Source organism: Podarcis cretensis (assembly GCF_951804945.1).
Source record: "Podarcis cretensis genome assembly, chromosome: 4".
NCBI classification, from domain to species: Eukaryota; Metazoa; Chordata; class Lepidosauria; order Squamata; family Lacertidae; genus Podarcis; species Podarcis cretensis.
In genome coordinates this window covers 61,097,234-61,169,322 of record NC_137173.1, presented here as the reverse complement: position 1 = coordinate 61,169,322, position 72,089 = coordinate 61,097,234, and the positions used below count along the sequence as shown (strand labels likewise).

The following is a 72,089-nucleotide window of genomic DNA, read 5'->3' as shown; positions in this document are numbered from 1 at the left end:
GTCATTATTGCAGCAAAAGGAAACTATTAAGAACCCCCAAATAATTAACCTACCTAACCTCCATGTTTTCTACAAACACAGAGAAAAATGTGAGTTCCTTTAATGTGGAGATTCTATGTACAGGAGAAAGTCTGTGAATGTTTTGGACTTCATAAAACAGGATTAAGCCTGAGAAAACAGACATGGAAGTGCCACAAAATATACACGTACACCTCATTTAAAACACTTCATTGTTCATGTACATTTATGTAGTGGCTTTTCACACCTATTTTTAAGAAGAATAAATTTGAGAGCTCTAACAGACATAAAAAATTACTGCTAGATAACCTATGTTCTCAAAGAAACTGAACATGAAAGCTGCACTATTGCCAAGGTGGACTGTTCATACAAACCTAAGAACAACTGAATGCGTAATTAAACATTTTGTATAGACTTCCCTTAATTAACCACTATTGCCATTAGAAAGCATTTTTGTGAGTGGATGGTGCAGAGACAGTCCTGTCTTTGCAATCCCCAAGCCAAGGAGATAAGTAACTACAGTGGTACCTCAGGTTACAGACGCTTCAGGTTACAGACTCCGCTAACCCAGAAATATTACCTCGGATTAAGAACTTTGCTTCAGGATGAGAACAGAAATCGCACGACGGCGGCATGGCAGCAGTGGGAGGCCCCATTAGCTAAAGTGGTACCTCAGGTTAAGAACAGTTTCAGGTTAAGGACAGTCGTCCAGAATGAAGTGCAAGCTGGGTTTAGAAGAGGCAGAGGAACCAGAGACCAAATTGCAAACATGCGCTGGATTATGGAGAAAGCTAGAGAGTTCCAGAAAGACATTTACTTCTGCTTCATTGACTATGCAAAAGCCTTTGACTGTGTCGACCATGGCAAACTATGGCAAGTTCTTAAAGAAATGGGAGTGCCTGATCACCTCATCTATCTCCTGAGAAATCTCTATGTGGGACAAGAAGCTACAATTAGAACTGGATATGGAACAACTGACTGGTTCAAAATTGGGAAAGGAGTACGACAAGGCTGCATTTTGTCTCCCTGCTTATTTAACTTATATGCAGAATTCATCATGCGAAAGGCTGGGCTGGATGAATCCCTAGCCGGAATTAAGATTGCCGGAAGAAATATCAACAACCTCAGTTATGCAGATGACACAACCTTGATGGCAGAAAGTGAGGAGGATTTAAAGAACCTTTTATTGAGGGTGAAAGAGGAGAGTGCAAAATATGGTCTGAAGCTCAACATCAAAAAAACGAAGATCATGGCTACTGGTCCCATCACCTCCTGGCAAATAGAAGGGGAAGAAATGGAGGCAGTGAGAGATTTTACTTTCTTGGGCTCCATGATCACTGCAGATGGTGACAGCAGCCACGAAATTAAAAGACGCCTGCTTCTTGGGAGAAGGGCAATGACAGGCCTAGACAGCATCTTGAGAAGTAGAGACATCACCTTGCCAACAAAGGTCCGTATAGTTAAAGCTATGGTTTTCCCAGTAGTGATGTATGGAAGTGAGAGCTGGACCATAAAGAAGGCTGATCGCCGAAGAATTGATGCTTTTGAATTATGGTGCTGGAGGAGACTCTTGAGAGTCCCATGGACTGCAAGAAGATCAAACCTCTCCATTCTGAAGGAAATCAGCCCTGAGTGCTCACTGGAAGGACAGATTGTGAAGCTGAGGCTCCAGTACTTTGGCCACCTCATGAGAAGAGAAGACTCCCTGGAGAAGACCCTGATGTTGGGAAAGATGGAGGGCACAAGGAGAAGGGGGCGACAGAGGACGAGATGGTTGGATAGTGTTTTCGAGGTTACCAGCATGAGTCTGACCAAGCTGCGGGGGGCAGTGGAGGACAGGAGTGCCTGGCGTTCTCTGGTCCATGGGGTCACGAAGAGTCGGACACGACTAAACGACTAAACAACAACAACAACAAGTTGTATTTCAAGTTCTACAGAGATCTCAGGAACTGTCTCCTCTCCCCCCCCCCCCAGCTCTCCTGGAGCTAGGAGAAGTGGGTATTGCCCTTTCTAGTTCCTGGTTGTTCCCTGGAAGCACAACCCGCACAGGTTGTATCTGGTAATTCTTTCAAACTGTTAGATGAAGGCAGGAATTGATGTCTGAATGATGCAGAAATACTTTAAAAGCCCTAGGTAGGTGTTTGCTATTTGAGCTGCACTTCAGGCAGTAAAATGTCTTGGGCCAGCAGTGGAGTGAATTTTGAGGATTAAACTTTTACATCTACCTACAGTGCCAAGATGTATATCATGGAAGCTCAGAGGAACTCACCAAGCTTATGAAACCCTGTGAGTCTTTAGATCTAAGACATGTACACCAGCTTGCTATCTTGATTTTATTGACAACTTGTCTCAAGAAGAAGGAAATATTTTTGCTGCAAACTGGTTAACAGTGTGTGTGTGTGTGTGTGTGTAGGGTAGATTCCCCCTAAATGTGCTATGATTTAGTAAAACTTAGAATCAACCTAGGTTGAATAGGTAAAGGTAAAACAGAGGATTTGCGGATGAGCTGAAGGAAGTCAAATTATGTACTTATGCTAATATTGGAAATGTATGTTCAAATCTTGTATTGAAAAATGAATAAAAATATTATTATTATTTTAAAAAAAAGAATAGGTAAAGGTAAAGGACCCCTAGATGGTTAAGTCCAGTCAAAGGCGACTCTGGGGTTGCGGCGCTCATCTCACTTTCAGGCCGAGGGAGCCGGCATTTGTCCACTGACAGCTTTCCGGGTCATATGGCCAGCATGACTAAGCCACTTCTGGTGCAACGGAACACTATGACAGAAACCAGAGCGCATGGAAACACTCTTCCTGCTGCAGCAGTACCTATTTATCTTCTTGCACTGGCATGCTTTCGAACTGCTAGGTTGGCAGGAGCTGGGACAGAGAAATGGGAGCTAACCCCATTGCGGGGTTTCGAACCACCAACCTTCCGATCGGCAAGCCCAAGAGACTCAGTGGTTTAGACCACAGTGCCACCCGCGTCCCAGGTTTGAATAAACTCTGCTAAACACAGAAACCCCCTGGATTTAGTTATGCTAACAAGCCTAGTGGGCAGAGGTAGCTGGATGTGCCATTAGTAGGGGACAAAGGCCAGTGATGGCCCATCAAGGAAAGCATCAGAGGACAAGATTGCCAGGCAAAGGGGTGCTAGTGGGCAGAGGCAAAGGCCGGGTTTAAGGTTTCAACTTTGCCTCAGAGGCAAAGGCTGAGGTTGGTTGGGGGTCCTTGGAGTCAGCAGTGAGAAGGAGAAGGCGGGACAGAATTCCATGTGAGCTGGTGATGACAGGCTGGAACTAAGAGACCAAGGAATGCTGTTTGCTGTCCTTCAAATCCTATGTTGCCTTTAATGCGGAAGCCAGACCCACATGGGAAGTGAATGCTCTGCAATCCCTCCATCTAGGTGCAGGTTGTATATATTGGGGTCAGGGGAAAACCATGTATCATAAGAACACCACAGTTTCTTTTATGCCTCATTGTTAATTGTTCATGACCTGAGACAATGCATTTCTTTTGGGGTGCTGTTTAATAGCAACACCACTATTTCTATGAAAGTAGATGGGTGCATGTTCCAAAATACTTTCTAGTCAACCATAACTATTAAGGGCCCTGTGATACAGAATGAAACATAGGAGAACATTTTACCCAAGCCATTATACAATTTATGATGTTTCCTGTTTTATTGGGGATGTAAAATCAGCCCAACGGAGCCATATGGTTGTCGTGTTACAAAAATGAGCACAATGCTCTAAATACCAAGTCTGACTCATTTTTTAACAAATATAATTTTAGCACGCTTAAGAGCTTGCCTATACTAGCACGTGAACTACTATTCATTCATTTAAATATTTGTAGCCTGCCTTTTGACTAAAAGTTTTGAAGAAGCTTACAAAACACCAGTAGCAATATAAAACCAAATGAGATGTGCTATTCTCTAAAAACGAATTACAGTAGCAGCAGCATTGATCAGAGCAGCTGAAAGGGAAAAGAGGGCAGACCAGATATCCTTTGGAGATTACTTTAATAATAATAATAATAATAATAATAATAATAATAATACATAATACTGTAAATGAAATGAACTTCTTTAGGTTGAGCTTCCACAACTTTGGTACCACCACAGAGAAGACCCTGTCTTGTTTCACCACTGTTGCACTGCTGACAGTGGGGGCATATGAAGCACTGTAGTATTGGTACTATTTTATACTATTATAGGGTCAGAGTCATGTTAAGAGTGAGTTGGGTTATATTAACAAATCAGAGGTGGAGCAGGTTCTATGGCTCCTAGCTAGAAAATGATTCAATAGATTGATTTTGAAACTTGGCAGTGTAGGAGTGAGTGACCCGCAATTTGCTTCCATTTCAGCCAAATTCTGACTACCCCAGAGCCAAAGATTTAAATTAACTTTTTCATTGTTAGATTAATTTGACCACTCTGTGTGCATTTAAAAAAAAACACACCTGGAGAATAGTACTGATTACTACCTTTACTTTTGCTGTCATTAATTGTGACACTATACTGTCAACTTATGCAAATTAACTGACACTTTTGGATTGGCCGTCCCCATTATGAAAGCTGTGGGTGCTGCTGTATGATTAGGATGCTGTCATTTCGGCACAGTTACAGTCTGAATATAAAATGCATTCAGCCCTGTGACAGGCAGCTGTTCTTATACAACATAAAGCTTGGGCCACATGTGGCAATTGGAAACGGGGTTGCGCTCATATTGGTGTATCCCAAATTTGCAATCCTGATCTACAGATGGGTACATGAGACATGGTAATGGTCCCACAGACACTCTTCTTTCTCTTTGAAAGAAGAAATTCTACCTTCTTTTAGCAGTGCTTCCATTAATTGCGCCACCCAGTTTAGAATACATATGATGATTATGCCTGCAAATGGAAAATCTTATCATTGTCTACTTCAATTATCAACTGCATGCTTCACACACTGATCGTATTTCAAAAAGCTGGCAAAGGAGGAAATGAATATTCCTCATTCATGGGCAATGTCAAGAATGTAACTTTTTTAAAAAATGAAATAAAATGAAAAGTGGCAGGGAGAAACCACACCCCTTCTTTTTTAAAGAAAAAGAAAGAAAGAAACATGTTGGATAGCTGCCATGTAGCTTTCCTTAAGTAGACTGCTAGTTACCACTAATTACTATTCCTGAATTATTTTCCCTATGTATGTTATTTGAAAACTCTGGCATCTGATCCACAACGGGCAGTCTGCACAGGGAACCTGTTTCTTGCATGAATTACCCCCTGGATCAAAAGGGTTTAAAAATCAGTCCAGAGGAACACAGCAACCTTTTCTGGATTTAATTCAAGCACATATCCTCTAACAAACTCCTTAATCCTTTAATGAGTGAGGTATGTGAGAGCTGGGTGCATATTTGTTTTGGGGTGTGTTTTTTTAAACGTCATACATTCCCTTTTAAGTGGGGTTTTGGTTGCAAAGTTTATTTAATCTAAACAAATTGCTGCACACTGTGTTACAAAGTAATGGACTGCATAGGCAGCTTGTATAACGGTATATATTCCACCACTAAGGATGGGGAAGGCTATTGCCATCACTACCCTAAAGGCATGAACTTCAGCAAGGTCTCACAAGTGTCATATAAGGTAAGCGTGTCAGGAGAAGCGCAAAATGGGTACATGGTGAACTAATTAGATGACTGCGTGGCTTGAAATGTGTATTTTACCGTTCTGATATCACACTATTAAAAGGGTCTTGCGAATTGTCTCTAAGTAGTCATGGCAAGGCTGAAAAGCTTTTCTCTTTCCCCTTCATTGCTGCTCACACAAGATCAGCTAGTACTGCCAGAGCCATTTAATGCTTTCACAATGTAACCTATAACACACGTTAAAACTTAATAGGGTTTTGATGTAACATTTTCAGGAAAGCCCTTAGAAGCTTGGGCAGATCATAATTGCTGAACTGAACTGAATAAGATCTTAAATAAAAAAAAGCCCTGCAGCATTAAATGTTTTTGAACAGAGTCTTTTTCATTGAAACTAATCAGAAGAGAAATGCCATTGGTAGACTAAATTGTATAAGTGGGCAGCACTGATATAGTAAATGAAACCATTCCAAGTGTTCAGGCTGCGAGTGTTGTTGCTTTTGGAGCCAAAAATGCACAGAAACCAGAGACAGGCATCAAGCTTGAGGGAGCCTCAAGGTTTGCAGAAGAAGAAGAAGGAGGAGGAGGAGGAGGAGGAAGAGGAGGAGGAGGAGGAGGAGGAGGAGGAGGAGGAGGAGGAGGAGGAGGAGGAGGAGGTAGAAACTTCAGGAGGGGGGGAACCTTGAGGTGAAGATTGAATGTATTTGGTGAAAATGGAATGCTGGCTGACTGTTGTCAGGGGGTAGAATGGAAAATGGAAAAAATGGAATAAAGTGGCTGGATTCCTGAAGAGGGAGCACTCCACACATTGGTATCAGACCTCATCTGTAATACAGTGGTACCTCAGGTTACATACAGGTTACAGACTCTGCTAACCCAGAAATAGTACCTTGGGTTAAGAACTTTGCTTCAGGATGAGAACAGAAATCGCATAGCGGTGGCACGGCAGCAGTGGGAGGTCCCATCAGCTAAAGTGGTGCTTCAGGTTAACAACAGTTTCGGGTTAAGAACGGACCTCCAGAACGAATTAAGTACTTAACCCGAGGTACCACTGTACAGATAATTGATCTAGCAGTTCCTTGACAGAACAGATCATGGCAATGTTTTCCACCTGAGCAACCATTAAAAAATAATTGTTTCAGTCTTTTTCGCTTACAGTTCTCATAATCGAAAACAAGCCTGGACAAAGCCAGACAATTTGCTGCATCCTTACTATGAGGGGTTAAAAAAAAATCAGACCATGAGCCATACTATCACAGAAAACCATAGTTGAGATCACAAGGTTTAGTAGGACAAGGACACTAGTAGGATTAGGACAAAGATACTGAGATATAACTTCTTTTTACATTTCAATGATCCTCACTTTGTGTTCACACTCTACAATTTTGAGTGATACCAATAATTCAGAAAATATAACTCTCTGTGTATATATATTTCCTTCCTAGCATTAGTTGTTCTAAAACAGATACCCACCATGATGCCTATGGTGAAATAACAGTTTGAGTAGTAACCTTATCATCACACAAGAGGAGGGTATGGATTTGGAATGTGAAAATATAGAATCAAAACAAATGATGTCCCACTTTCATTTCTTCTGCTACAAGCTGCATTTATTGTGCTGGATTGATTTGCTTTATTTAGAAAAATGATATTTTCCCTTGTTTCAATTACATGTACTTCATATTGCAAGGAATCACTGCCAGTTTTTGACTAGTTTTGAACCTTTTTGAAAATTATATTTCTGGTCACATAAATATCTGCATTGATTTCTATTTTACATACAGTACCTATTTGTTTGGGGAAACAGAACATTAGATTTGACAGGGCCTTTTCAGTGGTGATTACCTGTTTGTGACATGCTTTCCTTAGTGAAGTGTGTCTGACTCCTTCATTACTGACTTTCAGGACAAATTTAAAGGTATTCCTGTTTACCCAGGCATTTGATCAGTGAAAGATGCTGTTCCTGGCAATCCTCAGATCACTGGCTGAGACCACTTTTAATATTTTAAGAATGTTTTTAACTAAAGTAAGAATATTTTAACTATTTTTAGCTTTCTAAAAATGCTTTATCATTGCTGTGTAGGCTCAGAGAGCAAGAGCAGTATATAAATCAGATGCATAATAATTAATAACAATTACTCAAGTTTGCTGTTTGTATTTTGTGAAAACAATAAGCACATGACATTTTGAAAGTCAGGAAATATCTGGTGCAGAAATTCAGCTTAACTCCCATGATGTATGGTAGTCTTCCAGAACCAATGGCAGATCAATGTTGATGATGAAAACACCTGTGGCTCACTACAGCTTTTCTATACCAATTCGCACTTTTCTTCTGGCCTACCTGGTGGTAGTGCCTTGGCTAGCTCTTTCTTGGCAGCCATTACTAATATAATTAAAGAGCTTGTCACTCTCTCCCCTAGGCTGAGACCTTCTCTTTCTTACCTAGAGCAATGGGTTTTCTATTTCACACTTCAGTGCATCCCCGATAATAAGAAATCCAATCATCTAGACCACCGAGCAGGTGATGATTGTTCCTTGACATAACCTTCAAGCAGTTAAACAAATTCACAAGCCAGGTTTGGCTTGTTCCTCCTCCTCTTCTTCCCTCCATATGCATGTATTTAAATTGCAACAGCCAATAATGCAGGCATTCCAGTTTAAGCGACCTCTCCAGCAAGTTACATAAGCATGTTCATATTTTGTTTTTTAAGCACATAATTAAGCCTATGAGATTCAATCACATTACTGTGGTGTTTTGATGCATGCAAACTCACCAAATATTACTGCAAAGCTGTACTTTCTGCTGGGTTTTCAGAGGTAGAATACAGATTGCCAAGATTTTGAGTGAGCTGCCTCAGAGACCATGTCATTGGGAAGATAGCCAATGACAATCTTTTAGCATCTGGATTCTGGAGCATCTTCCTTATCTCAAGAGAACATGAAACCATGCTTGAACTATGCTGTAAAATGGTTTTTAAAAAGGCACCACATGGACAAGCACACACGTACGGGCAGAAAGATTACAGGCTGTGTTCGGTTGGCAGCTTCATGACAGAGACCATGACCTGACTGAGTAGTGTAATTATGATTCCTGGAAGTGCTTTTCCAAGGTTGAGGTACTCCATTGTGGTAGCACAGAAAAAGGCCAATACTGAAGCTACTTGAAAAATGTAACTTACGGTAATTCTCCATAAGTATGTATCCAGTACCTTATATCATTACATTCTGACGCTTATTAAATGAAACATTCTTTGACAGCTAGCATAGGCTAGCTCTTGGCAATCATGGGATAAGAGGATAGGTCCACTTATAGATCAGCAACGGGTTAAAGAAAATGAAGCTGAAATTAGAAATTAATCGACAGATCTCATAATGGAGGGATGTAAGAAGGGGGTGTCACACGCACACCCTGGATAAGTACGGGGGCTGTGCTTTGTAGCATGTTTGTAAATGACCTGGGATTAAGGATGAGCAGGGCTTTTCCCCGGCCTTAACTCACTGGAACTCAGTTCTGGCACCTCTCAGATGAGCGCCATGGCCATTATAAGAGAACAAGGAAGGTGTTCATCATGGTGAGTTCCAGCACCTCTATTTCTAGAAGAACAGCATTGGGCATGAGCAGTATGGTGGTTATGTTTGTGGATGACACCATGACCTGCTTGTGGGCTTCCCACAGGCATCTGGTTGGCCATGGTGAGAAGAGTATGCCAGACTCGAAGGGCTCTTCATAAATTTGATGATTAAGAGTAAGAAGTCATGGTCTTTGATTAGGAGCAATGAAACCTATATGCATTCTGCAAACCATGACCCGTCATTTTACCTTAAATAATGATTGTGAGGACTTTCCCCCCGGTATTATTGTTCATCTTAATTAACTTATCTCTGTTGATGACACACACTTCCATTTTAATGCTGTTTCTCCTGTCTCTGTCAGATGTTTCTATCATCTCTTCTAAATGTTTACTTGGACGTCCAAGTTACAAGTATTCTTAAAAGAGAATAGTTTTCTGTTCTAAATCCTTTCTTTCCCCCATGCTGCTTAGCCCTTACCTTAGTGAAGGGGGAAGTGGGAGGGGGAGAAACCTATTGACAAAACAGTTGCAGAAGCTTGAAACTGTCTCAGATATGTTTATTGGGAATTTAGCTATCCATGTAGTTCAAAAAGCTTCTTACAAAGCTATCTATCAAGTAGAGGGGGGGGGGACAAGAAACCTGAGTCTAAACCAAAATATTTTATTTTGCCTTTGGAAGCAAGGATATTGCAAAGCAGTAGGAGCAATTAATTTCCATGTGTATGGCTACTATTTAGTGCTTCTAGGGGCCTTTCAGCACTTACCATTTATAGTAGCATAGTTGCTGTTTGATCCAATGTTTTTAAGTGAATTCATAACTCATTGCCACCTTGGTCATATGTTGCTGTTATTAGAGAGCGAGTGTGGAGTTTTCTTTTCCATGCAAATGTGCCTGAATTGAGAGAAGTTCAGTGGCTGTAATCACGCCCCTTATATATCCCTGTATTCCTCCAGCCGGTAAATGTCAGAGTTATGAGCAATTGCGTGGGGACAGCCTTTTCACAGCTTTGCGTGGGTGGGTAGGGGTTATTTAATGTCTAGTATTCCAGAATTCTATTTTTGTGGGAGTGTGGGAGATTATAAAAGGAAAAATGTGCATGCCTGAGCTATGGCGAACCCAGTTATTGTGATGAAATTTTGTCTGCTGTTAGTAACTGCTGTTATGGGCAGTACTTTGACTTGGTACTGGTCTCTACATCTGCCATATCTCTTCTCTGAACTGAGCTAGCAGCTCAGAGGGACGTGGCACAAAACAGACATCTTTCAAACCACAAACGCCAATCCCGTCCTCACAGAAACAGGGGTGATGATTCTACACATGCCACACAAATGAAAATATTGAGGATCCTTTCCAGCTCTTTCACAAAAGTCAGCTTTTTGTGGGGTTTGGAGTACATTATTCCAGAGTACTGGCCAAATAATGACAAATTCAGCATACCAGAAAATCTGGAGAAAAAGCAGCAACTATGCCACTATAAATGTTAAGTGCAGAAGGGCCCTAGGACCAGAATGGATAAGCTCAGGTCCAGGGGCCAATGCAGCCCTTCAGGCCTCACTGTGTGGCCATTAGGACCACACATCCTCTTTCAAGTTCACCTCCTTCTTTGTTCACAGAACTTGAGCTCTGATAATAGGCTTGCCTGAACAGAGGGGTGTGTGTGAATGTGGGCAGAAACTAGCCTACTGTGCAAAGGTAATATTCACATTTGGTTCTGCACACACTTTTGCTTCTGGCCCTGCTCACCACTGGCATGTGGCCCCCAAAAGGCTGCCCAGAAGGGAATGTGGCCCTCAGTCTGAAAGGGAAAAAAGGGTTCATCAGCCCTGCTTTAGGATGATACCTTAATGAAAGCAACATTTTTTTCCTGAAAACACGAACATATATTTTGATTAGAAAAAGCCCTCACCTTTGTTTATGTGATTTTTATGCTCTTTGTACTTGTGGCATTTGTAGCTTGAATAAGATTTGCAGAGAGAAGCATTTTGTTTACTTTGGAAATCCTAGGCAGCCATCTTTGTTAATTGTTCCTCTAATGCTGTTTCCCAGTCTTTAAGGTAGCTTGCTTTGCCTGTTGTATGGATTTACTTGATTAAATGTTACCATATAAATAGCACTGCCTTCATTCTTTTGTTATAAGTAAGCATTCTTGTCTCACGCCTGCCAAAAGACATGTTAAGAAATCTAAGTGCATTATACTAAAAAAAAAAAGTGTTTCCTTTATCATTAATGTCCCCAGAGCCAAAAAATGTTGGGAGGCATGATATAGCTTAGAAGTCAACCGACACATCAGGACCATGGACCACTCACCAACAGGGGAGCAGAACAGCTGAAGTATCCAAAGGCCAAGCTTTGGTGTTGGTCTAGAGCAGGTAATGCAGTAAAGGATTAATAACCATATCTCAGTAACAGACATATACAAAGCTGTAAGTGCAGAATATTGACATAAACTGATAATGCCCTTTAGTAATTGTAATGGTTCTAGGGGTTGCTCGTGCATAAATCGGCGCCACACCTGGCTGGGTTGCCTGAGTGAACCTTTTCTGTCCGGACAGCCACTCACCCGTGACTGTCTCAATCGCTGGCAGAATCCGTCAGTGGGTGTTTCTTGAACTTCTTCCAGCAAAGAAGCTCTTTGACGCCTACTCTCCCTGCGACGCCCTCCGGAATCCCTCTGGAGCCCTCCCTCTCCCTCTGGCTCCGATGGCAGTTCCCTGACAGTAATCAATTAAGAGTCTGGAAGCATTTCGTGCTCCAGCATGATTGAAACTAAACAGATTATATAATATACAGTATGCCCAATAGGTTGCACCTGTTTGTGCAAGTGTAATACATCTTGTGCAACTGATCTTCTCCCCCTGCAGTTCCCCAAAACATCTCCAGAGGTCCTCCAGGTGAACCACCTGAACCTTATAGGCTGGGTCATTTTGGAACTGCAATAGGATAAAGGAAGTACCTGAAACTGAGTGGAGGGATCGTGTAGCAACAAACTCCCATTCATTCAAGGTCCCTTCCTCCTGGCACTATAGTCCCACATGACATAGTCCATGCTGCTCAAGAAGTCCCCTTTTCTCAGGACAGGCTTTTGGGGGCAACCAAGGGGAGGGAAAAATGGGCTGTGAAGCTGGCTGGAACTGATAGGAATTGTAATCCAAAACTTAAGGAGAGCCCCAGGTTGGACAAGGCTGAGCTAGCCATGCACGTTAGGACCTTTGTAAGGCTTCTGCCTCTGTTTTGTTTTGCTTTGCACCATGTACGAAGAATATTTATTTAGTGGGGAAGATTCTTGAGGATATATTTTGATGGGTGAATTTCAAGATGTACCTAAGGATGTCCCTTTACTGATGCGAGACATTTGTGATTCAGTGGAGGCTTCTGTCAATGCTCCAGGGTGGGAAGTAATTTTCAATGAACTCTATGGGGCCCCATTTTCTTTGTCCCATTCTGTCCCAAAGCACTGGAGAATTACTTGAAACAATATGGGTAGTAATATGCAGGCTACAGGTGGGAGGGGAAATTGGCAAAAAATCCCCTTCCTCTTTATTCCACTGATGGAACCCTCTGGTGGTTCAAAGAGACTCCTGTCAGCAGAGGAATACCAAACTGTATACAACCCTCAGTTAGTCCAGTTTTTGCCAAGGCAATTAAACTGAACAAGAGGTCTTATTTTGAAATGAATGTTATTTGAGAATGTGTGGTTTGTGAGTATTCAAGATTAATGTGAAGTCTAATTAATCTGAAGTCTAAATTTACCACACTTTTTAAAAGATGCAATTATCAGTCTGAGGGCAAAACAAGGGAACAGAATTATGACATTTAAAAGAATGTTTGTACTAAATTTTAGAACTGTGTTCTAACACAGATCCTTAGAGCAGTTCTGCACAAGCTATTAAGGAAGAACAGGATTTTAAGGACTTCCCCTGAAAACTAAATGAGTGACTGTCCCAATCTCAGATTTTTGGTACCCAGCTTCCTGTGCTTCAGTCGATGAGGACTTCATGGATGTGAGGGTGATCTGGCTGCGACATCTGTCACCCCATTGATCGCCAGGGTTGATTCATAAAGTAATTTCTGCATGAGATGTTTTCAGGAAGTGCAGTCAGTCAGGAAGATTTCAGAGCACAACTGCAATGTATAATGGGAAGAAGAAGAAGAAGAAGAAGAAGAAGAAGAAGAAGAAGAAGAAGAAGAATATTTGTAGCCACCTCACAATGATTAGGGAAATTAATCACTAAACCCACCCACTAAAATTTTAAAGAATTTCAAAAATGCTCTGAGAATAGGCAGGAAAAAATGGAGTCTCTTTCCCAGGAGTGAAAGAGGAAATGGGGAAGACACGTTTTGGTACAGCACTGGTTTCCAAACATCTGCTAGCCTCCAGCTCAGAATTTCATTTTTAGGGCAGAGGGTGTCCAGCAATGGCATGCTGAACCACTATGTCTGTTCTTGGGGAAGCATTCAGACGAACACATTAATAGCAGCACAAGTAAATTTTTCGTATTGCTTTCTGTTGGCAGTTCTAAATGGTTTCAGAAGAGAGGCTCTTTTCAGTTATCTGGCTGAGAAGCAAAAAACAGAACAAAAATCTTCAGCAAGAATAGTCAGTGCAAAACAAGCATTCTACCAGGTATAGAATATTAGACCCCTGGAGTGCAACTCCCTTTATTGTGCATCTTCTGCATTTTTTTTTATCTTTTATTGAAGTAAAATTGCTTCTGTGTAGAAAAGGAAAAGCTTCTGCTGTTCTCCCTGCCTGCTCTCATTTGAAATATCTAATTTTGCATGTGGCTGCAGAAGAGAGGCTCTGAGTGATGCTTGTCGGAAGCTCTTTATGTGGGTGGGGGAGGAGGTAATAGTGTGGAAAGAGAGCTAGAAAGAAGGCAGTGGACTTGCATAAAGGAGAGTTTCTACCAATCTTGCAAGTCAAATGCCTGAAGATGTGTGAGCTCTGAAGGGTCCTCTTTAGAAACACATGAAAAGATATAATTCAACATAGCAGGCACTAGCAGGAGCCAAGGAATATATTATTTGCATCTGCAGGAGGCACACATACTGTAATAATATAATAATTTATTATTTATACCCCGCCCATCTGGCTGGGTTTCCTCAGCCACTCTGGGTGGCTTCCAACTGAATATTAAAAACAATACAGCATCAGACATTAAAAACTTCCCTAAACAGGGCCGCCTTCAGTTGTCTTTTAAAAGTAAAATAGTTGTTTATTGCCTACAAATGACCTACAACCCACTTTGAGAGAATATTGCAAAACTAAATCTATTATAATCTGAATCTCTGATATCATATTAGTTCTTAAATCCCCAAGTTGCCAAAGAAAGGCACTTAAAAAAAAACCACAGAGAGCACCAAGGCCTCTTACCTTCCAAGCCCTCTGTGTGAAGAAATAAGACATGGGAGGGAACAGAACTGTGCCTTCTGGTCCCGTTCCCAATGGGCTCTGCCCACCAGTCATTATCATCCACCCCCATGCACCTACCGATCTATGTCCTTCTGACTTCCATGGTTTCATCGAAAGTCTGAAGGACTGATCCCAGCTGTGGGCTCAACCTACAGAATCTTCAGTCACATAGGGCTCCCCCAGTTGTGTGAAGAATGCCCCATGCTTACATCTGGCTTCCCCTTCAGACCCCCACCAAATGCAGAGGTCAGAAGGCTTCAGTCAAGCTGGGTGTTGGGAAGGTGGGTAGCAGGGTAGCGACCCTGATCTTCCTTATTAACATGTTAGCCCTCCACATCAGTGGCGTAGCGTGGGTTGTCAGCACCCGGGGCAAGGCAAGTAATTTGCGCCCCCTAACCCATGGATTTGCGCCCCCTAACCCTACCCCTAACCCTAACCCCCAGATGTTGCGCCCGGTGCGGCCGGCCCCCCCTGCACCCCCAACGCTACGCCACTGCTCCACATGAAAATAGAAATTCAGATTATTGGGCAAATATTTTGGCATCAGTCTGATAAAGTTTGCAAATGCCTGACAGGAACCTGGGAAGAGTTGAGAAACTCTATGGAGAACACCAGTAGAACTGGACATCTGGAAGAAACCACTTTGGCCAAAGGCACCTAGTACCATAGCCATGTTGCCTCAGCCTCGGAGAATCTCTCTGATCATGTTCCAAGACCTACCTTGTCCCCGATTCTTCCCTTCTTGGATCTCAAAGGTGGCAGCATTTAGGGATGTGTGTGTGTAGATGCTAGAAGAGGATATATTTTTCCTTTTTCACATGTGTGAGTTCAGCAGAGTGCACCCCTTTGCAGATTAAAATGGAAGCTTTGATGGGCTAGTTTTAGCCTTTTAGTTTAAGTAATCCAGGATGCTTTAAGGCAAACTAGATTCTTCTGGTATTTCCTCCTTTTCTCCCCGTTAAAACAATAATCACACAAACAGTATTGTAAAAGGTAAAAAGAGCAATTACTCAGAATACTTGAAGAGTAACTGATACAGCAGCTTTGTTCATGTGGGCTTAAAATGGTGATCCAGTTCCAAAGTCATATTTTAGTCTAGACTAGGGGTTGTGAACCTGGTCCCTACAGCTCACTAGTGGGCGTTTCAGAATTCTAGCTGGGTGGTAGGGGGTTCTATGGCACAAGCTGAATCCTCCTTCCATTGAGCACTGGTGGGCGGTAAGGAAATTTTACCATCAAGAAAGATGCATTAGTGCGCAGTAGGTATAAAAAGATTGACTGCCCCTGTTCTAGACAATTGTTCTCACATAGCTGGAATGAGGGGGAAAGAGGAAGCACCCTGGCCAGGTGAGGAGATTATATTGAAGGATACACCCTCCCCTTGACAGGTTACTGTGGGAGTTTTTCCTCAGAGTCCTCTAGAAAACTTACAGGACTCTGAGCTTCAACACCTATCATGTGTCTATCTAGCAAACATGCATTGTTGGCTTGACTCTATTGTAAATATCCCAAACAGCAGACCTAGTGGGAAACCAAGAGTGGAACAGGAGTTCTTCCTAGGCTGGCAGGAGGCTTTAGGGTCTCTTTGGGATGAACAGTCTCCTCTGTAGGAAGGAGATGCCAGAGGAGATTCAGCTTTGGACAATGGCCTGGAGATGACCAGGAAAGGGAGGGACTGGCATAAGCCTCTCTGGTTCTTTGGGACCCTTACCGCAATAACAGTTCCAGCACAAGAGCCAGTGTGGTGTAGTGGTTAAGAGCAGTAGATTCGTAATCTGGGGAACCGGGTTCGTGTCTCCGCTCCTCCACATGCAGCTGCTGGGTGACCTTGGGCTATCCATACTTCTCTGAAGTCTCTCAGCCCCACTCACCTCACGGAGTGTTTCTTGTGGGGGAGGAAGGTAAAGGAGAATGTTAGCCGCTTTGAGACTCCTTCGGGTAGTGATAAAGTGCGATATCAAATCCAAACTCTTCTTTGTCTTCACTGCTCACCTGACTCTGGGCTAGGTGAAGCTATGGTATATGAGGATGCTCGATATTTTTAGTTGTCACTAGGGAATCATTGCCACAATTGTGCACTTGGCCCTAGAAATTTCATGTCACAATTCTGGATTTTCACTGTTTAAATCAGCCACTGTTTAAAACAGCAGCAGCATAATAGCTAACAAGTTAAATGGCAGGAAATAGTGAGAAAAGCTGCATGTAGCCACACAACAGGAGCAAAGGCATAATGGCAATTGTGTTGTTGTGTTTTCCTTAGACTAATAAGGAAGGCTGACAATGCATTCGAATGGTCTAATATTTCCTTCCCACTGTGTACCACAAAAGCTATCAAATCACTCTCTTCAAATAATATGTAAATACAAAGTTTGGCAACTGTGCAACAGGAAAAAGTCTCTGAAAATATAACATTTCTGTGAGCTTCTTGAAGAAAAGTGTAATATAGAACATCTACTTAGGATGATTAATTACCCCTGTCTGTCACTTTGCCTTGATTAATTTCAGGTAATGTTTATCATCAACTGGTAAAGTTTCTTTCAGTTAGTTTAAAGTGCCCCAGTACTAAAACATGGTAATAGCTGACAAATCCCAAATAAGCTGTATTTAACAGACTAATTTCATGCACATTCTGCTGGCAATTGCAAGGGTGTGCCAATTTTGTGTTCAATGATTAATAAGCAGGTTCTATATTGCACTAATGTTTTACTGGATTAATAAACAGTGCAGAGATAAATGTATCCTACAAAACCAATGCTCCCTGCACTAAAATTTACAATGTTTTACTATAGTAGCCTGTTGGGGTTAATTAACATTTCTTCTGACCCTTCAGGATAGTATTAATCTTGTTCAGTAAAACTATATGTTTTCTTCTAGTGGGAATTCAATTTGCATGTTTAGACTTATCTCCGGAGTTAAAAACATACATGCTATAAGAAATGCAGAAAAATTGAAACAATTATTGTGAATCAATTATTAAGATTTTAAGAGGTCATCAGGAAACCTCAGAAAATTACCTCTCTCTCAAGAATTGAGTGCAACCTATTTTAGTGCTCAAGACAGGCCAAGAGTTAGGGAAAACAGAGTCTCATCTGGTCTCTGAAAGGAGGGTTTTATTGCCAGGGCTAATCTCTTGGCTCAGGCACTAGGGTGATATAGATAGACCAGCTAATCCCAAATAATCTCACTCAGAAACCTTTAACATTTAAAAGGGCAGTTTCATTAGGAGGTAGAACAGCAGAAAGGCTTAAGAACAGCTAAAGGAAAGGGATGTTAAAAATCTCATTCTCAGTACCGTCACTTTTCTTCTTGGCCCTGCTCTCTGTTTCCTAGGTATGCTATGATCATACTTAGGCAGAAATCTTATGCACACCTAATGAACACTGGGATGGCAGGACCTCTGAAAGGAAGCTGACTGTTCCCCAGGCAAAGCTTAAGAAGATTAGTCTGCAACTGGAAATTTACATTTTCTCAGATGTAGCAAAATTTCTTATAGAACAAGAACAAATTAGTAATTTTTATAATCCAGTAAGTATGATTTCCCCTACATCAATAAAACAAAACATTTCTAGGAATTGCCGAAAGGAGGACTATCTTTGCAAAAATCAGTTGTCATCACTGAACCTCCCTCCTTTGGTGTTTTTTTGGGATGTAAGTGTGTATGGCAATAAGATGTTTCATGTGCTCAAAAGTAGCACCTTTGGTTTCATTTACCCTCAGTGATGTCATCAGTTCAGTATTCTTGAACGGCTAGGATCACCCATACAATTCATCCAGGAAGCATTAACTTTATAATAGCTCCACATTGCAGACATTTTCTGGCTTGCCTGGATAAGTCCTGATATTTATTAGCAACCAAATGAAAAATGGGTGGATCATGTAGCCAAGGAACTCTGCATTCTTGATACGTACCAGTACTTTTCAGCAAGCAAGGATTTAATAACCCACTCCAAAGGTATTTTTTAGGTGTGCACTGTACATCATTGATCTTATTTATAAAATATAAACTCCAATATCTTCCCAAGATGCTGCTGTAAAAACAAAACAAAAGGTGTGTGTTTCCATTTACGATGGAAGTGTCATTCAGTGACAGCTTTTGAGGAAATGCTGTTCTGATAAATTAATAACAAAGCTAGAATGGATGCCAACCACTTAGCTAGGCATTGCTGGGGATATGAGATGGATCAAATTATTAACATGATTATATTTATTTATACCCCACCTTTTTCCCTAATGGGACTCAAGACAGCTTACAGATAAAAAAGGAGAACCACTAAAAACATAGGGGGGGGGAAACATTAAATTCAACACATAGAATTAAAACTATATGTTTATATAAATCTTACCTCCAACATTCACATATTGTCCGCATATCATCAAAATATTTGAATTGATATAGTCTCCCTGCAAGAACTGGGACTGATATACTGTATATGCAGTTGCTGCAAAACAATTGATTTTAATGGAATCAAACCTAGTTTAACTTTAAAGCAACTCCAATGATCAGCACACTTCATTGGCAAGCCCAACACAAAAGGGTCTATATAGTCAATACAAAGTTCCCATTGAACAGAACTGATAATCTTTGACATCAGTTGCAAACAGTTTACAGAAATAGATAAAAAATGCAGCATAATTTCCATAGGTCAACTTTGAGCAATTTGCAGAGACGAATTAGACAATTCTAATTTCCAACAAGTGTTTTAAATACCGTAACCTGGTTTGGGAAATTTCATTGACCATGTGGAATTGTGCTTCTTGATTTGCAAACTAAGCTATGGCAGGTTAGCATGATTATTTTTTGTAACCGGCAAACATGGCAGCCTTGCTCCCTGTTGGCCATGGGGCAAGGGAACTACAAGAATGTGGCACAAAAATAGCACATAGCTGGCACCTCTTGCATGCAATACTTTCTTCCAACTCAAGAAAAGGCTGTGTAGCTCAAGTTTATGGACCAATGGAAAGGCATGGGCGTGGCTAGCCCTGAATCTGGATTTTACACTACAGATTGTGAACATATAGTTTCTCCCACCTGTGCATCCCAAGGCAAGACCAAGGCACCAGTATGCAGGTTTTTTACGACCAATTTTACTACAGTTTACAAAATTTAGTGGACAGCAACACTTGTGGGAACTTTTCCATGTGGTGTAATCCTAAGTATGTGGATTCAGAAATAATTCCCAGAGAGTGAGCCACACCCCCCTAGTAAATAGATTTAGCACTGCATCCTTCATTATGTGAAGACAGAAATGCACAGGATAGGCAGTGTTTTGTGGACTAAGGTTCATACTGAAGTGGTATCCTCATAAGTAGTACTCGTCTAGATATCCAAACCTACCCTTAATGACCTTTCTGGAAACATTGCTTTTAACTGATGCAAACAGAAGCAGATGATATAAGTGAGGCTTGCAACCTTGGGAGGTTACTTCGGGGCTGCTAATGCAGCAGTTTGACTTCACCTCCGAAGGCACACTCCATCGTCTCTCAAGACAGTCAGATGCCAACAACAACAAAGGTGAGGCATATTTGTCAACTAAGCACACTTTTGCTTTGCACCTTCTGCATGGTCTGTAGTTCTCTGGGAAGAAAATACAGTGGTGCCTCACAAGATGAAATTAATTCGTTCTGCGAGTTGCTTCGTCCTGCGATTTTTTCGTCCTGCGGAGCGCGGATTCCCCGGGTATTAACGGCTTTAAGAAAAAGGAAGCAAACCCTCAAGACATTTTCGTCTTGCGAAGCAAGCCCATAGGGAAATTCGTCTTGCGAAGCACCTCGAAAAATGGAAAACCCTTTTGTCTAGCGAGTTTTTCGTCTTGCGGGGCACCACTGTACCCAGAAAAGGCCCACTCTATTTGTGTATAGCCCTGATGGAATTCTACGGCGTGTTTCCTACCTACAGAATATCTTCCAACAGTATCAAATACCTAACTACAAAACAATAATGACATGAAGTTCAGAACACAATGGCTTAAAGCCTATAACACCACATAAGAAACAGTTCTTAATTTCCCCTGTGGTTTTCTGTGATCTCTGACAATGTATTTATATTCTATGTAGCCTTCCAATGTGTGATAGGATCCCTGAATAGCAATATAAATGTAACATGATTCCAGAGAGTGATATTAGGATACAAGAGTTCTCCCAGACAATGCATTAGCTATTGATAATCTTTATGAGTAATTTTATTGCTTTTTATTACTACAAGATTCAGTTTTATTATAGTCTATTCCTTGCATTTTCAAATGAATTATTTTGACAGTTTTGTCAAGCAACCCTTTTCAAATGCAATTCTGGAATTGCAATTCTAGTTTGGATACAAAATGTAATTAACATCCCCTCATCACTAATGTGTGGGACGCAGGTGGCGCTGTGGGTTAAAGCCTCAGCGCCTAGGGCTTGCCGATCGAAAGGTCGCGGTTCGAATCCCTGCGGCGGGGTGCGCTCCCGCTGCTCGGTCCCAGCGCCTGCCAACCTAGCAGTTCGAAAGCACCTCCGGGTGCAAGTAGATAAATAGGGACCGCTTACCAGCGGGAAGGTAAACGGCGTTTCCGTGTGCGGCTCTGGCTCTGGCTCTGGCTCTGGCCAGAGCAGCGATGTCACGCTGGCCACGTGACCCGGAAGTGTCTCCGGACAGTGCTGGCCCCTGGCCTCTTAAGTGAGATGGGCGCACAACCCCAGAGTCTGTCAAGACTGGCCCGTACGGGCAGGGGTACCTTTACCTTTACCTTTACCATCACTAATGTGAAATTGAAAGTAAAAATATATCCCTGCCTTCTTACACTTGTCTTGCTTTTTTAGTCTCTAAGACACATGATAGTGTCTTACTTTTCACTTTAGAATTCAGTTTGCTACTTGTAAGGAAACATTAATTGTTCAGTGCCTTTTGTCATTAGATATTCCATATTAAAGTTAGGCATTATTTGGGCCCAAGCTGTCCAGGATGAGTTTGTGCATTTCTATGCATAAGAAAAGATTGTACAGATGTCCAGTGCAATGAACATGTGCATCACCACACCTGTGTTAACTTTGTATGCTGAAGTTTTGTATGAGATCCTCTCTTGCTGTGGCAAGGATATGGGAGACTGTCTTTTTATGGGAGTGATATTCTACTCCTTTTAATCTTCACACTGGTTTGAGTCTCTCTTTTTTGTTCACACTGCCTCCCCGCCCCTCCAGTTTTCCTGTTGTTGTGTGTGTAATCTCTCTCACTCTCTTGCTACAAGAAGACTTTCCTCCCTGAAAAACGTACTGGTTTCTATTGCAAGGATGCTTATATAGTTTGTAAGAATCAAGGTGCGAGACAAACTGATTTCAGGCTGGAATCCTATGTGCACTTACCAGAGTAAGTTCCAAGGAACACAGTGGGGTTTGGTTAGGTGTAAACATGCATAGGATTGCATTTCCATTTCCCTGGGGAGGGGAGGGAACCTCACCTCAGTCTTGCTGCAGATAGTGGGTTAGTGAAGTTGAAAGGTGAAAACTAGAGCAACTCTTTGCTGCCAAGGTAGAACTAAAAGGTGCTGAGACTGATGTCACCTGTAAAAGCCAGGCACAAAGAACAATATGTAAGTTATATTGCAGTTTTCAGAAGAAACTCAAGAGAGAGAAAGCACACTCACACACCAAGAGATGAGGCAGAAATTTAGCTGAAGCTTACGTTTTCCACTTTTTTGTAACAAACCTACTTACTTGATTCACATTTCCCAAAAAAATATGCAAACCAAAATGCAGATATCATTCAAAATTCACACTTCTTTTAATTTTGTGATGCAGTTCTCCAACCAAAGGATAGGTATAAAAATGTGCACACTCAGGAACAGAGTGAAAATAGCAGATAATGAAAATCGACAGATTTGTCCATCCTTGTACACATCTACAGTGGTGCCTCGCAAGACGAAATTAATCCGTTCCGCGAGTCTCTTTGTCTTGCGGTTTTTTCGTCTTGCGAAGCACGGCTATTAGCGGCTTAGCAGCTATTAACGGCTTAGCGGCTTTAAGAAAAAGGAAACAAACTCGCAAGAACTCGCAAGACGTTTCATCTTGCGAAGCAAGCCCATAGGGAAATTCGTCTTGCGAAGCACCTCAAAAAACGGAAAACTCTTTCGTCTAGCGAGTTTTTCATCTTGCGAGGCATTCATCTTGCGGGGCACCACTGTACCTGTTTTAGGCAACATAGGAGCAATTGGGTTGTATATGCTGAATTATTTGAAACTTCTCCCTTATTTGAAACCTCCAGATGAGAATAGTGAGGTAAATGAAACGTTAAGCACCCTACTGGGTTTGCCTGAAAAGGCTGCATATTCCTGTGTGTAACATTTGCATAAGATGATTTTCTCTTTCACTGTCAGTTCAGCAGAATATTCCTGGTTCTGTTGAGGGGTATCATTTGGGAACAGAGGCATTTCCATCTTATCCTGCCCATGCTTCAGTTTATACCTGATTCCTCACAATAGCTGTATCTATTATTAGCTATAAAATATGTAGACACCAGATGATCCTTTATCTCACAAATAATGCATGAGCTAGATACAAAGGGGCCCATTCAGCTTTATATATTCCCTGTCAGCACCTTGGTCTCACCTGCTCTGTTCTAGATGATGAGGTCTTTAAGGTGCTAAAAGGGTCTAATGTAAAAACATCCTCATACTGGAGAAGACCATGAGGCTCATCTGTAGAATCTGAATGTACTTTTAGATTGTCTAGCAAAATGTGGGTTAAGAGCATGGCAAGGTGATATATGAGTTTGTCAAACCTTTCCTTGAATACTTCAGGTGTTATAGATCGGGGTGGCTTAACTGACAAAGCTATATGTCTTGACAACATAATGTTTATTCCAGCTGCTTAATTATAATGGCACATTTCTACTGAACTTAATTAGCCAGTTTATTAACAGGCTACATGAATGTCTGTCAGCAAAGAAGAAATGGATCACAAAGCATAAACATACATGAAGATGACAAAAAAACATATCCTGACTTCAAACACATTCTGTATAGCTCCTTTCTTTTGCAGCCAGCATGTGACCTCTCCCCGTATGAAGTGGCCATGGTCCTCTCTCACATTTCTTCTGATGGCACAGTGAAATGAATTGCTTCATGTAAACATAACACATCTGAAAGGCATGACATTTAATGATTAAGATAAAAATAATTTAAAGCCTTTATCATGGGTATTTGCCAAATCATTCCTAAGGCAGGGGCGCAGTTGTCTTAGATCCACTGAAGTTTGACCTTCAGATATGCTTTCTATTTTCACCCTCTCCAATGCATGCTCTAGGAGTAATTTTGCAAACCTGACAGCCAGTTCTGGAAATGCCCACTTCAATATAATTTTGCAAACCTCGTGCATTTTCTCTCTCAGAAGCAACAAATTTAGAAATGTAAAGGCTATAATCCTAAACACACTTGTTTGTGGATAAGTGCCACTGAATAGAGTGGGGCTTACCCTTGAACAAATATGACAGGCTTGTGCTATTCCCAGAATTCAGGTCAATTGGACCAGAAGGATAACTGACTATGAAAGCAGCTATCAACAAGAATCTATATACAATAACACCATGTTAAAATTTAAAATCAGAAACCATCAACTGACTATTAAGGAAATATATTTTCGTAACTGCTTGCAACAAGCCTAGTGGAATAGAAGAGTTTTCAGCAGATATTTAAAGGCTCAAAAGAAGACACCTACTGACTCTCTGTTGGTAGAGCATTCCACATGACTGGGGTGATGACACTAAAGGCCTGGTTTCTTGGTGCTGTCAGATGAGCCTCACGAACTCAGGGGACAACCAATGATGTCCCTGCAGATGATCTCAGGGACTGAGATGGAATATGAGAGTTTAGGCAGTCCTCAAGGTACCATTGCAAGATCTACAAATATTTCCATAGGGGACAACAGTTTGCACTGCCACCCTCCTCTCCCTGCTTGTGAATTCCCCCAACAAATTTTATCGGCATTTCTGTCTCTCAGCTCCGGATGGCCCACCTAGACTCCCCTCTACCTACAAATACCATCCCTAACTGGCAGATGAGGATGTTGGCCGATCTGGATAAGATAAGATAGGGAAAATGTGATAAATAAAGACAGCCTTTCCACAAAAGTTACCAACCTACAATTTTTTTACAGTGGTACCTTGGGTTACATACGCTTCAGGTTACATACGCTTCAGGTTACAAACTCCGCTAACCCAGAAATATTACCTTGGGTTAAGAACTTTGCTTCAGGATGAGAACAGAAATTGTGCTCCAGAGGCGTGGCAGCAGCAGGAGGCCCCATTAACTAAAGTGGTGCTTCAGGGTAAGAACAGTTTCAGGTTAAGTACGGACCTCCAGAATGAATTAAGTACTTAACCTGAGGTACCACTGTACTAGTCTGCCTCGAAACACACACCTGTGTTAGCCATTTGTGGCAGATTGACCTGAAAGAATAAAAGTATCATCTCTTTTCCATATTATGGAAATTTTCTTGCCTGGCCCCATGAAGTCAGTTTCTATTTTCTTTAGACCAGGAGAAGTAATGGCTTGAATGAATGCCACGTTCTTTGTTGTTCAAGTCATACATTGATGCATACCACCTCAATCTCTGAGTAGTAAGGTTCTAGGGTTTGGTTTTCTTTGGAATGAGAGACAACAGAGACCGTGGTGTCCTTATGATACATGGCTTGTTTACACAAATATACAACCTGAGCCTGTGATGGAGGGACTCACAGCATTAACATCCCAGAAGGTCTTGCTTTTCCCATAGCCACAAAACTGGATCCCAGGAGAAATCAGGCCTGGCTCTATCTGTCAGTTGCCCAGCCTTCTTCCTGCTTCTAGCTTCTCACTCATACTCAGGTTTTTGTCTTTCTAACTTCCAGCAGGTTGAGGGAGAGATGCAGAGCCACTTCCTTTTTTTATCTTGATGACCCACACAAAGACAATTCTTATGAAGCTGGCCTGGCTATTCCAGCAATGGAGTCCTCCATTTTTTAACCTTTGCTGGATCAAGGAATTAGAAGGATCTCGGGTGCAAACACACAATGCTATGTAGCTTTATTTCAGGGTTGGCCATAGTTAGTTTCTGCAAGAATCCAGAATCTCTTTCCCTTCTTCCTGTTGCCTGTACCATCTTTTTTGTAATCTCCCAAAATATGCCTGCTTTTAGTGTTGTTGAATATTCAAACTGAATATCCATTACAAATCCTACAGGAAGCAATTTGGAAGCAACATAGGAGTAAGCTTATCAATATTTTTACATTAATATTTATAAAGTTCTCTATCATGCTTCCTCATCAGTAAATGTCACATTAAAAAAAGAGCTTTGGATCAAATTAAGATCCCAGTAGAGGGAAGATATTTGTTGGATAGTTAGCAATTGGAGGAGATAGTAATGAAAGCTTCCTGTGTTGTAAAGCTGTTTGCTTAATGTAAGAGAGAGAAGGAACAATTATTTCAAATCCAAGGTTATGAAGAAATAATTCAAATATCCTCCGCAGTTTAATTTAAAGGTTTTGTACCATTGATCTGCCCCAAAGGTTATTAAGCAAATACCTCTGTGCCACAAGATATGCACGACCTCAGCATTGTTCCACAATACATACCACAAGACATGCATTGTGCCACAAGACATGCCTAACTACCACTGCCATAGGTGGTAGCTCTGTTTGTTTTTAAGACCACAAATATAATTTTCCTTGGCTTTTTATTCCACACTAGTTTTTCTTTTTCTTTTTGATAGGATGAGAGGGAAATGTGTACTTGAGGAGTTAACTGAAGAAGAATTGTTCTGGGATTATCAGGGCTGTTAATGAATTGGGTGTGAAAATTAACTTGAGCAATTTGTGAGGGTCTTCAATTGGGAGAAATTAATCAAAGGTAAACTGATTTGGCAGAGATATTGGTGTGATATTAGTTGAGGAGTTAAATAATTGAATGGAAAGTTATTTGTGGGTGAACTAGGTACATGTTAATAGGTTTGTGTGTTGTGGACATTGTGCTGCATTAGTAAATGTGAAACCAAAGGTAAGATTTGGTGCTTGGAAATCTTCTGGGTCTTGAACTCAATTCCTTCACACATTGCCTATCTGTCATTCTCTCTGGTCTGTTTTCTGTGAAACTGATACTTTGTTGCAACAATAAATGTGTGGCTAGATGTTGAAGCCATTAGGCTTTGCTGGCTAGTCTTACTTGGCTTGGTGCATAGAATATAATGTGTCTTTGACTCACCAGTCATCATTTTTACGATACCATGAAAAGAAACCCCCCTGAAAACTTTATTTAACCTAGACCCTAGAGTTATTGTTGAATGTCACTTCAGCTTTCCTATGATAGCATTTATAACAGTGGATTAATGTTCAAAGATTATTCATGACATACCACGATATGCCCTGCCATATGATTACATATCTAGAATATTTATAAGTCTTAAATTCATTTGAAAGAGAGAAAACTTGAAGAAATCTTTTGACAGTGGCATAAAGTATTACCGCTAAGCTCTAGAAATAATATTCTCTGTCAAAAATATTAGATATAGTGAACAAATCATGGGACACTTTTGCAATGAAGAAATTGAGAAAATGTCCATTTGAGGAATATTTTGTAAGGAGCTTGGCACTATTACTAAATTAGCAGATTAGTTTATACGGGGATGATCTAGTTGCCAATGCAGACCATGTAGCAGAAGCTTTGATCAATAAATTTTTAGCAGAAGAAAGAAAGAATTAGGCCTACCAAATTCCCTTCATCTGAGAAAATGGAGCTATTGAGGTACTTGACACAGCAGGGCTCCAGTAAGTCAGTACATTATTATTAACATGTCCCTGATGCCAAAAGTCCCTTAGCCTATATACTTAGCAAACTGCATAATAAGAAGAGGATGAACACTAAAACATTGAGATATAAAAAGCACAAATATGCAGTCCACAATGCACTAAATACACGGAAGTCATGCTCCATTATCTGAAAGAGAACTAAAGCAAATGTTCTGCTATCAGACCTCCAAATGACAGTCTGATACTTAAAGTGTTAATAATTATTTTCAACACATCAATATTTGCAGGTCTAATGTACAATGCAGTGACATTCAGATTTCTAGGCCAAGTTTTTGAAGACAAACTTTCTTGTTTGTTTTTCTTTGCAGATGGAAGTTGGCTTAGATTTTTCCAATATGGATGGAAGAATCATTCATTCCTTGATGACTAGCCAAGGAATAATGTAATATACACAACAGCTGCAAAGGCAGCTGCACTTGCTACCCACACAGATGGAATACAAGTGTTCCAGTGCAACTGAAAGATGAGGCAGAATGAAAATGGGGACAAAAGAAAACCATGGAAGGGTCAAACACATAATTTGGTTTCTTTGTAGGATGTGAATGTACACATGCATCCCTAAGATTGCTATTGCATCAAATAGCTATGAGTCCAAGAAGAGAAGCCAAAAGTTGTACTGATGATTATTATAAGCTCATGTCTGTAGAAAAACAGGTTGTTTAATATATGAAAACTCTACACAATATCCTAATGAATGGGTAAAATGGGTACTGTGTTATCCTCACAAACATTAATATATAGCATATGTAATTGTTACTGCCCTTAATAACTCTGTGAAGAGAAAAGGTTCTGATGGGCTGGTCATTATTTTCACTTAGATGAAAATACCTTTTGTAGATTGAGGTTTCAGGATATGTGTGAGAGGGCTTCAACCTACAGGAATAGCTGAAATTGGACTACAAAAAAAGGTTTTCCCTCAAGGAATTAGATATACAGTACCATTATATATGTATCTGGGTATTGTGTTTGGTGTTGTGTATGTTGAAGAGGTGCTCATATATGCAAGGCAGAGAAACTCATATGTGCTCATATATGCAAGGCAGAGAAACTAGGAGTTTAAGCAATGATTGTACTGCTTTTCTGGTAGAGAAACCTCACATACCAGTTTGCAAATAGTGATCCATAATATAGTACCATACCGAAGAATTGATGCTTTTGAACTATGGTGCTGGTGGAGACTCTTGAGAGTCCCATGGACTGCAAGAAGATCAAACCTATCCATTCTTAAGGAAATCAGCCCTAAGTGCTCACTGGAAGGACGGATCCTGAAGATGAAACTCCAATACTCATGTGAAGAGAAGACTCCCTGGAAAAGACCCTGATCCTGGGAAAGACTGAGGGCACAAGGAGAAGGGTATGACAGAGGATGAGATGGTTGGGCAGTGTTCTCGAAGCTATCAACATGAGTCTGACCAAACTGCGAGAGGCAGTGGAAGACAGGAGTGCCTGGCGTGCTCTGGTCCATGGGGTCACGAAGAGTCGGACACAACTAAACAACTAAACAACAACAAAAAGCTTTCTAAGTGTGCAATGAATGATGGACTCTTAGAAATATAACTGTGTTTCAACTGGCCGTCAAATTAGACATGGGAACCTTCTTCTATATGAAATATTGGTAGTCATAAATTCTAAGGGAACCTACTGTATTTATTACCTTTATATTTCATTTGTTTCTTTAAAATCAGCTAAACACAAACCATGCGATCAATAGCGATGTCCCAAAGGTTTGCAGTAACATTGTTTAGATTACAAATTTTTCTTTGCTTGTCCTTTACAAACTACTTTCTGTCTCCAGCTGATAGATATTTTCCCATGCCATCAGAAGCAAATATCCTAGTACAGATACTCTTTATATTTTAGGGCTGATATTTCCGTTCCGTGTCATCGCATTAATGTAATTTGTTTGTTCTTTTCTTAAATACGTATCCTGGTTTGCTGCCAAATGGTGCTCAAGACAGCAGCAATCAAATATAAAATTTTAAAAATGTAAGAGCGAGGGAAGCAAATCATCAATAACAACCAGTTAAAACCAGCTCCAACTTACAAATCAGCTTATGGGCCAAGGACTTTTAGAAAACATATGAAGGCAACCCTGTATCAGGGAGTTATTAATGTTTGGTGTTTTAATATGTTTTGATATATGCTGTAAGCCACCCAGAGTAGCTAGGGGATTAATAATAATATAAAAAACCAATGCATAAACTGAAAGACAATTATCATTTGAAATTTTCACTTCTATGAATTTTGTAACACAGCTCTCTGACCAAACAGTATTTACAAAAATATACATTCAGAGAAACTGCATATTTTCACAGGAAATTCACTGCAAAAATGTGTGTATTAGGCAAAACTGCATACAAAAAAGGTGCACTAGGAGAAATTCATATTAAGATGCTGATGAATTTTCTTGAGGATTTTTTTTTAAAAAAAATGCAGATTAATGTGGAAAAATGGAAAGATGCTTTTAAGATGTGTAAATTATATTTTCAGGCCATACCCAATGTCAATCTCCCTATATAAGCAGACAATAAAACATCAAACAGCAATAAGATGGGATGTCATTTAATAGAACCATTTAAAGCAGTCTAAATTTAGGACTTCACAAGCAAAGGGCCTCAGAGCTTTTGCAAGACTTCCATTGTTGAAAGATCCCCCCAGGCCTATTTTACTAAAAGCTCAAGAAATACATCTTCATTTCTAGACTGTTTCTGGAAAATGAATAAAATGAAGATTCTGTTTTGTTGTGCATGGTATTTGATTGCACCATTAGCATGTTCTTGCCCACACAAGCAAACAAGAACCAGCACAGAAGGGTTTGGAAAAACCTGGTAAGCCCTTGTTATGTCTCTTTGAAGTTTGTCTAATAACAATGAAATCTCTTTAGACAAAGAGTTGTTTCAACTTCTTTATTAATTTAAAAAAAAATATTTTTAAACTTTGAAATAAAATAACAGGTAACAAGAGTGTCTTTTACAATCAAGAAACCTTATGTAACATAGTAATGTATCACAGGAGAACAGTCTGCGTACTAACAAGAGTCACATATTATGCAAGTACATCATGCCATAACGAATTCTGAGAGGTAGGCGATCTCACCTTTCCATCTCTCAAATTGACAACTAATATATAAGTATCTTTATTTCTTTTTTGTAAAATTCTCTTTCTTGAGAGACTGCTGCATCATTGTGCTCAAACCAAGATGGAAGCTTTCACAGAAATGTGATATTCCTACTTATAACTCGCCCATTATCAGTGTTAACGTGCTCCTATGAAGTGTACAATCTGCTCCTAAGAATTGCATAGCATGTCTATGTTGATTGAAGTTTATTGCCTACATTATTGTTAGCAATGTAGAATACATTCCCAGCTCCTTAGCCCTCTGATTGGCATCAACGTTATTGCTTCATCTTGTTCAAGTACTGCTGGTGATTGTCTGTAACGAAAAGCTCATCTAGGTCCGTTTGATCACAAGGCCCAGGAAGGTTAGTGCGGATACCATATGACAAAAGCAATCTAACATGTATCTTCTTTGAAGCCCTGGGCAGGGTAGATCGATATGCCATTAAGATCTTTGATAATCCCCCCCCCCAAGTTCCTCTCTTCACAGTGTGCTGCTTGCAGAGTTTTCTTCAAACAGCAATGAAAATATTTGATCTCCCCACTACTTTTGGATAATATGGGGAAGCACAGATATGTTTACTACCACAAGACTTGAAAAGCTGTTCAGTGAGACAGGCAACAAACTGTTTAGCATTGTCAGTGCCAACATCAAGAGGACATCCAAAACTGGCAAAACAAAATCTGCAGTATACTGCTGATAGTATCTGAAGAACTATTTCTTTAGCAGTTCCATTGCTTCTGGGTAAGAAGAGTAATAATGAGTGACTGTAAGCACATCTGCTTGATGTGTATATACCAGAATGTTGATGCCTTGCTTGTTCCAAGGAAGAATTTTAACTGAATTGGTGATCATGTAAATGCATGCAAGCAACACAGGTAACATACAGTGTGTGTAATTTGTATACAGTGCACTGCATCCCTGGTGGTTTTCACATATATTTTAGCCTTGGCTTGTTAATTGACATGGTTAGTGGAAATATTGGCAGAGTCACCACTCTTGGAAACCATTAGGCACTTTCTTCTTGAGCCCTTTCTTACAGCCAGTGTCAAGTCATCCTGTAATATTTTGTGAACACATTTCCCCACCACTTGATCCATAAAGATATCTGCTTCTAATGCTCCATATGAACACGGTTTAGCTAGTTGCTTAAGTGCACTATCATATGCATCTATAGATTTATCAGGGGTGTGTTTTCTATCTCCAGATAAGCCTTCCCATCACAACGTTTCTATGTGGTATGAAATGCAGCTGTAGCTGGTGCAAAGGTGCCATTTCCTTTTGGCAAATAGCAGGAGTGGGTTAATCATTATACTGGAGTCAGTTGTTTGTTTCAGGACTGGTGCTCCTCACACATTCAAGTTTTTGTAGTGTTCATACAACATTGTCGGCACCAAGATACCAGCCCATAGTTTTCCTCACTTAATCTGGAAAATACCATTTTTTGACAAAATCTAATATAATTTTTGCTAGTTACCTGCTTACAATATCTAAACAACCCATTTGCAAATTAAGCTCCCAGCTGGGAAAACTCACTGTAGCTGTGTTGTGGTCATGTTGTACTTTGAAGAGCATTATTTACCTTGTGCAGTTTGAATTTTGTAAATGAGTCATAGTATTAACAGTGTTCCAAGATCCCACCTTCATTTCCAGATGGGTGTATCCCTTTGAAGTTTGTCTAACAACAAAATCTCTTGTAATTGTAATTGTTTTAGCTTCTGAATTCCTCTAACAGCATTTCTAATCTCTATGTTTTTCTTAACCCTTTGCCTAGCTCCTACTTTCTGATTCCCTTTGCTTCCTATATCCCTTAACAGAGACTTCCGGAAAGTGTAGTATGGAGTGTATATAAAATGGATAACTTGACAACAGTCAAGCATTTGTGTGCAAGTGCTGTGCTCTTTCCCCTGAGTGCAAGCAAAGAGTGATCTTTCTGCTTGTTGCCTTGGTTAGGAATAGTTTCCTGCCAAGCTACTGAGGTGTTTAAAGGCAAAGCTCCAAGGTTCAAATCAAGAGTGCTGATCTTTTCCTTTTCTCAGTTGGGAAACTCTGGATGTGACTTGAAGCCGAGGACAAAGCAAATGTCACAAGAATGCAAAAAGAAAACAGCTACGCTGATTCAAAATTATCTATCTCAAATAGATTGAATTGAAAATACCTTTCTGAAAAGAAACAAATTAACTGGAAGCTATTTTTAAAACAAATGCAGACAGTTTGTTCAAGGATGCCACAGAGCTGGCGATCTAGATACGGAATTTACAATTGTGTCCAAATGAAAGGACACACCCATCTGCATCTTCCAAATAAAATCTATAATAGATCAGAATAAAAGATGCTGTGCAGCAACTCTTTATGAGATGAGAGATCCTAATTAAGATAAATGTTACTCTGAGCTGTAATTATGAAAAAGTACCTACTGTGGAGGGACAATACTTTAACTTCAATAATTAATTAGTCATAGCTGGAACCTGCCTAATTCCTTAAATCAATCTTCAGTTTGAATTACTTTTTTAGTCTTCAACTTGTTGTTTCAGATGGTTAATGACTAGCTCCCATGTATGGCTCCTTGGAAATAGATTTTGGAATTACATGTCATCCCACATTTTTCTCTCTCAAATAGCAAGATGTATCATTATTTTAGCTTGCTCTGTTCACAATCTCACTATTTTAAATTTTCCATAGAATCTGAATATGTAATGCAATGGCAGATGAATGTTTAGGGCACGGTACAATGACCATTGCATTGGTGTACTGCCACAATATGATGGCTTCTTTGGGAGGATGGAGCAAATTCTATGGTTCTTGGGTTCCTAAAGGTAAAGGTAAAGGGACCCCTGACCATTAGATCCAGTCGTGACTGACTCTGGGGTTGCGGCACTCATCTTGCTTTACTGGCCAAGGGAGCCGGCGTACAGCTTCTGGGTCATGTGGCCAGCATGACTAAGCCGCTTCTGGTGAACCAGAGCAGTGCACGGAAACACCGTTTACCTTCCTGCTGGAGTGGTACCTATTTATCTACTTGCACTTTGATGTGCTTTCAAACTGCTAGGTTGGCAGGAGCAGGCACCAAGCAACGGGAGCTCACCCCATCACGGGGATTAGAACCGCCAACCTTCTGATCAGCAAGTCCTAGTCTCTGTGGTTTAACCCACAGCGCCACCCGTATCCCATTCTTGGGTTTCTAGCCCAGGTTTATTATGGTGTTGCACATGTTTAGGGAAGTTTTTGATGTCTGATGTTTTACCCCTTTTTTATTATTCTAATTAATTCTGTTGGGAGCCGCCAAGAGTGGCTGGGGGTATAAATAAATTATTATTATTATTATTATTATTATTATTATTATTATTAACAACAACAACAACATTGGGTCCACAGTATCTAAAGAGTTCCTATTTTTAAAGTACAGAATGACCTCTCAGTGTCCAGTCTCAAGGATCTCAGAACAGAATGATAAAATGAAAGAAATAATGAAATATAATGTCAACAAAAGTTGGGAGATCCTGAGAGGTATGCAGAGAGGCCTGCTGTGAGAGGGGGAAATCAGGTGGTAGCATGATCTTGCCCCACCTTCCTTGTAGAGAATGAACATCCAGAAGGGAGGCTATGAAATGATGTGTGGAATTGCCAGGAAAAAAATTATTCGTGAAACTCATTTAGCTTCCCTCAGAATTCCTTGGACATTTTGCCCAAAGAAGAATCTCCAAACTTGCTTCACACATTTACTTTTGGTCATTTAGGTACCACATGTGCAGCTCAGGAGAATGCCGTTCTTGCTCAATAGCTCTGAAGCTGATATTAATCAAGGGGACAGCCAAATTAGATAACCTTTATCTTATAAATATAATCTTCCTTCATTCACAACCCTGCCGTCATCTGGGAGCCATTCTGGCACTTAAAATATCAAGTGCGAATAACCTCATTTCTTTAAAATATGGCTATTCCTCTGTTTCTTAATAGGAGAAATTTTTTTTGCTTTCCTTTACTGCTGTATTTCTCACATTATATTATATGGATCCTAACTTCCATTTTTTGAAAGAAACAAGAGTCCACATTCATGGAACAGGTCTTTCCCACCGCTCCATTTCTTCCACACAGCTCTGGAAAAAATGCTTCTGTGCATTGAGAGACCCTCAGGAATGATGTAAGGCAGGTATGGCGAACCTGCAGCCCTGGTATCTGGGGTAAAGTTAAGTCCAGCAACATCTGGAGGGCCACAGAATCCCATTCCCTGGTGTAGGTGATGGTCCAAGACAGTGGTCACCACCTTTTTTGGGTCTGGGGACACATTTTGAATTTTCAGATTGCTGAGTGCCTCAGTCAGAAATGGCTACCACCACGAATATGACCTTTCACAAAATGGCTGCCACCTCCAAAAAAGCAGGAAAACAAAAGAGTCAGGAAGATAAAATAGTTCAATTATGGAAAAAAAAATATTCTTTTTGTTGTTGTTTGAAAAACTTTTTTTCTTAGGCACTTTTAAGTTGTAGGGTTCACACTATTGCAAACGGTCCATCTACAGAAGCATTGCGGCTTGCTGGTTTGAGTGATCCCCTCATCTCCTCCCCACATGGGTCAATAAAACATTTTCCTCTCTAATAATAAAATACGGGAGTAATTAATTTGCAAAGAAGGACTGAGAGGCTAACCTTATTGGTCAGGAGCCAAACATGTGCATGCCATGATCTTCTGAGCAGGCATGGAGGCCTTCCTCAGTTTCCTTTCAGGCATACTTCCTTATGCCACATCTAAGGTTGCTCCCAAAGGTCCCTTCAGTTTTGGGAGCACTTGGCCGTCTTGCATAATCCCTGCACAGCACTTCAGATGCATAAATGTTCATGGCAAATGTAAAGTAAAAAAAAAAAAAAGATGCTGGTACAAGCCTAGGCTGCCATTTAGCTACTGGAAAAGCCTGGTGCTGCTTAGAACAAATGAAATATGAGGCCAGAACAGGCTGTTCTAATTAGGATGCAAATAGCCCTGCTGTACAGCCCTTGAGTTAACTGGCCTTTTAGAGTCAAAAGTGAATGAAAAATGTTCAGCGAAAGAATATAATATTATATATACTCTATCACTAGTTCCCTATGGCCTTACAGAATCCTTGTAAAACAAAGAACAGTTTTACCAAAAGGAAATAGTTATTATATTAGCATGATTAATTTAGGATAGTTTGCTAAATAGAGTGTTCCTTTGATTTGGTTTGATGGTATGGCCTATTAATGGAAGGGTTTAGTCTCTTGCGTCTCTGTCCCGTCTTTCAAAGTTGATGACCTGGTATCAACAAGACAAAGAAATTAATCCACCATTAAGTTTCATTAAAGATCTGCCTAGCTTTTTTTCTGTCTCAAGACCCTAGAACAAGAGTGGAGAACCACAGGCCCACGGTCACATTATGGCCCTTGCTCTATCTGGCCCTTGAAACTTTTCTGAGGCCATATCCTCTTTCTCCAGGGTACATTTCTCAGTGGCCTTGCTTTACATCCCCCCCTGAGTGTTTTTGTTAGGCAGGAATGTGTCCTTGAACTCTGATAATGACTCATGCTTGCTTCAATGGAGGATCGAGAGAGTTGTCTCTGTGTGTAGAATCTAGCCCACTGTACAAAGCTAAAATTAAATTTGTTGCTCCACCCACTTTTGCCCCTGCACCTGCTCCTGCTCACCACTGCTATGCAGCTCCCAAAAGGTTGCCCAGAAGGAGTGTGATCCTTGGGCTGAAAGCAGTTCTCTACCCCTAGCCCTAGAATGTGTAGGGTTAGCCCATGAGACTGATCAAGAGAACATTCAGAACAAATCTGGAGTTCACCTATGTTCCAAAATCTGGCTTCGAACCTATGGTACTGTACATCCGCAGCATAATTTCATAATTTCATATATAAGCATTTTTATACAGTTATATGCATTGTTGTATGTACCGGTATCTGTTCATGTGCTGGTTAGTTTGTGCGTAGCATACAACAAGACATTTAATAATGTGTGTAGCAGTGTATATAACATGTGATAATTGTTTATATAATCAGCAGAAAGAAAAACTCCCTTCAAGGGACAAAATGCAAAATAGGGAAAAAATATCTTAGGTGATTTCTGGTTCCTTAACATTAATAAAAAGATTTATTGTTGGTGTAATTCAGCAAAGGATTTATTTATTTATTACATTTATCTCCCATGAGGCATAAATGGTCCTTGCCCTCCTAAAATCATCCTCACAACTACCTTGTGAGGTAGGTTAGGCTGAGAGTTGAGGATCACATAGCCCAAGATGACCCAGTGGGGACCACAATATCCAATATCTGACTTCTCTTACATTATGCTTATTCTTATGTTATGTTCTTTCTTTAAGCTTCAGCTTGGTGTGTATGTGGAGATAGCTGGAAAAGGGGCGAGTAGTTCTCATTTTTAAAGATGATTTTAAAATCCTCAGCTTCAAAGATAAAGCAATGTTCAGGAACGCTTTTGGATGTCTATTCTTGTTACAGTGTGAAATGACTGATCTTCTGTTTGACAGCCTTTAAAATTGAATATTACAGAGACAAATTTTGAGACCTAAGAGAGATACTTCATTTCTGCCTACAGCTGAGGTCTGACCTTTGCTCACTTGAACTAGAGTCCAACTGCTCTCCCCCAGGTATGTTTTGGTTGGTGTTCTCCAGTCATTTGAAATTATTGCATGGGAAGTCAGTGGTAAAGTGACAGCTTTAAGATGCCACGCTGCCAGGCAGCTTGCTTGGCTGGAAGCTAGAACTGCATTGAGAACATTTGTAAGAGAGGCAAATCTAATAGCTTCTATTAGATCTAGCCAAGAGGAATATCTGGCAGAAAGGGGAATGTTCCAACATCAGGCTGATACCAACTCCTCCCTACACCCAAGGAAACATATATATTAACAAAATACCTGGTTCCTGTGGTGAAACAGGGTGCTCATAAAAGCGCCATATTTCTCCTCCCATGTAGGCATTTTTATCATTTCACTGCTGCACTACTGTAACACACTCAATATGGGGGTTCTCTTGGGACTGATCCAGAAGCTGAAGCTGGTACCAAATGCTGTGACGGGGTTGTTGAGTGGGACTCAAAGCACAGCAGAATACCTTTGAAGCACAGGAGTTATAGTCCTGCTCCTTGAACCCTGATTGTCCAGGTGGTTAAGACACGATAGGGTCAAGGCTCGAAAAGAAGAAGAGTTTGGATTTTATATCCCACCTTATCACTACCCTAAGGAGTCTCAAAGCGGCTAACAATCTCCTTTCCCTTCATCCCCCACAACACACACTTTGTGAGGTGAGTGGGGCTGAGAGACTCCAAAGAAGTGTGACTAGCCCAAGGTCACCCAGCAGCTGCATGTGGAGGAGCGAGGAATCGAAGCCGGTTCACCAGAATACGAGTCCACCGCTCTTAACCACTACACCACACTGGCTCTCCAGTGTGAAAAGGCAATATAAACCTTTCTTTATCACAGCTGTGAGGTAGATGCCTCTAAGGAGTCACCTCTCGGGCTTAACCAACTAATCCACCCTGGCTAGCTTGCGTCCAATTCCCAACATCCCTATCCACCCATTCAAGCAATCTCTCACCCACCTTTTGTGAGCTGCATAGCTTTGCCTTAGAGCTCGTGGCTCCTCCCTGTCATGGGCCTCTTAATGATGTAGTTCTGACACGAACTTGGGAGGCTGGTTCTCTGAACCAGGAGGTCCTCTTGAGCCAAGGGGCCTTAGTTGCCAACTGCCTCTCTGGCTTCTCAAGCTCATGAAAAACAACACCGGTACCCTTAACCACATGCTGCAAATTAAGTGTGTGCTGTGATGCAGATAGCCCTTAAAGCCCTTGTTCTGTCTTACCACGATTAATTCCTTGCCCATCAAAGAGGTCTGGAAAGAACACCATAAGGATTATTTAGTCTCTAGTAGACTCACTGGAATGCTTCTTTCAGCTCAATGTGCATCTCTCCGCTCTATCCATCTTGCCACAAGGTTGGCGCCATTCATTATTAGTGAATACCTTCTGAGTCATCATTAGCATTTCATTCTTCCTGTGCAGAAGGCCTTCTCATAGTTCACAAGGGGAACTTGCCTCTGCTTTTTGGGGGTCTGAAATAAAATAATGGGAACAGCATGAGCTGTGACAGTTCAATTAGGAAGTGCTTGGAATGGCAATGTTTGCTAGAAGCAAAGAGTATCTTGGCCTTGGAAAGCTTCCTGTGAATGAGAAATGTGAGGCCTTTGGCACATTTGTGTAGTACAACACAAAAATAAATTAAGGAGTAGAATATGGGTAACCAAGCTGGAAAGCTGGAAGAGCAGCAGAAAAGCTTCGTCTAAATGACTCTCTATTGGCACGTTCTCAGTAACAACAGCAAATGGTTGCTAAGAACTATGCAAACTATTTTCTCTTCTCATTGTGCTTTTCTGCAAAGAACAACTTCTTTAGTTTGGTGATTTGATGTTGTTGGACTACAGCTCCCATCATCCCTGACTACAAGTTATGTTGACTGGAGCTGAAGGAATCTGGAACCCAACAACAAATGGGGAGGGCACAGATTCCCCAAGCCTGTCCTAAGGGTTGTTTCACACATGAATGTTCATTACTTGATCTGCAACATCACATGGGAGAATGAGTCATCATAGATATAATGCTGCAGGTAATACTTTTCTGATCACCATATGCCACCTCAAATGCAATGCTTTCCCATAGAACCAGTTCACATATTTAGCTGTCAGTCATCAAAAATAGTATTTGGAATGTGCATTATTGCATTACTGAATTTGGTTTTTAACTATCTCTGCTTTTTATACAAATTTATTGTAGTAATTTGTTACATTCTGAGGCTGTTTTAATATGTTATTGGTATATTGTGTATGTGGTTTTAAACCGTCAGTTTATTATTTTATCTTTGTCATTAGCTGCCTTGAGCTCTGCAGAGAAAGGATGAGGTATAAATGATTTAAATAAACTGCCACATTCAAAGCATGGAGTACGTACTCTGTTAGTATATATGATGTGCACTGAATGCAAGAGGCATTATTATTATTATCTATTAAATTTGTATACTGCCCTTCATCCAGAGATCCCAGGGTGGTTCACTTACAAAAATCTCATACAAGGTGGTTCCTGCTCTTAAGCTTATTTAGTTGATACCACCCAATGGCATTGTTCATTCAGTATCAACATGTTCGGTAGTAGTCTTTACAAGTTGCATTTTACAGTAAATGGACAGTAATCAGAAAGAGCATTCTCTTCATTTTGTGCATGTATTTGTTAGGGCTATGAAGTCTGACCAAGAAACATTACCATTTGAAAACCTGTTATTCGGAAGGGTATCACCCTTGAGGACATAATGCTTATGATTAAAAAGTTAAAATTTGGCAGCTATTATTATGTACAGTAGTATTCAACAGGCCACATCTTCTCCTTGTGCATTAAGCAAGTAAGTTATGATGGCATTTGGGGTGCTACCTGTAAAACACCCACTAGGAGAAGTTTGATCTTTTCAGTTCTTATTTCTGCATCTCGAGTAGGTGTAAACAAACCTAAGATAGATTTATCTGCAGGAAGTCGAAGAAACCATTTCCATCACCCAGTGGGAGTCTGTGTTCAATGCTTCTGATTATGGGGCTGTTGCACATGGGTTTTGAGCTGATCAATACTTTGAAAATTCAGGCAGACTCTGTTTTTTATCTTCCTTGCTGAAACTCCTAAAATATTCTCTCTCTTTTGCCAACACCTGAGACAAATCAATGGTTAAGGTAATGAGATCTTATTCTTTGACATATCGTGTTATTAGAAGAGTGAAATGTGGGACTTTTATGAGATCATTTCTGTTTGAACTGAGAGTTGCAAGTTATGAAATATTGGTGGTGTGTGTGTATGTGGATTCAGGTTATGCATGTAGTCCTTGGTGGGAGAGGAAAAAATGTTTTAATATTGGCAGGTTCCTTTGGAACCAGCCCTTTGGGGTTTGAATTGTTTGTCACTTTATAATATATTTCAGGTAGAAGTAGATTTCTTGTAGTTACAGCTTAGACTTTTTACAATAACATGATTTGTCATTTACAGATAGGTAGCCGTGTTGGTCTGCCATAGTCAAAACAAAATAAAAAAATTCCTTCCAGTAGCACCTTAAAGACCAACTAAGTTAGTTCTTGGTATGAGCTTTCGTGTGCATGCACACTTCCTCAGATACACTGAAACAGAAGTCACCAGACCCTTCTATATAGTGAGAAGGTGGGGAGGGGTATTACTCAGAAGGGTGGTGGGATTGGGTGATTGGCAGACCTATTCTGTAAGACCTATTGCAGTCGTTAAGAGTCGTCAACAGGCTCATCACAGCTATCTGCCAATCACCCAATCCCACCACCCTTCTGAGTAACATTTCAGCTTCATAATAAAATTAGTACTTTTGGTGGTACATACTAGATTTTAATCATTTCTGACATTATGTTCTCTCATCCTTGTATTTCTTTTTATTTATAATAAGATTGTGAGGTTGCCTCCAACCCATTTTGATAAGAGAGATTTTCTTTAGCATCAAATAAACAAATTGAATGACACACAAGTTTCCTAAATAGCACACGATAAAGTGGAAAGGTTGAGGCCATGATTGTTACAGATTAAGCTTTGAAGTCCAATTCCTCATCAAACTCTTCAGCCTTCTTGTCATTGCAAACATAAAAGAAAATTCTGGTTCCTGTACCAAAGGATTTAGAGAAGGGATGGGAAACTTGTGTCCCTCCAAACATTGTTGGACTTCACTTCCCATCAGCTCTGTCTATTGGCCATGGTGGCTATGGCTGTGGGAGTTGACGTCCAACAATATTGAGAGAGTCACAGTTTAGTCATCTGTCCAGATCCTTTACATAAAACAAGAGAACCCCTGTGGATGCTATGCACTACTGACAATAAGTATTCAAGAAGAATTTAAAGATACCCAAAAATTGGTATATTAGTCAAAGCTTCATACAAATATTTTATAGTAGGAGAAATTCACTCTAAAATGCTGATTAATTTTCATGAGGATTGGCAAATTGCTGTGGAAATGCGGAGAACTGAATTTAAGACTGGGCGCATGACAAACTGAAATGGACAGCTTTGTCCATCCCTGCTTGTAACTATGGCTTGGTTGAGTCTGCTTCCCTCTGGCTACAGTGCCAATGCAGCAGCCAGAAGAATTGCTGGCAAAAACCGGGGGGGGGGGGGGGGATACCAAGTGTATGCTGAAACATATTAGTATGTTTGCAGTAGCATGCTCAAGGTTCAGTGTTTCTTAACTTCCACTTGACTAGGCAGAAGATAGATTTTAATAGCAGAGTTTCCAGCATGCAGGAAGCAACGAAAATCAGTTGGAAACTGCATCATTTTCTGCTCAGTCAGCACCAGCTCAGGCATCACTTGCCACATCCTTTCTCCACCCATCATTTCTCAGCTATGACTGTATCAGCACTCAATTTGCAATTCATGATTCCGTGGGCACCATTTCTTTAAAAAATGGGGGTGCTTCTTATTTCTCAGTGTTTGTGAGGCTGAGTGAACTCTTTAAGGTATAAAAAGTCACCGACTCCTGGCCAGTACCTTCCTCCTATATTATTCCACACAACAAACCACCACGAAAATAAGATAAAAGATTTAAGACAAATAATTTAAAAATCAAGTAAGCGTGATTCAGATAGAACCTTATCCTTCACAAATTTATCTAATCTCCTTTTAATTCCATTTAAACTGGTGGTCATCTCCACATCTTGTGGAAACAAACCCCACAATTGCTACTGAAGTATGACATGGATTGAGTAGGCATTATGTCTAATCAAGTGCATTATATGAGTTTGGTGATAAAATTGGGATTCTTTGAAGAAAAATGTTAACCCCCCCCCCAAAAAAAGGTGGGGACAGGGCAGAAGGGAAGCTGCATTGTTTCATAAAATATGCACACTAGTTTTTATATGAATAAAAGATACCAGCCTTCTGAGACAAATAGATATTAGGTTATAATCAATCATTCATGTCATTTAATCCAACCATAGCTCCCAATATGAAATTAGACCCTAAAGCTTTACATTTTGTTTGAGTTCTTTTGGGCTTTACACACACACCCCTTTTTTTTGTCACTTAGGTGGCTGGATATTTAAGGCAAACAAATGCGAACTATCAAAAGTGATTAATTAATGAACAGTTTACCTACACCCAGCACAGCAAAAAGCTGTGCTTATTTGGGGGATACAGACTATTCTATGTGGGCCTCTACTGCCCTATAGAAGTGATCATAAAGCTATTTGATCCTGGAATGATAATTGTCCATTATATGAAATCGTGGGTAAAGCTAAATTGATTTAGTCTTGTGCATCTAGGGCAGGGCAATGAATACATTTTTAAAATAGCTTTGTGGGCTTTGCTACAAAGGAGAACAAAGAGAAGTCTGCACTTTTGGAGAATGTATAACCAAATGATACCTACAGCTGTGGGGGGAAAATGGTCTGAACAATAATCAGAATGCATCTCCACAGAGGACTATACTTGAAAGTGCCCTTCCCTAAAGTATTACATGTATTTCAGCATTGAAAACAGAACACAAGATTGCATCTGAAGGGTTGCAATGAGCATAGGTTAAACTCATGCCATTTCCTATTCATGTTACAATCTTGGTCATGAGAAGAGATTGAGGAAAGAGCAGAGTGAGGGTTTTCTTTCTAAGCTCCCACTGTGTCCCAATAATTGATTGCTGTCTGCTGTGAATCTCGGTGTTTTTGTTTCTTCCTGAATGGGGAACAGGAGGCTATTTTCCTGCTATCTACTGTTTTTATTCCAAAGTATCTACATTCTCTGCTCTATATTTATATTCAATATTGCTCAGAAAGAGGGGTCTGAGTATCACTAAATGCCTTAGTAGGCCATGATGTGAGACCCATACATAACACAGAATGCCCTAGAGAAGTACAATGTGTTCAGCCTGAAATTATCCTCTAAATCAAAGCGTTGGCAGCAAAGGTATAATAAAAAGATACAGACTCAATTCCCCCTCTCTTCCTGGTGTCTAAACTTGCCTACTATTATTTACAAAGGAGATACAAGCAATCAACATCCATGCCAAGGCAACTGGCTCTGGAGTGGCTCATGGTGACCGTGGGGCTATCCTAACATGTCACCGACCCAGTGCTTATGTCAGGCCACACTCTGGACCTTGTTTTCTCAACTGGGCAGGAAGAAGGTGATCTGGAAGTGAGTGGGGTATTGATGCCAGTCCCTTGTCATGGTCAGATCACTTCCTGTTGAGATTTCAGCAGCTTTTATTCTCTGCACAGGCAGGGGACCTATTAGGATGCTCAGCCGTCAAACACTTATGGATCCAGTGGGTTTCCAGATGGCTCTGTGGGATTTTCCAGCTGCTATGACAGGCACTCTTGTCGAAGCCCTGGTCAACCTATGGAACATCCAAATGGCTCAGGTCATTGACACAATCGCCCTGAGCATCCTCTCTCACTTTGTGGACCCCTTTTGGCTCCCTGGTATACTCCAGAGCTCAGGGAGAGTAAACAAGCTGTGTACATGTTTGTGCATGGCCATATATACTTTAGGATGTTGAAGCTGCAACATCCTTATCATTTTGCTGAATTGATAGTGTGTATAGCCTGCATTTTATAATGGTCTGTGGTGGAACACTAAAAGCCCATTTGGGGTAATAAATGTAGAAGGGCATGCATGCTTTTCAGTGCATGCATGCACTGGAGTAGTTTGGAATCAACATGGCTCTTATTCTTGTGACCACCATAGTAAAACACACACACAAGAAAATATATATATTTCTCTGCATTGCTTTAAACATTTTTATTTTCTGATATGTCATTTATTGTATCACTTTTATGCGTAATTTCTTCATCTTTTTTAGGGGGAATGGTCAATCATAATTTGGTTTATACAGCAAATTTTAGTATTGCACGTCTGTGATCTCAAGCACACTTTCAGGAAAATAAATTACTTTGAAATCAATGAAACTAACTCCCCAATAAATGTTCTGAGACTAGAAAATCTGGTCATAAGATTTCACAATGCATTGAGAAAAGTGCTTCCAATCTATAAAAAGGAGGGTTTTTGTGCTCCTTGATCTTTCACAACCATTTCCAAATCTGGAAGAGACAGGATTCTCACCAAAGTAAGTGTGACTGAGTAGTCTGTCTCTTTAAATTTAGTGCAATGTTGCATTCTGCTTATATAGCATCACTGTTGGCGGTTGCAGTAGCTGACAAAGTGTGAATCACAAGAAGGTAACCAGAACGAGAAGGAAACAGAAAACTATAAATGGAGCAAGTCATAAGAAGGCAGAATCCATTGTAGCAATTTATTGAAGACTGCTTCTTACTTTACAGTATGAGTTCAGCTGTATGGGGCTGAGTCAAAATGGCCCCTCTTTAGAGAAAGTTGGGGGGACCTGTCAATAGGCACAAAATAAAGAGACAACCTACTGCCAAAAGGGATTGCCTTCCTTCTGCTGCCGGGCACACTATTTTTTACCCACCAGATTGTGGGAATAGTTCATTGTCTCTTTAAGAACTGGAGAGGAAATGTTGTTAGTCAGAAGTGGCAGATACCAGTCAGCAGGACTTTGTAACAAAGCACAAGGAAGCAAGGCCTACATTTGTAGTCTTATGTCTAGAAATGTTTTACCTTTATAAAAAAATTTTTTTGCTTGTAATAAAAACTTGCAATCTAAACCAAAACAATACACAGATGTGACCTGTGGTGGACAGGAAACAGCTCCATGCACTACATGTACTACAGTAAGCCCAAAACTTACATGGAGGTTACAGCCCAGGGATCGTCTTTTCCCCCTGGATGCCCACCTCATTTTCTCCTGTTTTTAAATTTTATTTAATTTTTATTGCCCAGTGCATAAAACTGAATGCACACAAGTTAAATGCACATTAGTTGTGCGCTTACTACACTTTTGTTTGCATGTACTCTCATAATGATCCTTTGAGACGGAGAAAAAGGGATCAATGCAACAGTGCCCAGTAAATCCATGGAAATCTTCTTCATCTCCTGACCATACAAATTCAAGTCCAACACAGATTTCCCTCCACAGATTAAACCACACACATATGATTTACAGGTGGAGTAACAGCAGGGTCATACCTGTTTGCCCAGCTACCAGCATTGGTGGTCCCACTGCCTGCATCCCCCTATGTGTTGAGCAAGGCATATAAGCAAGAGTCAGCTACACATACTGTTGCAGACATATAAAGGTAAAGTTAAAGGGACCCCTGACCATTAGGTCCAGTCGTGACCGACTCTCTAGGTGATCTCGCTCTATAGGCCAAGGGAGCCGGCGTTTGTCCGCAGACAGCTTCCGGGTCATGTGGCCAGCATGACTAAGCCGCTTCTGGTGAACCAGAGCAGGTGCTCCATAACTGCCTAGAGGGGAGGAGCTGGACTTTCCTTAATGAGAGCTTCAGAGCCAGACTAGAACGTCACCACCCCATCCAATGCTCTCCTAGTTCTGCCTCTTGGAATGTGTAAGGTTTCCAAACCTTACCTAGTCCATCCCAGTTATATTCTTACTAAAACGTAAACAAAATTGTTGTCTGTGTCTCCTCCCCCAAATTTGGGCTCCAGTTTTTTACAGCTGTGTTCAGTTTTCTATTTCTTGTCTTTATTAGTACTTGTCACATGTATGTGTGTGCTGCAAGTACATTGTACACAGTCCAGGGTCGAACAGGTCTGGACTGGTCCAGACTGGATCAGGCCCATTCTGGATATACAAATTAAAGCCCCAATCTGTGCACAGCCCTAATAAATAACATACGTTTTGGGGCTATCATGTAAAGCGGTGTACTGTACTCTGTCAGATAAATCTTACTGGCTCTCTACTACATCAGTGATTCAAAAATGATGAGTTGGTCACTGAATGCTTGTGAGTGAAGCCCAAGGAGACCATATGCTGCAAGTGGAGAAAAAGAAGGGATCATGTCACAACTCCCAGCTATCAGACAAAGCTTCAAATTCTGTTGGTGGTATTCCTTACTTCAATATTATATAAAACAAGTCAAGGCTTCAAGAACAAACCAGGGCTGTTTTACACAATACAACAAATCCCACTTCACGAGGCAGATACAGTTTCTGTAGCAATTCTTTTGATTTCTTTTATAACATTACCTCCAGTGGTGCTGCCTGAGGTGTTTCTTTAAGTGCTGTGATGCTCTGCAGTTTGCTATTAGAGAGAGAGAGAGAGAGAGAGAGAGAGAGAGTTCAGTCAGTGTTTCCGTGTAACATGTCCCTCCATCCTACATTAATGCTACAGCAGTGACAACCAACTAGCAGAGCGGTACTCAGCACCTGTCTGCTATCTAGCTCACGTCTTCCCATCAAACTTGTCTGCAGGAGAGAAATTAGCTAATCATTGATAGGGTATGTCGTTGAATAAATTCCAAATCGCTGCTAGTGCTTTTTATAAATAATTCAAAATAAAATGAACGCTAAAGCAAACACAGCTGTAGCTCACGCTCCATCGCCCACCTGCTGATGGTACATCTTAGCTGGCATCTGCTCATGCAAAACTTGTACGCTTTCCACGTCCTCCTCCCCTTCCATATCCATACAATGTCAGCAACCATGAATACTCTCTAGCCTTCTCAAGCAGTGCAATTTGGGTTTTGATTGGTGGCATCAGCTGACACATGAAGGCTTCATTCCTTTCCATTGACCATCATATTCTATTATTCTCAATTCAAATGTCTCTATTGATACACATCTTTTGGAAAGAGCCTGAGGCTAGTTTGCGACATGCTCATGCAGTTGCTTTTACAGAAAAGATGTAGAAGGAAGAACCATTTGTGTTCGCTATAAATAGAAAGAGATATCCTGTCATGAAGAAGACTGTTGGTCCATATAGGAACACTGAAAGTTGCCTTGTACCAGATCTTCACTTGAGAGCCCTGAGATTGAAACAATGACCTTTTATACACATCGTATGTGCTCTCCTACTAAGTTATGTCTTTAGCATTTCTCCTTTTATTAAGTGGACATTTGTGTGTCTCCCATGATTCTGTTTCAGAGTTAAAGCACATAACTAGAAGCAGGAAATGTTTCCTCACCTGAAATTGTGATAAAAAGGGAGATTCTGAACATATCATGACTATTCGAGATGAAATAGGTTTGTATTGTGATCCGTATAGCTAATATCTCATTGTACCAAGGTTTTACATCTTAACTCTTGTGTTTTGTAATTAGTGTCCCCCAATAGGGTTAGATACTTATTTACCTGGTTTAAGAAGAAGGGTCCTTGCTTGCTAACATAATATGAACACATATTTGGAGCTTCAAATCGGTCATATTGGGGATGACAGGTAAGAAAACTGTATCTTGGTTTCAGAAATTCATTGTTTAGTTGTAACCTGGATTTCATTGTTTAAGCAAAGAAAGCAATATTTCTGAAGTTTAAGCAGGTTAATAATGAAAAAGAAAAATTAAGGTTTAAGAACTTTTTTTTATATACAAAAAAAAAAAAAAAAAAAGTCCTGTCAAGTAAAGGCATATAATCTTTGCTCAGTCAAGTAGCAGGTTGCCTGTGAAGGTTCAGAACTGCTCAGAACAGCATGTGTGTTTGGGGTGGGGAATTTGACAGCTACTTTTTAGTCAAGTACAATTCAACTAGGATAATAGACCAAAATGAGGGTAATTCGTAGGAGGAAAAGTATATCTTTAGTAGAAGCTATCTTTAGCAGATGCTAGAAAGCTTGGAAATATCATTGGAACGTCTGTTAAAACACAAGCATTTCAATTACTTATACTAGCAAATCCTGCCAGTGTTGTGAAATCAAAGATGACTTTGAAAGGTAAAAATATAGATTACAAAATACACAGCAGGACTTGTGTTTAGATCCGTAGCTTCCAAATAGTGAGCTCAATTTGTAATCATTTGATAGAGCTCTAGGAAATACATCCTCTTTTCCCTCTTATCAGAAGCAAAACAAGAACTCATTTCATATCTCGAGGTCCTGACTGCAACAGCATTATTTCTTTCCACTCCAGGAATAATTATCATGTCTTAGATCCTTTACATTTTTGGCACTAATAGTCTTTTGTGCTCTAAACACAACAAAAAAATCTCCCGGAATTGTACAAAGACAAGGGAAAGGCGACAGACTTTAGAAGAAGATACGGTAAAGTAGCCTATGGAATAGGGTGTATTAGGACTGCTTCAAAAACAACTTTAAAAATAGAGCCTCATTTTCTGAACTTCAAAAGGTCTCATTTCTTTAAAAAGAGACCTGTGGGTTGATGAAAGAGTGGTATGTGTCAGAGAAGATAAGTTTCTGCAATTATATTATTCAATGTTTTATTGGGTAGAATAGTTCCTATTTTAGTAACAAGTACTGTAGGGTAATAATAAAAAGGCCCAAATGGTTATCTCAGTGAGCAGTCACAACATCTGAAGTTGAGCAGTTGCTTTGTGATGAACAGAAATGGTCCAGCCAGTCAGAAAGAAAACTGGTGGTGAAGAAAGGCCCAGTATGTAATAGTAGGTGGCGTGCTGGTAAATGATGTTTTATGTTGTTAGCCGCCCTGAGCCCGGCTTCGGCTGGGGAGGGCGGGATATAAATAAAATTTATTATTTATTATTATTATTATAGAACTAATTGGCTGAAGAATGGAACAGGAAGGAGCATGCAAGGATTCTAACAGGGTTGAATAAAACATTGGATGGCCGTAACACCTGTGATTCAGTTGCATAAAGTGAAAACGCCATGTTACAAATGACCCTGGCTGTTGGTCACATCACAATATGAGACGGAAGGATTGGGTAAGAGCACCTCTCTCTATGCTGACCTTAGACCAGGGCTAGCTAACCTTTTTTATGCCTTGGGGCACACTTAGGAACGATTCACCTCTGAGGGCCACATGCCACTGCAAGCTGCACATGTGGGCAGTTAGACACACAGAGCAGAGGTCCACTCAGTTTTCTTGCTAGAATTCCTCTTGTCTCTCCATCCTCCCCCCTCTCTCATCCTCACTGTGCACATACAGCACATTCAAGCACACAACTCTTGCACTCACTCATTCACACTCAAACCGTTTAGATAATGGCCACTCGTAGGGTGTATCTGGTTCATGTCAGCTCATCCCTAAGAGACAACGATATAAGTGTTGTCATTTAAATGGTAATTGAATTAAGCTTGGCAATGAATATTCAGAAATCAATGGCATCTATGTAATAGAGACTAAAGGGCAATTGCATACAAAACAACAACATTTAGAGAGGGGTGTGATGTACAGGTGTTTATATAATAATGTCTGTAAGCCAGGTCTGGATAAATAAAGTTCGTGTTTTTAAAAGCAGGACCGAGCTTAAGTTTCTTTAAGTTCTATTTTCATGGTTAAAAAATATCTATGTTGATGACAATCAGTTCTGTTTGTTACACCTAAATCAGGTGGGGCCATATAGGTTCTGGATCAGTGCGTGAGCAGAGTAGTGGTTTGGATAAGGGCGAATATGAAGTCGAATTCTGACCTTTTCTGGGACGCTGCAAATTAGTGCTCCTGCAAAGGTTGACACAAATAGGAGCAGACAGGAAATAGTAACAAAAATACCAGGAGTAGTTCTGTCACTGCACTCCAGGGAAAGAACCACAGCTTAGTGGTAGCGTGCATGCTTTGCATGCGAAAGGTGACAGCTTCAATCCCTGGTGTCCCCAGTTAGGGCTGGGAGAAACACCAGCCTAAAACCACTGACAGTCATTGTTGACAATACTGAACTCAAAGCAGCTTCCTGTGTTCTTGGGAAAATCTTATGCTACTGAGACTCAGGGCTGTCTTGGTTTTTTTATTCTTAAAGGTAAAGGCCACAGTCTCCTCCCCCAACCTGTTGGATGAGTCCTCCTTCCAGTCACTGTGAAACATGTTTTAGTAGGCAATGTAGGTGGTGGCTTAAAGGCAATGTTTACCTTGCATTCCTTCTACAGGGATGGGGGCGAATGGTGTCCCATGTGCTAAGCTGACTTCTGGACAGCTACAGCCTCTGAATGAATGATTATGATGATGTGGGGAAGGGGGACTATTTTCACCCAAACTCATCTTGAGATTTTGCCATTCTGAATTGCTGAGCTATCATACGCAACTGCCTAGGTACGTTATCGGGAGCACAAGTTAGTATAATTGAAAAATACTTTGTCATCTGTAGTAAGCGCCTATATTTGGCCATAAAAATGGCATCCCCAGTGCGTGATTTCTTGGGCTCTTCTAATTATATTTTATAGTTATTCTGGTTTCCGTCCAGTTGTGCTTTTCTTTTAATAGCTCCAAGAACATCCAGTAATAAACATTAAAAGAAATTGCAGAATGATCAGCCACTACTTTCCGCAAGCTGTACTGATTAAATTCCTGTAGTCTCATTTTCATAACAAAGCCCGAGACAGAAAATAGTACACTCTGAATCTTCCCTTGACAATGATTAAGATAAGAACTGAAAATAGCATGAATGAAACCAATTTCTCCATTTCATCTTTGTTAGTGTATGGCTGACTTAGTCCTTTGATCTTTGTTCACTCTGCAGGAGTCAAGACATACAACTTACAGAGATGATATTGACATGCTTTATCTTTGGTAAAGTAGGGGGTTCACTCTCTAGCAATTGCCTTTCTAAATGTCCTTGGGGGGAAATGCAAGATCCTGATCCTGCCAGTGCTTTCTACTTCCACACCTCACTCAGCAATGACTTACACCCATGCCTTTGGTGGACTTAAGTAGAGGGCAGAGGATATTTCAGCAGTACTATTAAAGAAGCAGAAGCCCTCTCCCGCTTTTGCATCTTGCCATGCTAGAAACAACAGAGTTCCCGGGAGCAACATTTTACTTTGTAAGTAATATTACATTTAAGTGAATAATATCAAATTCCTCAGGACTACAAATAATACACAAGTAGGCAATCTTGATCAATTTGTGTAGATTTGAATGGTTCCCCCCCCCCACACCCACACACCCAGAGATTTTTTATTTTCTGACATTCCAAGAGCAGATTTTTTCCCCTCAAACGGAGGTAACCTGTTGCTCTCCGTTTCCACAGGGTTAATTTAAGCAGAGAGAATGTGTAGGCGAACATACTCAGTTCATTGTGATGTTCATAGCAGAACATATATATATCCAGCTAAATGTTAAAGCTAGGATGAAGTGCTGGAACATAAAATTATTTTCACAGTTTGACCAAAGATCAACTCAGGGGATTATATTAGGAAAGAGAGGAGCTTTGTCTTTAACTAGTGGTGTGTGACCTGCAATTGATTTTGAGTTCTCAAAAGTAAGGAGAAATACAAATGCTTGCCACTTTCTCATGCGTTAAAAGGTTTTCCCCTGGAAACCACAATCTATTCTAGGTGCCTGTATTCAGATTCTAGTAGCGCCTGATTTGAACACTGTATCTAGATGCATATCTGGTATTTTAAATAATTTTATTATTTTCCATTACAGTATTTGATTTTGAAATATGGTTAATCTAAAATCTCCCAGTGCCATATCACTGTGCAACAATTTAGGACTAGCGATGATGTGATAAGCAATTGGTTTTTACTGTTGAAAATGAAGAGGGTTCAATGAGTATTGGTGGTTCAATGAGTATTGGTTCAATGAGTGTTGGTGGGAAAACTTCCTCTGCCCCACATTTCAGTTGCAATTGGTTTATTCTTTTGGAGCATTTTCAGCAACTCCACAGAAATGGGTTGGTTTTTTTCCTCAAGTATTCCCTGAAATATTTCAAGGACTTGGCCTATTCTGAATTCTTCTCCATCAGTCTTTTTAATCTGTCCTCCATTTGTCTTCTCCCTGCTTGTGAGCATTCCTGGACCTTCCCTCTTCTCAACAAAATTTATCTTCCAGCAGCAATGAGGGTCCTTCCAGCATCCATGACTGGGGAATGAAGGGATTAAGTAGGTCACAATGCTTTACCAGTAATACCCAACAGAAATATATTTGGGAATTACAATTTGCCATGGTTGTTGGGACTTTACTATAAAAAAAAGGCCCAGAAGCCCTTTCGATTATATGCCAGTGATCATTCCAACTCTACAATTCTATTATTTGTTCTGGGAAATTCCTGTAGGAAAGCTACAGGGGCAAAATTGGTGCATTGGTAACTACTACGGGGCTCTCCTTGCCCATGTCTTGCCTTCCTCCAACCCCTCCACAGAAGCTTTTCTCTCTCTCAATGCAAATCACTTTCAATACTGAAGCACAAGCCATCCTTACAAATCTGCATTTTTCTGAATTTTGCAAACCTGTTCTCCAGGCAAGCAGATTGTACAAAAATTCACATATTGGAATAAAGTGCTCATAAAAATGCATATATGAAAGGAAAATACAAAAATGCATTATTTCAATGAAAATTGATTTTTTAAAAATGTGCACATTAGGCAAAATTGCAAATGAACATGACTATTGGAAGAAATTCATACTAAAATACTGGCGGATTTTCATGAAAACTTTTTTAAAAAACTGCAAACTGATGTGGAAATGTGGAGAAGTGCAGTCTGGAAAAAGGAGGAATTGAATTTGACAGACCCACCCATCACTACCCCTCATCCAAATACTCCATTTGCTAATTCAACAGTTCGCAGGCAGGATGGAAACTGGTGCAATTCTGCTGTTATGGGAAGGGAAAATCCAAATTACAGAAAATGTCGAACCAGGTGGGAAGATCTGTGGGTATCTGTCTGTGGGAAGGAAACTGATATAAGTTCTTTCTTTTTTTTTTAAAAAAAAAAAGCTTTCTGAGAACGATAAATAAGAATGTGTGATGTTTCTCCTTTATTTTGTTGTTGGGGAAATGAATCATAATCTTAGACAGACTTTTTTAAAAAGTTAGAAATATACCCAAAAGCAGATTTTACAGATTAAGGGTCCAGGTTGTTCAAATTAAAAGGTATTTGATCTGTGAGTTCCAGCATGAACTCTCACTTCTGTTCAAAGCAGAGAAAAAGAGTTATAGGAGTGTTTCCATGTTTCACTGTTTCTTACTGCACTTCAAGGAGTGAACTCCATTGATACTAGTTAGAATTTATGGATGACTTGCCTGGGCGAATGTATTTTTGATAGCTCCCTTCCAATTTCATCTTCTGAGGTACAAGGTTCCTATTCCCATAAAGAATAAAAATGTAGGTTCTTTTTTGTCTACTTTTATCCTCATGGGAGAGCCTTTAATGGCCTGTCTTTCATTCCTTGCAGCTCCTGCATTACTTTCTCCTATGCAGTTAGAAGTATCATCACATCATCACACAAATGGGAAGCTGGGGGAGGGGAATTCAGAGATTTGTAGCTTTGGGAAGTCTCTTGGCAACTGATCATGACAGTATCGGTTGGGTTTATCTAAATTAAAATTAATGAAAATCAGATCTCTGAAGTATCCTTGAATAAAGATAAATACACTGTCCATACTAATACGTTCCCTTTTCTGAACCAAAGAAATATTTTCTTGGGCTGTATACATCAGATTCAGATTAATTTCTGAATTCTGAAGTCTGAGTCAAAGCAGGATTCTTACAAGGCTGCATGAATTGACAATACAGACATCAAGAAAAGTAGCATGGCATTGGGTCCCAGGATCAGTTTATCATTCCACAAGCCCCATGTTGATGGAATGGATCTGCTGGTTTTCGACTGCTCCAAACCTGTACCCTGAGAGTTGGCCATTGCTGTGGAGCAAGCCAAGCAAGCAAGGTCTTACTGGGGGATTAGGGTGTAGATTCCAAACAGGCAGATACCAAACCCAAACTTAGGTTTGCTATGGTCAATCCTCCCCTGAGGCCCCTTATGTGTCATGAATGAACCAGCCACCAGGGAAGGTTTGCAGCCAGCCCCCAGTGAAGGTTTACAACCAGATCACAGTGAAGGGTTGCAACAAGCTGAAGAAAGCTGCCTGGAACAGAGAGGGTTAACTGCCAGGCAGAATGAGCATCAGTGAGTGCCAGCTCCCCTGCCCCTTGGAATGCCAGTTGATAAGAGAATGGCTGAGGGCGAGTCAGAACCCAGCCAATGCTCTACTGGCACAGAGAAGGAAGCAGTTTGTCAGAACAGGAAGGCATTGGAGCTGAGCCAGTCCCTCCTAAGGATAGGCTAAGGGGAGGGCTGTTAGACCAGAAACAAGGCAAAAGGTGCAAAGTGAGAAAGTTCAATCTCTTCTGTAACCGGACGAGAAGCTCAGAAGGGTCATCATGATTGATGAGGCTGGCGGCATGTTAGAGAACTCTAAATCTTCCTCTTTAATTAACCATGCTTGCTGTGTTGTCAAGTCAGAAACTGGGACTCCTGACATTATGGGGCCCCCTTATACCATGCTGATCCTTCCCAATGCCATTTCTGCCCTCATACAAACAATGTCCTTCTGCCTAACAAAGGAAAGCCATAATTTCACTGAGGAAAAGGCGAGAAAATACCCAACCAAGCGTCAATCAGGTTGAGTGGGGGAAAAAATCATTTCTGGCCCTGTCAACCAGCAACCCAAAATTGCTCAGTGAAGGCTCTAACCCAAGGGTGGGTGGGAAGCTCTCAAAGCAAAATGGCTGTGAGCTCAAGGGGAAGCAGCTTTATATAGGACCCCCCCCCCCGCAGCAAGGGCTCATGGGACAGCTTATTCCCATGAGCCCATCACACAGAGAGGATACTGGGCAAAAACCTTGTGTAGTACTTTGCTGAAATCTATGGGCCACAGTGCCATCGGGCAAAGGTGTCCAACACTTATTGGGCATGGAACAGGGCTTTACAAAAGGTAAATGTGTGGTTGCACTTGTGCACCTTTAATGTATCATCTAGTTTTGACCCTATTTGATGCAATATCTTTTGTTCATATTATGCTTTTCATTTAATTCCCATATTGAGTTCTGAAACTATAATAAAGTACCTGTGAAATTTCCTCATGCAGGTTAATCTCCATATTCACATCATTTTCTCTTAATATTGGCTTCATTATTGATAGCAACATTGTAGAGTATCACCACAGAAGTCATCATCATATGCCTTATGCAGCTTTGAAACAATACTAATCACAGTTATTTAGAAAAATGACCCAACTAGATATTCTGCGTGTGATAGTGTTGGCACCAATATTGATCCTGACAAATAGTAAAAATGTCCTTCTAATAAATCAAATGTGCAGATTTCAGCAAGGAAGTTTTCTACGTAATACAACTTAGTAATATTTTCCTATGTAGTAAGTATTAGGTATAGTTTCCTTTGTGTTGACTTGCACACAGCAGTGATCTGTTAAAGTGAGGTACATGAAGCTTAAGTTCTTATAGGGTATTTGTTGCCGCAGAGGCAGTCTTAGGGTAGCATGACCAGTGCGGCTATGGTGCCACGTTGCAGGGGCTGCCACAACAATGCTGTAGAACAGAGCATGAGAGGCAGGGGTGCCAAATTTTAGCATCAGCCAAATTTGAGAGCCCCAAGTCCACCACTGGTTGCTGTTTATGCTGGCAAAGTTGGGGGGAAAGGTCATTTGCCTGTGTCTCAGCATGGTTGAAAGTGGATGGGCATATTAGTGTTTATAAGTGGAGTAGGAGATAAGGAAGTATGTTGTGGGGGAATTAGGAAATGTGGGGAAATAATTTTACACCCAAGCCTCTAGTGCTTAGTCTTCAGGGACCACAGAAAATAGGAAGAAGTAATTAAGCAAAGTAATAGCTCCTTACCATATCCAATTTATGTACAGAGAGTGCTAGAGCAATAAATAACAGTAAAAAAGCATGAAGGTGGCTGATGGGGCCATTCCTGGACCATTTTGCCATGTGCCACACCTCCACGGCCTCCGTTTTGTGAGTGACATCATAATTCCTCAAAATTCTAAATGTAAGCTATTGCTAAACATGTCCTCTGTATCTTCCAAAGGGGTAGAAGGCATGGGCTTGGTCAAGGGGGAGGCAGCTACCCCCCTTAGATCAAGTAAAACAATAGAAATACTTAACTAAGTGACCAATGTGGGTTTTGCTCCCCCCCCCAAAAAAAAAAAACCAACCCTGGTAAAGCCCACGCAGTAGTGGACAAACTCCTCCAGATTCAATTCTGATTGGGGATATCAGTTAGAGAAAGTGGAAAATGTTCAAGAAAAAGTTCCCATTTTCTGTGTTCTTTCCCCCCCCCTTTTTTTTCTTTTTTTTAAGAATAGTTCCCTTCATTATACATTTACTCAGTCCCAAGCATCCTTACCCAATTGCTTCTGCTATTATGGCTCTTGGTTGGTCTCCCAAGCCCTAGTTTATACAAAGTAGTAGGTGAAATAGCTTGGAAATAGATTTACTACTGTCATGTGTAGCTCAGTTTATTTTTAATGTAGATTAAAAAAAAAATGAACATATCTAGCAAAGCATACTTTTGGAGCACACTTTCTAGAAAAAAATAACAAGACAAACTCATTACTAGATGTTGTGGCAACTTGACATGTAGGCTTGGGTACTTATAATGTGTAATAATGCTGAATATTGGAAATGGTAATAGAAATCTTGGCACATATTGCTAGAGCCTTAATAGTTATTTCTCATTTCCAATACTGAAAATAGATGAGTGAGTGGTGGAATAAAGGAATGCAGTAATTTACAAAGCAAGTTTGCTTATGGCTAGGCATGGTATAATGTAGAATTCTTACAGTCCTGCGGCAGCAATACAGAATATTCTGTTTATGGCATAGATATTGTTGCCCATCTTTCTGTGTCAACATATATTTTGCAACGAAGCCCAAAACCATGCTCCAGGTAATGCATATTTGGTTAGCTACCTACTATGGGATATATTTCTCTGTCTTTAAAAAATGAATGTGCAGTGCACATTCCTGAATTAATTTTCTTAAATGAAGAGCTTTCATTCAATCCCATCCTTCAAAAGATCACAACAGATGATGATGATAGATAGATGATAGATGATAGATAGATGATAGATAGATATTCCTTGTGAGTTACCTTGTGTGCATTTAACAGCTGTGCAGAAGGTAAATAGCCAACAGCTACAGCTTTTACTAGCATGAAGACTGGAGGGCATGAGATTCATTTATTCTTATTGTGCAGCTGTTAAAGACACGGGAACTCCACTATGGAAAAACAAGAATTCACAGAATCATCTCCAGGAGTAGAATAGTAGAAACCTGCTTTTGTGGCATACCAGCCACACACTACTGCTGGGGCAATACCATGTAAGTCTATACCGTTTCCCATTTGGTAGAACAGAAATAGGCAGATGAGTACTTGGAGTGAGTTGCAGGTTGAACTTTATTATATTCATCTTGATTATTCCCATTGTATTTATTCCTGATGTCTAATTATACAGATTTCTGTTTTTTGAGGAATAAGAAGCATTCCTGGCATGGAAATCCTGACCAGTACAAGAAAATGGATTAAATTACTCCCACAATCCCTTACAAACTAACTGTTCTGTGCCATAAATAGAAAAGCAGTAACTCTCAGAAACACTCATTGGATTAAGTCTGAAATTTCTTGATTTTTTCCAGGGGGGGGGGGGACTTAGGGGAAAAAGAACCTGGAAGACCCAAGTTGTTCAGAGTTTTGTAAATCAATACAAGAGCCTTGAACCTATGCTTGGTAGCAGATTAGCAGCCAGTGCAGCTGTTTTAACAATGGTTCTTGACCAGAAGTTCCCATCAGCAATCTGGCCACAACATTCTGCTCCAACTGGAGCTTTTGAACCAGACCCAAGGGCAGCCCACATAGAGTGCATTCGAGTAATCTAGCCTCAAGGTTATATCACTGTCCCCTGTCCAGGAACAGTTGTAGTTCCCAGAATCCTTTGGGGAAAGCCATTGCAGTTTGAAGTGATATCATAGTGCTTTAAATATATGGTGTGAATATCGCCCATATAACTCTCATGTAAGAGCACATGCATGGTTTTCAGTGGGCAAAATGCTAAAGAGTCTTTGACTTTTATTACAGTCTGTTTTCTTACAGAATGAAATCTATGTAGGAAAATAATTTATGTGAAGTGACGCCGACACTATTAACACTGCGGGTAAAAGTGGTGAAATCTCATAAGAACATCCCTGAACATTGCATTTAATTTAGCTCACGAAATGCTTTGGTATCCATTTATAGACTGTGCAGATGAGGGAGCTATTTTCTTTTGTCTCACTTTGTGGCATAAATTTGAGGTCTCACCACATTTTTCTTTAAAGCCTAATTTTCTAAATATCAAAATAGCTTACCCAGCATGGTCTTTCTCCTGTCAGGTTTGTTGGAGATGAGGTTAGCAGCAATTTACAAGAGCCATTCTATTTTTGTACCTAATAATAGGGAGAGGCAGGCAATCTTCTGGTGCACAGATTCACCTTTTTCCCAGGGCTTTTCAGTTTGATTCACTCACAGCCTTGTGCAAATCAAGGTTCTTTTTATTAAACAGCCCAGTGCATTGTTTTACTTCAGTTTTTCCCCCCCTCTCCCACACAATTGATGGTGAATCTCTGGAATTAAATGGATTGAGTGGCCTTTAAGTCGGGAAGAAGAAAAAAGTGTTTAGTGTTTGGATTCATTTCTATGGCAACAGGATGAGTAAAGAATAAAAAGGAGAGTTCACAACAACAAATAACATGCCTGGTTCCCTTAGTGTGTCCAATACTGGCAGATATTGCCAAATGCAAGCATTCTGCTACAAGTGTCAGCAAACAAGAATGTGACACTTTTAAAGCTTATTGATGTAGAAGAAGGTGGCAAGTTCTGTTTATTTCGCCATGATGCTTCAGACAGCTTACATTTTAACTATTTGCCTTCAAATGATGGGGAAAGACAAATTAGAATGGCTTCATATGTAACTTCATATGTATGTCAAAAATGTGCCCCCCCCAATGCTACGCCTCTGGTAGCGCCTCTCAATTGTGCAACAATTAAGGAATGTGGTGCCACAAAACTGAGCACCTTCTAGATTGTCAGACTCTGTCTTACGTCGTAACATGTGTGAGGTTCAATTGCATTGGTTATTGGGGCCGAATGGGAATGTCTCACAGGAGCACCAGCAGTCCTATGACAATACATTGTATATGGGTTTGTAAATATTTCAAAGCACAGCTGCTAGATAGCTAACAGGCATTAATTGACTGAATCATCTCTCTTTTGTGCAGAAATAATTTCAGCCCGGTTTCTAAGCTTGGTTACATGTGCTGGTGTTTACCTTTTAACACCCTAGAATCATAGAATCATAGAGTTGGAAGAGACCACAAGGGCCATCGAGTCTAACCCCCTGCGTTCCAGTTTGTCAGTGTCCTTCTTGAACTGTGGTGCCCAGAACTGGACACAGTACTCCAGGTGAGGTCTGACCAGAGCAGAATACCCTACTTGTCTTGGGCCATCTTCTCCTGTACCAGTTTGTCCATTCACTGAAGTCATCATCTGAGGCTCTTCTCTGGGTCCCTTACCTTCTAAAGTGGGTGAATGGAGAAGGAGCCATCTTTAGAATACCCTCCACAGGAAGGCTTGCCCCATTACACAGAAAAGTCCTTTTTATTTTCCCAGGCTTTGAAAGCCTTTTTAAACATTTCTGGGCAGTGTGCTTTATTTTGTGGTCTTCTGCTCTGTGGTTATTATGTATTGTTGTCCTGGGCTTGTTTTATTGTGTATTTTGTTTTTTCTATAAGGTGCCCTAGGAATGCTGTTCTGTTGGAGGGCAGAATATAAAATGTGGAAAATAAGCAAATGCATATGCTATGGTTGCATTTTGGAGTCCCACCATATGGAATAAATTTCTTGGGACCTACCACATAATCTGGGTAAATATGAATCAGGCTTATAATACCAAAATAGATCTGCTGAATATGATGGCTTCCCTGTTTTCTTAAGTGTAAAGGGTACTTTCCTAGAAGGGTCTGGGAACCCCTACATGTTTAGAATTTTTGTTGAACCTTCAAACTTCAAAGAGATTAATGGATCATGAGAGAGAGAGAGAGAGAGAGAGAGAGAGAGAGAGAGAGAATACATTGCTACCAATGTAGAGAAACAAAACTGCCATAAAATATAGAATAAAGTGCAGAGCAATAAAAGAGATGAGAAATATAATTCAGACCATGCTTCTTTCCATGAATTAACCATGAAAGAGAAGAGGAATCCCAATTTCTTTCTGCATTGATGTCAATGCTAATTTAATGTATTTTGAAGACCAATGAAACAGCTATGCAGTTTAAATGAAGTGTTTCTACAATATTATAAATGAGATTGAGAATTTTATTAGTTGCAAGGTTGTGAAATCTGTTCCTTCTTTGCCTCAGATTAGCCAAATCCAATCTGCCAAAAAAGATTTCTATGAGCAAACAGATTCTGCTGCAAATGTTGTGCTGTCATTAGAGGCAAATAAGCGCCAAGATTGTGTTGTAAAGCCTCAGTGCTCATTTTACTCTTGACATGAGCTAGATTTAGGTAAAATGCTCAGGGATGAAAGGCTGGGGAAATGTCTTAAGTGGCAAGCAACTAGTTTCCTTGCCCCTGCCGCATAACTCTTTCTGGTTTCCACATCTCCATTTGTCATTTCTGAGTAGTACACGGTGGTTAAACCGAGCCCTGCAGCCTCCTTCAAATCTAGACAGGTTTGTTTACCACGCTGTATGTCACTGTCAGGAGCAACCTTTGTAGGCCTCAGAGGAGGCTGGCTGGTTCTTACATACAACTTCTGTTCCAATTTTCCTACCTGAAGAACAAGACGTAGTAAACATAAAGCATGGCCAAAGGGTCCAAAACCTATTCAAAGTTTATTTAGCTCCCTGGAAAAGGCAGAATTAAAAAGGGAGAAAATAATCTGTGAAAATCCTTCAACGCTGAAAATGCTGCTCCTGGGGGGGACGTGGACCCAGAGACCCTCCTAAGACCTTTTCAAACAGTGAGGAAAAAACCTGACTTTTACTCCAAGCACTAAAGTAATGCTAGCTTGAACTGTGCATTGGCATGATTTCCTGTTCAGCCACAGCACAACAGCTTTATTTATTTTCCTTTTTTGTTTTGTTAAACAAGTTAGATGTTGTTGTGCTCTGCAGTAGAAATGGCACAATGCACAGCCTAGATAAGAAAGGGGGGTGGAGGAACTGGTGGACAATTGCTTTGGAGAAAAAGAACGCCTTGCTGAGCCTTACTGGGGTATTTTCTTTGAAAAGGTTGCATGAAAACATCATTTTGAGGTGCCACAGGGGAATCTACATGACGCACCATGCAAAGTCTCATGCCACCTTATGTTTACTTTTGAGTGAAATTTCTAAAGAGCCAAATTATGATTTGTAACCAATTCTTTCTCAATGGGTGAGGAAGGGACATAGCATACAACCATTCTGACTAATTTTGAATTAGTTAGGAGACTACCTAATCTCATCAGAGAGTTGCAATTCGCAGAATTCCCTGGGAAGAACTTCTTCTTCTTCTTTGGTGATCACTCGTAGCCAAGTAAGACTGTATTCCATAAACACGGTTTTAACAATGAGTCCATAAGTGACTGTGGAGGCCAGTTCTGGATCCACACGTCCTTCCACAGGGGGGACATTGGTTTCCAGGTGGGAGCTGATCACAGTGTGGATTTGCCCAGTGTGCCTTCCTCTTAGCACATTTCTCCCTTGCGTCCTGAGTTCGAGAGCAATTGATTGTTAAACCACTCCAAAATTGTAGTTCTGTGAGGGGAACGTGGGTCTCCTAACAACGTTTAGCACCCTTAACAAACTCCAGTTCACAGGATTCTTTGGAGAAACCATGATTGTTTAAAGTGGTATTTATTTATTTAGTTTTTTAACTTATATACAGGGGTACCTTGGGTTACATACGCTTCAGGTTACATACGCTTCAGGTTACAGACTCCGCTAACCCAGAAATAGTACCTCGGGTTAAGAACTTTGCTTCAGGATGAGAATAGAAATCGCACGGCGGCAGCATGGCAGCAGCGGGAGGCCCCATTAGCTAAAGTGGTACCTCAGGTTAAGAACAGTTTCAGGTTAAGAACGGACCTCCGGAACGAATTAAGTAACCAGAGGTACCACTGTACCGACCTTCGTCCATAGTTCACAAGGCAAACTGCATAAAAATACAAAATGAAACTACCAAATACATAACAAAAAACAAACAAACAGAAAAGCCAATAATTCTCTCAAATAAACACATTTGTAATCAGCCAAAGGTCTGGGTATTGAGGATTGTTTTCGCCTGGTGCCTAAAAATGTGTGATGAAAGTGCCATGTGAGCCTCCTTGGGGGAGAGCATTCCACAAATGAGGAGCCACTGAAGAAGAGGCCCATTCTTGTGTTACCCCCCTCTGGACCTCTTGTGGAGGGTCCACATAAAGTATGATGCTGCTCTAAATGTGTGGTGTAGATGGGGCCAAATTTGTCTGCCTAGCCTGGTGCTATCTATTCTGACTAGCTGTGGCTCTCCAGAGTCCCAGCCAGGCATTTTCTCCATCACTTCCTCCTGTTCCTTCTAACTGGAGATGCCAGGAAGTGAACATGGAACTTTCTGTATGCAGAGCATGTGCAATCCATTTGTAACACACCTTGTTAATTATTTTCCTCTTATAATAGTCTCTTGAAAAGACATAATTCATATTCATCTATCCCTTTGATATAATCTTAGGAAGACAAGTTAGAATTTTGAAGGCAGCGATGAATAAAGTAAAGTCTGACTCATTTTCAACTGTTGACTCTTGGCATTGCCAAGCACAGCTAATGGAAATGGAGAAAAATATCCTTTGTAGGTCATCAGACTAATTAATCTTGACTAGTCACCAGTGCCTGAGGAAACTGTAGTACTGGCACAAGATCTTTCTGGATAAAATGTTGGTCTTAACCTTTGTTCTTCTAATTATGCTTTATAATAGGAGCAGAATGAATATGCACTGCAAATTTATTGCCCTCCAAATAAAATCTTGGAAGCATCACAAAGAAAGAGTTTTTGCAGGAGCTACTTAATTAGGGGAAGATTGTGTCCTTTCCAGTCTTTTAAGATGACCTTGTTATATAACAAATGTTTAGAGAAGTGTTTGCTGTTGATTGTCTCCCCCTACACTTCATTTATTTTCTTTTAGTGTGAAGTACACTGACCAAAAGAGCACAATCTTTCTTAGTCAGTCTTGGGGAAAGGAACCTTGTATAATTCATTTTTATTTTACGGGTTGTAAAAGCGATTTTATTTCATTGTCTGACAATAAAATCATGAAATAGCCATTTTAATATCTAGACATTCTCAGAGTACCTTTTGATGGGCAATATAGAATTGGGCAATGGCAGTTTTTCCTTCATGTGAGGGCACAGCTGACCTTCTGCATCAGGGTACTTTCTAGCAAGATGTCCTGATGATGCTCCTTATTTGTGGGTTGTATTCTCATCTTAGACTGGGCTGGGTGTACCTTATGACCTGTAGCAACACAGAAGTCTAGCATGCAGTGGAGATGAAATCTAGCTTTCATTTATTTTTTAGTTGTGCTAATACTTAGAACCATTCTTTTTATGTTTGATCTTTGAGAGATTGTAGTGCTGATGGTTTTGAATATGAATGCAAATGTAAAGTACCTTACGCTTTTGTAAGCCCCCCATGGAATTGTTTTACACTGAAGAGAAGGATACAAATCCAGAGAATCCAACCAAGCATATATTTTGTCTTTCTCAGCAGGGTATGTTTCATGCCTCTCTACAGAACAGATATTTAACCCTATCCGCTTTGGCAATGCCCTCCGTCCCACTTCTGTTTCTTGTAATATAAGCAGGTAAATAGGCAACATCTATGAATTGATAAAACTTTGGGGAAAGGAAGCAAGCTATGTTATGCCTCTTATAAAAGGAGTAGGGGTAGTACAGTTCCTCCCTCCCACTTTCAATATCCCCATTCCATCTTCTCCAGGTCCATTCAACTGCAGTGAATTTTCCTAAGCAGTATTATTGGCAGTTAAGTTTGTCTGGTGATACCATAGGAGACCTCTTTATCTTCACACCTAGTGAGACTGCCAAGGTAACACCATGTCATTAGGATTGCCATGTGTCCTCTTTTTTCCAGGACAAGGCCACTTTTTCATGGGTAGAGTCGCCATAGTGATCCATATTTAAAAGTAGAAGTTGGCAAACGTGTCCTCTTTTTTTCTCTTCAGAATATGGCAGCAATTTTGCAGAGGGGTTGAAAAAGACATCACATTCATTGACACATGTCGAAGTCAACCAGCAATTCATTTCATTGAGGTGATGGGGACGTCTCACACCTTAACAATCCAAAATGAGAGCACTTATTGGCACTCACTTATTGGTCCACATACCCTTTTTCCTCTGTTGTCATAACCTTGCCTCTCATCTGTTTTAGATTGTAGACTCCCTGGAAGCAGGATCTTGTCTCTTTTGGTTTACAAGGTAGCATGTTCCCTAATAAAAGTTTGCAAGGGCTGAATGCACCACTTGCCTAAGTAAAACCAGGAGTCCTGATGCAAAAGACAAAGTCAGAGGACCCAGTCAGCGATAGGAAAATCCACCAGGCCTGTCACAGTAAACACTCTTTCCCCTCTTCCCACAGCACCAGGGCTCCAATGAAATTTGGATTCTCCTGTACCTATATTAAAGTTCAAATAAAAACATTGGAAGACCTACTCAAGGATCTCCCATCTAACATGTCTGTGACTCATAAATGGCAAAAATGTAGTGGTGTACATTAGAAGCACCATATTGCTTGATATAGTATAATCTTGATTAAAAGCTGGAGAAAGACTAGGGCTCTGCAGCAAAGAACCCACCAGGCCTTAGTGGCAAAGGATTACATTAATCTGGCCTCAAGGAGAAAATATGAGGAACTGTTAGAATTCAGGGGCTCTTTGGCCATGGTTTATAGGTAATCATGGATGATGCAGGTGCTCAAAAAGAAAAGAAAAATTGGATATGATATGTGCCCCAATGGCTGAAGTGGTATATAGGGTTGAAGATCAGCAGAGGGGTTATTGGAGACCTTCACTTCCCTGTCTCTTTCTTTCAGGGCCATAGGAACACACACAAGGTAACGATGCTTATTTACTTATTTCCATCCAACCATCCTTGGCATGATGTTTTATGAGGAGGAAGTTTTACTTATTTTCTTTCTGCCTGAAAGACAGCTGTCAAAGGTACAAGAGCCAAGTAATGAAGAAATGGTGGGAATCTCATGTCCTACAGATTTAATAATTTTACCCTGTATACCATGTTTGGTTTATCCACATGCCTGAACTAGCCAACGTTCATCTAATTTAAGTCAGATGGGTTTCAGTTGGAATAAAAATGCAATGGGATACACATCTTCACTTGTAAATACTGTATCTGGCTGACTCTCAGCTAAGTGGGAAAGGAACAGCAGCCGTAAAGTGCTTGGCTCTGGCTACATTGTACCCTTGATTTCCACATTTGTTTTTTTTTTTTAAAAAAAATTTATTAAGAGTTTTGTTAATACAAAAGAGAAAAGACAGAATAAACAGATAATAGACAGAAAAAAAAAGCAAACATAAAATTTAACATCTTGTAGTACCCATCTTTTCTTCATCCTTTGGACTTCCTCACATCTCCCGCTCTTGCGTTCCACATTTATAAAATTTTAGCCAGCAACTTATCACCTTGTTTCAATTCTTACTATACACATTTCCAATGTTTTGTCCCTAACTTTGAATGTTTTTATCTAGGTCTTAAAACCTAATTTTAACACAATATTTATTCAAAATTTATTTTTCTCATAAAATTCACTCATTCTCATAGTCTTATCAACTAACTTTATGGGCCCTGTTATTTTCAAATCTCTCATCCTTCTTAACACTCATATAATTTACAATGTTTTTGAAGATAGTCCTTAAATGTCTTCCAATCCTCCTCCACTGCTTCTTCTCCCAGGTCTCGGATTGATTTCCACATTTGAGAGTATTCTCTGGTTCCTGAATTACTGGCAACAGGATAGAAGGTTGGTTATAATTCATGAAGAATGTGATGTAGTGTGAAACTAAAAGCTCAAGAAATTGCATACCAGGTCCAATTCACCATTAACAGAACCTTAACATTTAGCACTCTGCAGTTCTTTTGTAACAATTGCTTTCTGGACCAGTTCTTCTCAAAGAACTGACTTACTTAAAAGAATGGTCTCATTCGGCATTTTAAGAAGTGACAGTAAATTTAAGCCTCCATATTAAAAACACAAGAGCAGCCACTTTTCAGCTTATGTTTAAGAGGTACTCCTTAATGATTTCAGCTTAGTACATTAGTCTATGTTCACCAAAGGTCAGCTGCAACTAAAATCATTGGGAGCTGAGCCATTGATTTCAGCCAGAGTAGCCGAAAGTAGCTATTTTTAACAGCAAAAGAAATACAACATACTTTCTACAGTAAAAATTCCAAACATTATCTGGGTTTTAGGATGAAATGTCCTGGATTAAATAAGGCATCAGGACATGTGATGAAGCTAAAGTAAGGCTATAAAGTCTTGGCTTTCACTGAGCTTGAAACAGAGAGCAGATCCTGGAATTAATGGCTGTGCTGCAGCAAATCCCAGACATAAAAAAGGAAGAAAAAGAATTGAGGAGATTGCATTGGAGACTAAGATTGGTGCAGAGATATTAGAAAGTAGTGCTTTACGATAAGAGAAGACTTGCTGAAATTGAATAAAAGGAAAGGGTTTAGAAATGGGGAAAGGCATATAGATTGGCGAGTACAAACCAAATCATCTCCAGCTCAGTGATTTCAGGCAGGGAAGTAAGAAAAGAAATATTTAAATGAAGTTAAAAACAACAAAAACTTTTCTCCCAATCAAAATTCATCCTTGGTTTCCACATAGGTTATGCTAATTTTCCTAGATTTAACTAGTCAAAAAGAACAAATATTATTCAAGTCTGCAGATCTGGAGACATTCTGAAGGGAGAGATTCATTTCTTAAATGTATTTAATCTATTTTTTCCAATTCTTTTTCCTGTTTCAACTGTCCATCTTTTTGCATGCAGTACTGTCGAAAGCGAATCACCTTCCAAAATCCTATCTACCCAAGAACTATGCTCCCAAGATGAAGATTGACAGGGCTAGCTTCATTGGGAGAAGATATTATTAATGTTAAGATTTTTGGTAACTGCTGATTAATTTACAAAGGAGGGAGCTAACTACATATTTCAGGGACAATCTATTTCTTATCATATTTGTAGCCTTTCATTATTGTTTTTCTGTGTGTTTAAAGCAAAACAGATATCAATGACCATACTAGTATAATACTTGCAATATATTTCCTGTGCTAGATTTTGCAACTTATGAAAGTAAGTAATTCTCTACATATCCTAGATAAATGTACTAAACTGACTACATTTCACAAAATGGCATATATATTGACTTCCATGGAAGAGGGAAAATTAAAACAATCAGTCCATGTTGCCACATCAAAGCAACACCAAATCACAGCATACCACCACCAGTATACAAGCCCTGCACAGAAAGACGATAACTTAAATGATAGGGTGCACGACATGGGGCTTTATCTCTCTGACCCCACGTCCTGCTCAGAAGGTTTCTGTGTACTTGGGGAACTCCCTACTTAACTGGAAGCATATTGCTATAAGATTGGAGTTTGGACTAAATGGCCTCTTGGGATCTTTTCCAACTATGTGATTCTCTGGTTGTAAAAAGAAACTGCTGAGATGGTCAAAACCAGTTAAAGCGTTGACGGGCAGGTTCCAGTCATGTTCTTTGCTTGAAATGTAGCTATTAAAACATAATATTCTTAAACCAAATGAGTGGCTTGGCGTAATTATGTTTATAGATATATGTAATGCTCCTTGTTTGTGTGTTCTTTGTTATTATTTATCCTTTTTATTTTTCCTATATCTTATTTGATGAAACTTCTTATGTATGTTGTAGAAGTCATGATGTAATTTGCCTTCTGTATAACCTTGATGCCCTGCTGTTATCGATGCTATTATTTTATGTTCTGATGAAACTTAATAAGCGTATGTGTGTTTTGTTTTGTTTTTTGTCTGACAAGGTACATTCTATTATTGTTAGATAAACTAAGGTGATAGTGTGCCATAGGAGCTACCGTAATTGTTAGACCCACTGCCTCTGAATGGGTCTGTCCTGTAAATTGGGTTACCATCCTAAGCCTCATCTGAGTAGGACAGAGAGTTGACTTTAGGGTACTGTCCTTCACCCTCGAAAGCTGATCTGGGGACATTAAGCATTGAGACATCTGTGAGTGTTTAATGCTGGTCCTCAACCCACATCCTGTACAATGCAATATTAAACGCAATATTACCAAACAGCATAAGCCCTCTGTTCAGGCGTGTCAGAGAATTCTGACAGCAAAGGGGGTAGAAATTGCTGCTGTTTGCATAGTTCCTTGTTGTCAGGACTGGATTGAGTTCATGCAGATGTAAGTGGCATGCATTGACACTGGATTATTATTTTTTTCAAAGCAAGCTGCAAATATTACATAATTAATAACTTTGCTGAAGCTTGCATTTGCATTCTGAGGACTTTAATGACAAATAAAAGATGAATAAAATATACATGTTCTCTAGCTTCCCTACCATGATGATGTGTTGGTGATGGTTGAGAACGATGGTACCCTTCTGATTCCCTGTCAGCTTGCTAGGATGCTACCAGTGAAACGTACTTCAGAGTAGATTTGCATAGGATTACCATGTAAATCCCATACATAAGATTGGGTTTTGACTCCAGGCACCATCTGAGCAACAGTCTATGGTGCTGATATCAGTGTTTTTAAAAAGTGAAGGGAATGGGAAGGCTGGGGATGGATGTGGCATGTGTAGGATTCCCAGCTTTTTCCGGCTAGCTTTAACAGGCAAAAATTCAGCAGATTAAGTTCTCCCATTACTACAACTCCCTGCTATGATGGTTCAGAGTGCATTTCTCTGAATCTCTTACTAGGCAGTAAGCCCCATAAAGCACAACGGGACTTCTGAATAAATGTGCAAAGGAATGAGGCTGCAATCCTAACCCTGGAAGTGATCCCCATTGAATTCAGTGGGGCAGTTCCCATTTCTAATGCCTCATTTAATATCCCCATCCTGTATTTCCTTGGTCAAGTCAACATCACTGAAATTGCCAAAGCAATAATACTGACTGGCAATGCAGTAGACCAGTAGCAGTCTTCTCTACCGCCACAGCCAGTAAGACTTCCAAGATGATCCACCAATGATATCTTAAGGGGAGTTGAAGACAACATTCCATTCCCTAACATTGTTAACACACATTGAAGCCAGCCAGCAATTAATCTCAGTGTGGCCATGGGAAGGCTGTAACAGGCAACAACATTCAGAGTGCTTTGCATAAAACTAAGACATAGTAACTCAAAGAAGCTTCTGAAAAGTCATGTAGCAGGAAAGACTGCCATTTTGGACTTGAGATGCACATTTAAAATATCTAATCAAGTGTGATTTCTCACTGATTATCTCAGAACTAATTAGGAAGAGGTTTTTTCAGCTTAATCAGAGATATCTGGAAAGAAGTTATTTGCATAACTTCAAGTCACATTATGTCATTAGGACAACCATGTTAATTTAAGCTGACGTTTACTGTAAAATTAAAATATATTGCATTCAAATAAGGAAACAAAGAGGCAGTGGGAACCTACAAATTAGAAACTAGCAAGAGCAACATTAATTGATGGAGTGCAATATCTCTGCTTCATGAAGCATATAAGTCCACGAAGCACAAGGAATGTAAATAGGCAAAGGCCAGGATGATAACAGCAGGGAACAGCACAGGCATGAGAAATGTTGGCCACCTGAATGCCATTCCATTTGCTTCTGTGGATATTTTTGTTGTACTTGACAAAAGAGCAGAGTTCCCATGTTTAAAAAGAAAATGATGCATGTGAAACGATATGGAGTTTCACAAAGAAGGCTTCAGGGATGGCAGGCATGTAACAAGAGAAAGAATTTACACTTACGTTTATACAAAACTACCAGAGAGAGAGAGAGAGAGAGAGAGAGAGAGAGAGAGAGAGAGAGTGACGAGAACCTGCTCGCCATCCATAAATAATCAGTCTCACACCATGATGGGTTGCAGAAATCTGGCCACAGCTCTCCTCCAGAAGCTGCTGCAGCCCCAACCTTTATTGTGTGCCGAAGAAAGATACAAATTCAAGGAGAGAGCTTTGCCTCAGTCAGCAGATAAAAGACAATACAATACATTAGTCTCATGTTCTCACACCAGACCACGTATTTGATCATGCTATGCTACGTGAACCAATCATTTGGGACAGCACGAGCTATTCACGCATTGATCATGCTCCAAGGATGCTTTTAGCTATGAAATCATCCTTGCAATAATAAACTTTTGCCCATGCTCTTATGGACAAATGACCATATTCCCACAAGAGAGAGAGAGGGAATAGGAAGAAAGAGGGAAAGTCTCCCAGAATTCACAGGAAAGTTTAATCTATTCTCAATTTCAGCAAATCTGTATGTTCTATACTTTTATTTGATAGCTCATTCATATCTTGGTCATCTTAGCTGCATTACTGTTCTTATCTTAGCCAAACAAAATGGAGACCTCAACAAAATGAAGTATCTGTCTGAAACTAAGAATGGGATTGAGATTAAGAGAGTGCATCCTTCTTTGATGTTTCTGGGAGACATTTCAGCTGCATATGTGGTAAAGTTGGCTTTACCCTAAGAATGTGAACTAAGTCACTCTTCCTACACAAAGGGAAGTGTAATACAACCCTACCATCACATCTACCTGTTTTGATGTTTTAGCAATTGTGGTTGAAACTGTAGGTTGTGGTTAAAATTGTGGCATTCCACCTATGCCTAAAGAAGAGACCAAGGAGAGAATTCACATTTGTGAGGCCTGTTTCTGGAGTGCACAATGAAGGAATGTGTGAAGGGCTTCTGGCAGGAGCAACTGGTGGGACAGGTGCTAAGCAGGATGGCAGTGTTGAACATGGCAATGTGGGCAAACCAGTGGGAATTCCAAATTGGCTCCACGACTATGCTCCTTCCTCCCCAATCCCACCTCCTCCCTATCCCAACCCAACCTGGTAAGTGACAGCCGTGCCACTGGTGCTGCCCTGGCAAGAACTCTTAGCCCATTGAGTTCAATAGGGCTTTCATCCAGTTAAGTATGCCTAGAATTGCAAAATAAGATTGAGGCACTCTACCTGGGGAAAAGCTCCATTGAACAAAGCGGAATTTGCATCTGAGTAAACATGCAAAGGACTATGCTGTGAATATTTTGGTCTATACAAACTGACTAAGATGGTGGTCTAGTAGTCAATTCTATAATCTATTTCCATGGGCTGAATTTGTTACTATCTTAGTTCTCACCAAAAATGAGACAAAATGCTTATTAAGTACTCTCCTGTATCCTTGTTGATCAAGTTCAGGACCTCCAGAAGTAGCTACAATGCCCATCACCTTTGACCCATTGGCCATGCTGGGAGATTGAGTCCAACCACATTTGGAAGGCCACAGGTTTAAACCCCTGTTCGACTACATAGTTTTGTTTTTTTATTATTGTGTTTTCAATATTTGTTGTAAACACTGGGTAAACATCGAGGGAAATACGTGATAATTATATGAAGTACTCATTTTACAGCACTTTTCTTTTAAAAGCAGAAGCAGTGTCATTCTTATC

The 72,089-nt window shown here is 40.3% G+C and overlaps 1 long non-coding RNA gene across 6 annotated transcripts; it reads left to right on the top strand.

The window, feature by feature from the left end:
* Positions 1-31,416: 31,416 nt before the first annotated feature.
* Positions 31,417-51,205, top strand: LOC307214565. 6 transcript variants are annotated; one of them, XR_013838214.1, is made up of 7 exons: positions 31,417-31,434; positions 36,891-36,929; positions 37,078-37,175; positions 39,004-39,185; positions 47,759-47,874; positions 48,560-48,690; positions 51,081-51,205. It is a non-coding gene; the product is annotated as an uncharacterized lncRNA (long non-coding RNA). The 6 variants fall into 6 exon arrangements; XR_013838216.1 differs by having other exon boundaries at positions 37,056-37,175; XR_013838217.1 differs by having other exon boundaries at positions 37,056-37,175; positions 38,961-39,185.
* The last annotated feature ends 20,884 nt before the right edge of the window (positions 51,206-72,089 follow it).